The sequence below is a fragment of the Stegostoma tigrinum genome, chromosome 30, assembly GCF_030684315.1.
Source record: "Stegostoma tigrinum isolate sSteTig4 chromosome 30, sSteTig4.hap1, whole genome shotgun sequence".
NCBI classification, from domain to species: Eukaryota; Metazoa; Chordata; class Chondrichthyes; order Orectolobiformes; family Stegostomatidae; genus Stegostoma; species Stegostoma tigrinum.
Window position 1 is genome coordinate 5,722,410 of NC_081383.1, and position 72,089 is coordinate 5,794,498.

Below are 72,089 nucleotides of genomic sequence, written 5' to 3' on the forward strand. Positions count from 1 at the left end.
TCTTCTCAAAACTTGCTTAAATATACACAACGACACTGCTCCCCGCAGCTCTTCGTGGCAAGGAGTTCAAAGAACAAAGAACAAAGAAAATTACAGCACAGGAACAGGCCCTTTGGCCCTCCAAGCCTGTGCTGATCCAAATCCTCTATCTAAACCGGTCGCCTACTTTCCAAGGATCTGTTTCCCTCTGCTCCCTGCTCATTCATGTATCTGTCTAGATACATCATAAATGCACTATCGTGCCAGCCACTACCGCCTCCACTGGCAATGCATTCCAGGCACCCACCACCCTTTGCGTAAAGAACTTTCCACAAATATCTCCCTTAAACTTTTCCCCTCTCACCTTGAAATTGTGACCCCTAGTAATTGAGTCCCCCACTCTGGGAAAAAGCTTCTTGCTATCCACCCTGTCTATACCCCTCATGATTTTGTAGACCTCAATCCGGTCCCCCCTCAACCTCTGTCTTTCTAATGTAAATAATCCTAATCTACTCAACATCTCTTCATAGCTAGCACCCTCCATACCAGGCAACATCCTGGCGAACCTCCTCTGCACCCTCTCCAAAGCATCCACATCCTTTTGGTAATGTAGCGACCAGAACTGTAGGCAGTATTTCAAATGTGGTCGAACCGAAGTCCTATACAGAGATAATGGGAACTGCAGATGCTGGAGAATCTGAGATAACAAAGTGTGGAGCTTGATGAACACAGCAGGCCAAGCAGCTTCTTAGGAGCACAAAAGCTGACATTTTGGTCCTAGACCCTTCATCAGAAAAGTCAGTTTTTGTGCTGTTTGGCCTGCTGTGTTCATCCAGCTCCACACTTTGTTATCTCAAAGTCCTATACAATTGTAACATGATCTGCCAACTCTTATACTGAATACCCTGTTCGATGAATGAAAGCATGCCGTATGCCTTCTTGACCACTCTATCGACCTGCGTTGCCACCTTCAGGTACAATGGACCTGAACACCCAGATCTCTCCGTGCATCAAAATTTTCCCCAGGGCTTTTCCATTTACCGTATAGTTCGCTCTTGAATTGGATCTTCCAAAATGCATCACCTCGCATTTGCCTGGATTGAACTCCATCTGCCATTTCTCCACCCAACTCTCCAATCTATCTATATTCTGCTGCATTCTCCGACAGTCCCCTTCACTATCTGCTACTCCATCAATCTCAGTGTCATCTGTAAACTTGCTAATCAGACCATCTATACTTTTCTCAAGATCATTTATGTATATCACAAACAACAGTAGTACCAATACGGATCCCTGTGGGACACCACTGGTCACAGTTCCCATTTTGAGAATCTCCCTTCCACTACAACTCTGTCTCCTGTTGCCTAGCTAGTTCTCTATCCATGTAGCTGGTACGCCCTGGATGCCATGAAACTTCACTTTCTCTATCAGCCTACTTTCCAAAGACTCACAGTCCTCTGAGAGAAGCAATTCCTCCACATCTCAGTCTTAAATTGATGCCTCTTTATTCTGAGGCTGTACTGATTAGATTAGATTCCCTACAGTGTAGAAACAGGTCCTTCGGCCCAACAAGTCCACACCGCCCCTTGAAATATCCCACCCAGACCCATCCCCCTATAACCCACACATCCCTGAACACTATGGGCAATTTAGCATGGCCGATCCACCTAGCCTGCACGTCTTCGGACCGTGGGAGGAAACCGGAGCACCCGAAGGAAACCCACGCAGACATGGGAGGAATGTACAAACTCCACACAGACAGTCATCCGAGGTTGGAATTGAACCCAAGTTCTTGGTGCTGTGAGGCTGCAGTGCTAACCACTGAGCCACCGTGCCGCCCGATACTCTCTGATCCTAGACTCTTCCATGAGGGGAAACATCCCCCTCAGCATTGACCCTGTCAAGCCCCTTAAGAATCCAATGTTTCAATGCAAACGCCTCTCATTTCTCTAAATTCCAGTGAGTTGAGTCCCGACTTGTTCAGCCTTTGCCCAGAAGACAATCTCTTCACACTGACGTGAACCTAGTGTTTTCCAAGAGTCACCCAGTATCTTGTGTAATTTACAGAAAAACCCACTGACTAGTTTTGTTTTGTCATGAGAGAACTTACATATACACTTTGCTTAATCAAAATGATGAATAGGTGAAGCAAAAAGCTGAGACCTGGGACAGAACCCTAAAAGACATGCTAGTCCCATCCTGCTAATTTGATACATACCAAGCTACTCCTGCTCTCTGCCTTATCCCTCTGAAGTAATTCTTACCCATGTCCGAAGGCCACCTCCAGTAGCATGCATGCTGATTTTAGTCAGCAGTTTCTAATGTGGAAGCAAATCAATTTCCAGCCAGAGGTCCAACATCCATAGATACCCTCTGACTGAGACAGAGGCTGAACCAGGTTCATTAGGCATGAACTACCTTACCGGCTCTGTCTCTCGAATCCACAATAGCTTTCTTTCAGGTGTTTAGGCTGAAGGCAATCCATTTTCTGATTTAATCATTTTAAGGTTCTTTTCAAGGCATCCCATAACTGTCAGTATCATACGTACCAGATAAAAAGGAAGAAGGCAACCAAACTTCATTGCAGGAGATAACAAAGTGTGGGGCTGGATGAATACAGCAGGCCAAGCAGCATCTTAGGAGCAGGAAGGCTGACGTTTCGGGCCTAGACCCTTCATCAGAAATGGGGGGATTGGAAGGGGTGGGCAGAGGGCTCTGAAATAAATAGGGAGAGAGGGGGAGACGGATTGAAGATGGATAGTGGAGAAAATAGGTGGAGAGGAGACAGACAAGTTAAAAAGGTGGGGATGGAGGCAGTAGAGGTGAGTGTAGCTAGGAGGTAGGGAGGGGATAGGTCAGTCTGGGGAGGACCGACAGGTCAAGGGGGAGGGATGAGGTTAGTAGGTAGGAGATCAGGGTACAGCTTGAGGTGGGAGGAGGGGATAGGTGAGAGGAAGAACAGGTTAGGGAGGCGGGGACAAGCTGAGCTGGTTTTGGGATGCAGCGGGGGGAGGGGAGATTTTGAAGCTGGTGAAGTCCACATTGATACCATTGGGCTGCAGGGTTCCCGAGCAGAATATAAGTTGCTGTTCCTGCAACCTTCGGGTGGCATCATTGTGACACTGCAGGAGGCCCAGAATGGACATGTCATCTAAGGAATGGGAGGAGGAGTTGAAATGGTTCATGGCTGGGAGGTGCAGTTGTTTATTGCGAACCGAGCGAAGGTGTTCTGCAAAGTGGTTGAAAGAGTTTTCACTTCCCATCAGAAATCTAGCCATTCCAACATGTTTCAATAGTGTCCTAAGACAATATTTATCCCTCAAAGAGCCCTCTGACCCAACCAATCAACACCATCTTCCCATTCTGTATAAGATTGCTTGAGAGATGAGTGAAAAATGAAAATCTTTAATTTCTAGTCGCCTTTTAGCAATGTTTAAGTTCTGTATTGTCAAGGATGTATTTGTTCTGTATTGAGTATAAAGCATTTTGGATACAGCAATGGAGTCAAAAGGTGCTATAGAAATGCAAGGCTATATTTCTTTCAAATAATATTGCAATTCTCCCAGCATTTCATTGGGTCACTTTCTTGCATGGCTGATGTTTTTTGTGGTCCCGTGGATATATGAAAATGAAACTGTAATTCTCCCTCCATAACCAGCTGCCTCCTTGTGAGTTTTTATGATTCTTTATTTGGTTGTTCCAGCAACCAACAGTCCGAGCTCAGCAGAAGACTGTTGCTAATATAAAGCATCACCTGTAATGCTTTCTAACAATGTCCTGCTTTATCAGTGGAACAATAAAATTAAAAATCATGGAAACTCACTGGAGGCAGCTGGAAGCCAAATTGCCTGCATGCACCTTTTGGAAATCGGACTGAAGCAGACCATACATCCTTGATAAATAGTTTCATGCACTCATCAGGCTGTCTGCACAGCAATCTAATGATCCAATGCATCTATAAGGTCATAAAACAAAGGAGTTGAAGTAGGCTATTCAGCCCATGGGGCCTACCATTTAATGAGATCATGGTTGACTTGATAATCCTCAACTCCACTTTCCTGCCTTTTCCCAATAACCCTTGATTCCCTTACTGATTAAAAACTTTTCCATTTTGAACATATTTAACGGCCCAATCTCAACAACCTCATGCGACAAAACATTCTGCAGATCTACTCCACTCTCAGAGAAGCAACTCCTCCTCATATCAGCCTGAAATGTTCAATCCCTTCCTCTGAGAGTATTCCCTCTGGCCCCAGGCTGTCCCACAAATGGTAGCAAGCTTTTCACATCTCCCCTGTCAAAATCTAAAGAATCTCATGTGTTTCAGTAAGGTCAACTCTCATTCTCCTGAACGCCAGTGAGTATAAACCCAGCCTATTCAATCTCTCCTCATGAGACAGTCCCTCTGGACCAAGTATTAGTCTAGTGAACCTTCCCTGGACTGTTTCCAATGCCAGGCAATCTTTCCTGAGATAAGAGGCCAAACAGTGTTCCAGCTGCAGACTGACTCATGCCTTGTACAGTTTTATGAAAACCTCCCTCTTTTTGTGCTCACACCATTCCCTTTGAAATTAAGGCCAACATTCCAATTTGCTTTCTTTGTTACCCAATGAACTTGGATGCTAGATTTTTATGATTCATACGGAAGGATCCCATAATCCCCCTGTTCTATCGCTATCCTTTATAATCCACAGGCATTAAGGGCAGCACAGTGGCTCAGTGGTTAGCGCTGCTGCTTCACAGCACCAGGGACCCGGGTTCAATTCCAGCCTTGGGTGACTGTGTGTGTGGAGTTTGCACATTCTCCCAGTGTCTGCGTAGGTTTCCTCCGGGTGCTCCGGTTTCCTCCCACAGTCCAAAGATGTGCAGGCCAGGTGGATTGGCCATGCTGAAATTGAAGTCATAGAATCCCTACAGTGCGGAAACAGGCCCTTCGGCCCAATAAGTCCACACCGCCCCTCAGAGGATCCCACCCAGACCCATACCCCACCTAATCAAGGGAGGAATTGAACCTGGGTCCTCGGTGCTGCGAGGCATCAGTGCTAACCAATGAGCTACCGTGCTACCCCCAATTAGCCATAGGGACCAGGGATATGTAGGCTAGATAGATTAGCCAAGGAAAGTGCAGTGTTATAGGGATAGGATGGGGGCGTGGGATGTACTTCAGCAGGTCAGTGTGGACCCAATGAGCTAAATGGCTGCTTCCACACTGGCGGGGATTCTAAGATTTAATAACTCAATTAAAATGTATGCATATTTGAGAGTATTGACAAGTCTTAATATGCCTCACTACATTTTAAAAAATCATTACCATGGTCATGATTTCTGATGGAATATTCCTAAATGGTTATACAACTGTGTGAGGAAGGATAAATTGGCTTTCCCTCTTTACTCAAACCTTCCCCGGGTCAATTGCAAGAAGTTAATTTACGAAGGATCCTGTCCCCCATCAATTTCTATTCCCAGCCAAATGTATTTATATTTTGAAAGGAGCCAATTTGTCCTGGGTTTTTTGAATTAAAGAAAGAGTGGGTTTAGTAGCTACTGATGTCATAGAAATGTACATCATGGAAACAGACCCTTCTGTCCAACTCGCCCATGCTGACCAGGTAGCCTGAATAAATCTAATCCCAATTGCCAGCAATTGTTCCTTATCGCTCCGAACCCTTTGTATTTATATATCCATCCAGATTCCTTTTAGATGTTGTCATTGTACCAGCCTCCACCACTTCCTCTGGCAGCTCATTGCATACACACACCACCCTCTGCATGAAAAGATTGCCCCTTAGGGCCCTTTTAAATCTTTCAGCTCCCACCTTAAACCTATGCCCCCTAGTGTGGACTCCCCCATCGTGGGGAAAAGACCTTACCTATTCACCCCACCCATGCCCCTCATGATTTTATAAGCTTCTATAAAGTCACCCCTCAGACCCCAATGCTCGAGGAAAAATAGTCCCTGCCTATTAAGCCTCTCCTTATAGATCAAACCCTCCAACCCTGTCAACATCCTTGTCAATCTTTTCTGAAACATTTCAAGTTTCACAACATCCTTCCTGTAGCAGGGTAACCAGATTTACATGAAATACTCCAAAAGTGGCCTAACCTATGTCCTGTACAGCTGCAACATGACTTCCCAGCTCCTCCACTCAATGCACTGCCCAATAAAGGCAAGCGTACCAAACAGCTTGCTCACTATCTTACCTACCTGCGATTCCACTTTCAAGGAACTATGAACCTGCACTCCCAGGTGTAAAGTGTGCAGTGAGACAATAAGACATTACCACAAGCACACAGAAATTGGAAAATGGGAGATGTATTCAAAAAGTGAAAGTCAAAAGGAAAAATATGAATCAGATTTGTCTTATCGGTGATGAATAGATTCTGAATCATTGCAGTGTTGAACCATTGATGTAGAGAAATTGATAAAAATACAATCCCTGAGATTGCCTCAAAAAGTTTTGATCCCCTTTGAACCAACAGAGGAATTATAAAACAATTTTCTCCCTATTTGTCCTGGCATTCTTCCTGGGTGTTCAGGATGTTCTGACAGCACAATTAGGGTTTCCCGGAATGATTCCTGACAGAGCAGGCCTGATGTATGAAGAAGAACTGATTGGCTAGGACTAAATTCACTGGAGTTTAGAATGAGTGAGGATCTCGTAACAACTTGTAAAATTCAAATAGCACTGACAGGGTTAAATGCAGGAAGGATGTTCCTGATGACAGGGGAGGCCAGAACGAGGGATCACAGTTTGTGGGATAGGCCATTTGGGATAGACATAAAGAGGAATGTCAGCACCCAGACTGTGGGGAGGCTGTGGAATTCACTCCCACAGAAAATGTTTGAGGCCAAAACATTGAATGATTTCTAGAAGAGGGTTGGGTATAGTTCTTAGGGCTAAAGGGATCAAAGGGTGTGGAGGAAAAACAGGAACGGGGGACTTAATTGGATAATCAGCCATGATCCTATTGGATGACAGAACACAGTTGAAGGGCCGAATATCCTAATCCTATTCCCATTTTCTATTTAATGATTGATTGTAGTCGTCTGCATGTAGATACGGTGAAAAGCTTTGTTTACAAGCAGTACAGGCAGATCATAGTAAGCAAAGATGTACAGATCCTACGATGCTTAGAGTGAAGCGTACAGGTTACACTGCACAGGAGGTGCACAAAGGAAGCTTAACATGAATAAGATCAATGTTATTTGAAGTCAGAGAGATCCAATCATCAGTCTAATAACAGCAGGAAAGAAGCTGTTCTTGAACCTTCTGGTGTGTGTGTTCAAACTCCTGTATCTTCTGCCTGACAGAAGAAGCTGTAGGAGACCACTACCAGGGTAGGGTGGGTCTTCAATGATGTTGGCCGCCTTTCCACAGCAATGTACCATGTAAATAGAGTCCATGGATGGAAGGTTGGTTTCTGTGATGGTCTGGGCTTGCACACCACTTTCTGTAGTTTCTTATGGTCCTGGGCAGAGCAGTTACCGTACCAGGCCGTTATGCACCCGGACAGGATGCTTTTATTGGGGCATCTGTAGAAGTTGGTGAGGGACCTTGTGGCCATGACAAATTTCCTGAGCTGTCCGAGGAAGAGGAGGTGCTGTTGTGCCTTTTCTGTTTTGTAGTTTTCTGTTTATTGTCTCTGACACTGCTGTGTAGTGGGGTGGGGAGGGTGGTTTTTTTTGGGGGGGGTGCAGGGGGAGTGGGGATGGCTTTGGAAGGGTCCACTGATCCTCCACCTCAAATGAATGCAGGGCAGGCTGTGTGAATATTTCCTCACCTCTTGTTGCTGCAATTTTGTTGATGAAACTCTCCAGAGAAAAACTTTTTTTCTTGGTTTGCAATGGGTTTTGTGATTTACAGATGAGCAGTCAGGTTCAAGGGGAGTATTGTTACGGAGATAGTAGGAACTGGTGATGCTGCACAATCTGAGGTAAGAAGGTGCAGAGCTGGATGAACACAGCGGGCCAAGCACCATCAGAGGAAAGTCCACATTGATACCCTTGGGCTGCAGGGTTCCCAAGTGAAATATGAGACGGTGTCCCTGCAGCTTTCAGGGGGCTTTGTTGTAGCAATGCAGGAGGCCCAGGATGGACATGTCATCCGAGGAGTCGGGGGGGTGGTACCAATGTGGGCTTCACAAACTTCAAAATCTCCCCTCCCTTGACAGCATTGCAAAACCAGCCCAGCTCATCCCCACCTCCCTGACCATTCCTTCCACCTCAAGGCGCACCCCCATCTCTGACCCACTAACCTCATCCCGCTTCCTTGACCTGTCTGTCCTTCCTGGACCGACCTATTCCCTCCCTAACTCCCCACCTACATTCAGCTTCACTGGCTCCAACCCTACCTCTTTGACTTGCCTGTCTCCCCTCACTCTATCTTCTCCTCTATTCATCTTCTATCCGCCTCCCTCATCCCCCTATTTATTTCAAAACCCCCTTCTCCTCCTCCATTTCTGAGAACGGACCTTGACCCGAAACATCAGCTTTCCTGCTCCTCTGATGCTGCTTGGCCTGCTGTGTTCATTCAGCTCCACACCTTGTTATCCTGAGGGTAATTTGTTTGGTTTTTGATTACCATGATATAATCAGACCATTCCAACCAACTTGCATATACTAGCATTCTTTTTTTTATTTATTCATTTGTGGGATGTGGGCATCACTGTTTGAGCCAGTATTTATTGCCCGCCCCCAGTTGCTCTTGAGAAGTTGGGGGTGAGCTGCCTTCTTGAAGCGCTGCAGTCCTCCTGCTGTAGCTGGACCCACAGTGCCATGAGGGAGGGAATTCCAGGATTTTGTCCCAGCAGCATTGAAGGAATGGTGATATATTTCCAAGCCAGGATGGTGAGTGGTTTGAAGGGGAACTTGAATGTGATGGTGTTCCCAACTATGTGCTGCCTTCGTCTTTCTAGATGGAAGTGATCATGGGTTGGGAAGGTATTGTTAAGACATATTTGTTGAGTTGCTGCATTGCAGCTTATAAATGGTACGCACTGCTGCTACTGAGCGTTGGTGGTGGAGGGACTCTTCTTTTCACCCTTCTTCCTCTCACCTCATAAACCTATACCTTTATCCCTGATCTATTTATCCAGCTTCCTCTTAAGTCTCTTGGGCTGTTGTGGCACAGTGGCAGTGTCCCTAACCGTCAGCCAGAAGGCCTGTGTTCAAGTCCCAACTGTTTCAGAGCTGTGCAATGGTATCCGTGGACATGTTGATTATAGAATCACAGCATCCCTACAGCGCCGAAAGAGGCTATTCAGCCCATCAAATCTGCTTTGACCCTCTTAACAGCATCTCACCCTATCCTTGAAAGCCCTGCATTCTACTATGGCTAATCCATCTGACCTGCAAATCCCTGGGCGCTATGGGACATTTTAGCATGGCCAATCCACCTAACTTGCACAATTTTGGACTGTGGGAGGAAATTACGGCGCCCGGAGGAAACCCACGCAGACGCAGGGAGAATGTGCAAACTCCACACAGACAGTCACCCGAGGCTGGATTTGAACCTGAGTCCCTGGCGCTGTGACGTAGCAGTGCTAACCGCTGACCCATCGTGCCACCCTCAATCATCCTCAAATTAGAAAACATCTTCTTAGATCTATTGAAGCCATACTCCACAGCGAATCCCTTGTTAGTGAGCTCCTGAGGGAAAGCCGTTTCTCTGGAACGCAAGATAACAAAGTGTGGAGCTGGATGAACACAGCAGGCCAAGCAGCATCTCAGGAGCACAAAAGCTGACGTTTCGGGCCTAGACCCTTCATCAGAGATGTGCTGCTGAGGTGCTGCTTGGCCTGCTGTGTTCATCCAGCCTCACATTTTATTATCTTGTATTCTCCAGCATCTGCAGTTCCCATTATCTCTGGAACGTCTGACTGTTTTTATTGGAGCCTATTCTGTTTTAAGTTAGTTCACCCCGTGAGTGGAAACACCAGTGCCCTATCAAACTCCCTCATAGCTTTTAAAATAATCCATCAGGTCAACTACCTGCCAACTTTCTCTCCTTGTTAATCTTGCTTGTTAGGCGTAATCTCCCACCCCTGACATTATTCACATTGTACCACTTTCAGTGCCCAAGACCAGGATTATCCACAGTCATCTAAAACTCATTAAAACAACAGCCAGGATGAAGGAAGCAAACGTGGGAGGTGCAGGGATATTGTGAAGTAGCACAGCAGATCACACTGTACATTAACAATACAGCAGTGCACTGTAGCACCAGACCTAGACCCATCAGATACAAGAGATAATGGGAACTGCAGATGCTGGAGAATTCCAAGATAATAAAATGTGAGGCTGGATGTACACAGCAGGCCCAGCAGCAGCTCAGGAGCACAAAAGCTGACGTTTCGGGCCTAGACCCTTCATCAGAGGAAGGGTCTGATGAAGGGTCTAGGCCCGAAACGTCAGCTTTTGTGCTCCTGAGATGCTGCTTAGCCTGCTGTGTTCATCCAGCCTCACATTTTATTACCATCAGATACAAGGCATGTTTTAATATAGAACATAGAGCATAGAACATAACAGCACAGTGCAGGCCCTTCGGCCCTTGATGTTGTGCCGACCTGTCACACCGACCTCAAGCCCATCTAACCTACATTATTCCATGTACGTCCATATGCTTATCCAATGACGACTTAAATGTACCTAAAGTTGGCGAATCTACTACCGTTGCAGGCATCATATTTTCAGGTATATACAGTGAGGATTTACATTTATATTTTTAGCTATTTAGATTTAGGGGAGGCAATGGCCTAGTGGTATTATTGCTAGAGTATTAATCCAGAGGAAACAGAAACAAAGTTGCTGGAAAAGCTCAGCAGGTCTGGCAGCATCTGTGAAGGAGAAATCAGAGTTAACGTTTCGGGTCCAGTGACCCTTCCTCAGGAGGGCTCCTTCAGTTTTGAGGAAGGGTCACTGGACCCGAAATGTTGACTCTGTTTTTTCCCTCACAGTTGCCGCTGCACCTGCTGAGCTTTTCCAGCAACTTTGTTTTTTTATTTCCTGATTTACAGCTAGTAAATCAGTTGTTTTGTTTTTTGTTAATTTAGAGAACCCAATCATAATCCGAGGATTTGGGTTTGTAGTCCCACTGTGGCAGATAGTGGCATTTCAATTCAGAGCTGGAGGCCCACTTACCCTACAAGAGCTCGTCCAATGAAAGGTGCCTCGCTTTCACCTACAGCCTGGGCCTCACCTTCACTCCCAGGAAAACACAGGCAGGAACAAGGAGAGATACTCATATCATTTCTGTTGCTTGGGCATCCTGACAGCTCCACTGCCCCCTGTGTAATAGTGGGCAAGGCCAGGTATGGCTGGGCCATGCACTGTCTTTGACTGAATTCTCCCATCTTTCAACAGACATGGAGAATGGGAAAATCCAGACTTTCAAGATAGGATGATTGGATTTAGGCATTTATGCGGTACCTTTCACAACCTCAGGAAACCCAACTTCATGCCCGTGGAAGCTCTGGTTTTCAAGTGGAGTCACTGCTGCAATGTAGGAAGCACAGCAGCAACTGGCACACAGAAAGATCCCAAACATTTATGAAAAGTGAAGAGGCGATAACCTTTGGTATTGTCGCTAGACCCAGATAATGTTCTGGGGACCCTGGTTCATATCTACAGCAGATGGTGGCACTTGAATTCAATAAAAAAAGGAAAGCCTGGTATTAAGAGTCTAATGATGACCATGAATCCATTGTCGATTGTTGGAAAACCCATCTGGTTACTAACTGTCTTTTAGGGAAAGAAACTACCATCCTTACCTGGTCTGGCCTACATGTGATCCAGAGACAGTGCAATGTGGTTGACTCTTACCCTCTGGGCAATTAAGGACGGGCAATAAATGCTGCCTGGTCAGTGAAGCCCTCTCCCCACGAATGAATAAAGGGAAAAAAAAGATGCTGTGTTTCAGTGATGTCTGTGAGAGGGTAAATATTGATTTGATTTAGATATCGGGGCTTGGCAAGTTGTTGGATGGAATCCTGAGGGACAGGATTTTCATGGCTCTGGAAAGGCAGGGACTGATTAGGGATAGTCATCATGGCTGTGTGCCTGGGAAATTATGTCTCATTAACTTGATTGAGTTTTTTTGAAGAAGTAATGAAGAGGATCGATGAGGGAAGAGCAGTGGGTGTGATCTATATGGGCTGTAGGAAGGCATTCGACAAGGTTCCTCATTGTAGGCTGGTTAGCAAAGGTTAGATCACATGGAATACAGGGAGAGTTAGCCATTTGGATACAGAACTAGTTCAAACGCAGGAGACAGAGGGTGGCGGTGGAGTATTGCTTTTCAGACTGGAGGCCTGTGATCGGAGGTGTGCCACAATGCTAGTTCCAGTGCTTTTCATCATTTATATAAATGATTTGGATGTGAACATAGGAGGTATGGTTAGTAAGTTTGCAGATGACACCAAAATTGGCTGTGTAGTGGGCAGTGAGGAAGGTTACCTCTGAGTAGAACAGGATCTTGATCAGATGGGCCAATGGGCCAAGGAGTGGCAGATAGAGTTTAATTTAGACAATTGTGAGGGTCTGCATTTTGGAAAGGCAAATCAGGGCAGGACTAATACACTTAATGGTAAGGTCCTGGGAATTGTTGCTAAACAGAGAGACCTTGGAGTGTAGGTTCATAGCTCCTTGAAATTGGAGTCACTGGTAAACAGTATAGTGAAGAGGGTGTTTGGCATGCTTGCTTTTAATGGTCAGTGCATTGAGTACAGGAGTTGGGATATCATGTTATGGCTGTACAGGACATTGGTTAGGCCACTTTTGGAGTATTTAATATAAATAAGTCATCTTGCCATAGGAAGGATGTTGCAAACTTGAAAGGTTTCAGAAAAGATTTACATGGATGTTGCCAGGGTTGGATGGATTGAGTTATAGGGAAATGCTGGATAAACTGGGGCTATTTTCCCTGGAGTGTTGGAGGCTGAGGAGTGACCTTATAGAAGTTTATAAAATCACGAGCGATATGGTAAGGATAAATAAGCAAGGTCTTTTCCCCCAGGGTGGGTGAGTCCAAAACTAGAAGGCACAGCATTAAGGTGAGAGGCGAAAGATTTAAAAGGGACCTAAGGGGAAATGTTTCAAGCAGAGGGTGATGCTCATATGAAATGAGCTGTCAGAGGATGTGGTGGAGACAACATTCAAAGGGCATCTGGATGCAAATATGAATAGGAAGAGTTTGGAGGGAAACGGACCAAATGCTGGCAAATGGGACTACATTAATTTAGGATGTCTGGTCAGCATGGATGAGTTGGACTGAAGGGTCTGCCTCCATGTTGTATACATCTATAACTCTATTGTCACATGGAGCTAAGTACAGTGAAAAGTTTTGTTTTGTGAGCAGAACAGGCAGATCATTGGAAGCAAAGACATATAGATCATAGGCTGTTTAGATAGAGCCAGGCACACAAGATTACAGCTGCACAGAACGTGGTCAAAACAAGATCAACATTGTTTGAAATTAGAGAAGAAGAATGGGATTCACGGGCATCTGGCTGGCCAGTGCATAGAAAATAGGTCACAGAACATAGTACAGGTCCTTCGGCCCACGATGTTGTGCCGACCTATTAGATCAATCTGCCCCCGCATACCCTACATTTTACTATCCTCCATGTGCCTATCCAAGAGTCACTTAAAAGTCTTTAAAGTATCTGACTCCACTACCACTGCCGACAGTGCATTCCATACACCCACAACTCTCTGTGTGTAGAACCTGCCTCTGACATCTCCCCTACACCTTCCTCCAATCACCTTAAAATTATGACCCCTCATAATAGTCATTTCTGCCCTGGGAAAATGTCTCTGGTTATCCACTCTATCTATGCCTCTCATCATCTTGTAAACCTCTATCAAGTGACCTCTCATCATTCTTTGCTCCAATGAAAAAAGCCCTAACTCCCTCAATCTTTCCTTATAGGACCTGCCCTCCAGTCCAGACAGCATCCTGGTAAATCTCCTCTGCACTCTCTCTAAAGCTTCCACATCCTTGCAATAATGAGGCGACCAGAATTGCTTTGAATTAACATAGCTCCTGTAAAGTAGCGGCTGTGAGCATGCAGCACTCCCTCAGTACTGGCACAGGCATCATCCTTAATGAGTTAATGAGGACCGAGATTGGAAACAATGAGGGTAATGGGGGTAGAGGCAATTAGTGATAAATCTGTAATTAGCTGGTGATAAAGAAGCACCATTGCTCACTGTACCAGCCCTGGCAGAGTGACAGCTAATCTAGACGCTCAGTTGGCCTCCTGCAATATGCAAACTGAAACATGTTGGGGTCCATTTCCTGAGGCTGGTCGATTAAATGGCATTCCTATCTGCCCATTCTGCCGCTCAGCACTAATCCCCACGGTTGTCTCAGAGACCATCAATGTTAACTGCCCAGCTGATGCAACTTTAATTGAAGTCAGCAAGAAGCTATTTGTTGGCTCTCACTGCAGGGGGAAATAATGAAAGCTATTTACAAGCAATTTCTGTGTAGTTTTGAAGTATCATATTTCTCTCCCCTCCCCTCCCCCCTACAGGCGATAGACCAGTATCACTGGAGGCTGTTGTTGTTTATCCAGTAACTCACTGACCATGAGCAGTGCAGGCTGACTGGCCACAGGAGACACACTCTCAACTTCATGCTTTTGTGATCAAATATTTTCTCCTTCTTAGAGATGTCCACACTGATACACACACACAGAGAAACACGAATGCAAACATATAGACCCCACTGATACACACACAGAGAAACACGAATGCAAACATATAGACCCCACTGATACACAAACAGAGAAACACGAATGCAAACATATAGACCCCACTGATACACACACAGGGAAACATGAATGCAAACATATAGACCCCACTGATACACACACAGAGAAACATGAATGCAAACATATAGACCACACTGATACGCACATAAAGAAACATGAACGCAATACATTGGGGAAACCAAGTGGAGGCTTAGGGACCATTTGCAGAACACCTCCACTCGGTTCGCAATAAACAACTGCACCTCCCAGTCGTGAACCATTTTAACTCCCCCTCCCATTCCTCAGGCGACATGTCCATCATGGGCCTCCTGCAGTGCCACAATGATGCCACCCGAAGGTTGCAGGAACAGCAATTCATATTCCGCCTGGGAACCCTGCAGCCCAATGGTATCAATGTGGACTTCACCAGCTTCAAAATCTCCCCTTCCCCCACTGCATCACAAAACCAGCCCAGCTCCTCCCCTCCCCCCACTGCATCCCAAAACCAGCCCAGCTCGTCCCCGCCTCCCTAACCTGTTCTTCCTCTCACCCATCCCTTCCTCCCACCCCAAGCCGCACCTCCATCTCCTACCTACTAACCTCATCCCACCCCCTTGGCCTGTCGGTCCTCCCCGGACTGACCTATCCCCTCCCTACCTCCCCACCAACACTCTCCTCTCTGCCTATCTTCTCCTCTATCCACCTTTGGTCTGCCTCCCCCTCCCTATTTATTTCAGGACCCTCTTCCCCCTGCCCCTTTTCTGATGAAGGCTCTAGGCCTGAAACATCAGCTTTTGTGCTCCTGAGATGCTGCTTGGCCTGCTGTGTTCATCCAGCTTCACACTTTGATATGCACAGACACATTTATACAAACAACTGTAAAAATATACAGTTGTAAATACATACACACAAGCACTCTGACATATTCATATATACATACATATATATTTATATATATATATATATATATATATATACACACAGGGGCCCATTCATACATGCCAAGGGGGACACACACACTCAGATACACACAGAGAAGCTTGCACACTCATATAGAAGCAAGCACAATCACAGACTCATATACACACAGGGACACACGTACACATAAGCGCACGCATACACTCATATACATACAGGCACACACACTTATGTACACACAGGGAAACTTGCACACTCATATATAAATAAGCACACACATACTCATTTACACACAGGCACACACACACTCATACACACATGCATATATACACAAGCACCATTGACATGCTCATATACATGCAGCAACATATTCATATATGCCGAGGGAGACACACACTCATATACACATAGAGAAACTTGCACACTAATATACAAGCAAGCACACTCCCATACTTGTATACACACAGGAAAACATGCTCACTTATATACAAGTGAGCACACACATACTCCTACACACAAGGACACACGTGTACACACAGCCACACACAGATACATATACACAGACATATAGGGGCACACATACACACACACACAAACACAGTGGGATGCATACTCATATACACAGACACATGCAACATACACGGTCATATACACACATAGGCACACCCACACTCATATATACACACAGGCTCATGCGCACACTCAGACTCACATACATACACATTGGCACATACTCATATACACACAGATGAACACAGACACACAAACACATTCATAGTCACATAAACACAGGGACCCACACTCACGCAGACACAGACACACACACTCATACTCACATACATATAGGGACATATACTCCTATACACAGGCGCACGTGCGCGCGTGCACACACACACACACAAACACACACACACACACACACACACGGGGACACACGCTCATACACACACAAACACACACACACAGGGACACATACTCATATGCATGCAGACTCACTCAAGTTCATTCACAATCAGGAACATTAACAACCACAAACCCCCACACACAAACCTGCAAATACAAACTCACATCATACTTTGATTTCCTTGATAATTGAACAATGGTAGAGTTTTACTAAATAAATCCTGCACGTGTGAAGTGTACATTGTGTGTGTATGTACAAGGTGTTTTCTATCAAACTTAACACATGGATCAGACAGCCACACCATAGCAACACCTGTGACTGTTCAATGATTGTTATTGGATGACAAGACGCCAAACCAACGGCCCAAATTCCCGTAGGGTGGATGAGAAAGATCCCATAGACTTTAGGGCAGTTGTCTCCTATATCCTGGCCTTTTGCCCTTTGACCAATATCATCAGGAACCAATTGCTTCTCAGCGTTTGTGGCATCTTGCTATGCGCACAATGGTAATCATGTCTGCCACATTATGGCAGTGCCCGTACCTCCAAAGGTACCTGCAGGGTTAATATGGAAAGAACAGGGACAGTACAACTTTACAAAGTGTACACAGGCAGACATGATGGGCTAAACGGCTTCCTCCTGTGCTATCCCAGTTGATGATCGTAGCTCATTGGCTATAATGTATTTTAGGGAGTGCTAAGGGAAAGAAAGTTCCTCTTAGGAATGTAAGGTTTTTGTTGATAACAGTGAGAATTCTCTAAAGATTAAACACTTGCTGAATCCCTTGGTTTCTGTGTAGATTCTGTGAGACAGATTGGCCTACAGCACCATCATGTGGATTAATGATTAAGGCACCACATACTTCACACCAAACAGAAACTTACTGGCATCTATTTTCCACTGGCTAGGCAGTGTTTATTCTAATGTCAGTGGGAGCTGTGTATGGAGACCATGTGGAATCCCAAAGGGAGCACATTCCGAAGGAATTGCCCTGGAGACTGAATTTTCTGCGGAGCAGTTGCTCTAAATCTGGAACTCCATCCATTTCAATCAGAGATTGCTCCAATGAAACAAAGTAAAATACTTACTCAGGAAACTTTAGACTATTAACCAAGGAGTCAATTATTCAACTGATCCTTCACTTATCTACCGAACACACACAAACACCCGCCCCCCCCCCCCACAGACCCTGACATCCCAGCGCGACCTGACCAATTCAAACCCCATCTCCAATGGATTTGACAAGAACCTACCCCATTGTCCACTCTGCTGGACCCACCCTAAATAAATCCCAACCCTACTGGACAAGAACCCTCCATAACTTTCCACCACCCTCAACCCTGCAGGAGCCAACACATTTCAACCCCCACCTCCACCAGACTGGACAGGATCCAGGTCAGCTCCACGGGATCTGATGCAGACCCCCATCCCACTGACTGGGATCAGAGAAGAACCAGGCCCCAACAATACACCCTGTCCCCCAACACCACCTGCACCTGGCCCGACCTTATACTTTACCTCCTGCTGTACCTAGCCCTTACAGTCCCAACTCAAACCTCCTGTACCTGATCACTCCCTACTCCCCAAGGCCCAACACCCACCCTTCCTGTCCTTCACCCCACCACCCTGCCGAGCTCCATTCCTCCCACTTACCCCGGGCCACCAGAAACATAGCATAACTTACCCATAACTTAATCTCTGGCACCCGGCCCCTTGCCCACTATGCATCTTGCCCCGCTAGAACCTTACTCCCCAACACATCTGTGTTTTAGACAGAACATTTCACAACCTCAGTTTGAACATCCCAGAGCACACCTCAGCCAATGAAGTATTTACTAAGTGGAGCCACTACTCTGGAAATAAAAGATAAAATTGTCATAGTCATACCAAACCATATGGTTGCTCTCTCATTAGAGAGACAACAGGCGGAGGCTTAACCACAGGGCCACCATGCTCCAGGTGAGGGGTGAAGGAGAGAAGAAGAAAAGTGCTTCATGATAATCTTAGCTGGTGCAGGAATTGAACACTTCCCCCCCTCCCAGCATTATTCACTGGCCATCCACCCAACTGAGCTAACCATTTCTTTACCTAGGGCCTCGAGCCTAAACTGCCATTTGGCACCTTGTGCATGCACTAACTCATTAAATGAGCATTAATACCTAGCCCCAATCGCTTGCTTTTCCCCCCATCCCCTACAAACTTGTTTCTGTCCAAGACATTGTCTAACCCCTTCTTCAATGCTTCAGTGATATGTCCCAGTAAAGTGAGATTACAAGATGTAGAGCTGGATGAACACAGCAGGCCAAGCAGCATCAGAGGAGCAGGAAAACTGATGTTTCGGGCCTAGACCCCCATCTTAGCCCAAAACGTCAGCTTTCCTGCTCCTTTGATGCTGCTTGGCCTGCTGTGTTCATCCAGCTCTACACCTTGTTATCTCAGATTCTCCAGCATCTGCAGTTCCTGCTATCGCTGTCATAGTAAAGTGTTTTTTTCTGATCACAGATCTTAACATAGTGCTTGGATGAGCTGGTGAGTCAAATTGCTGACTCTCAGAGAGGAGACTGTTTGGACAGGAGAGTGGACATGACACTTCTGCCTATAACTATAGATATCATTAGAGAGAAAAAGGTTGAGAGGTGACTTAATTGAAACATATAAAATAATCAGAGGGTTAGATAGGGTGGATAGGGAGAGCCTTTCTCCTAGGATGGTGATGGCGAGCATGAGGGGGCATAGCTTTAAATTGAGGGGTGATAGATATAGGACAGATGTCAGAGGTAGTTTCTTTACTCAGAGAGTAGTAAGGGAATGGAACGCTTTGCCTGCAACGGTAGTAGATTCGCCAACTTTAGGTACATTTAAGTCGTCATTGGATAAGCATATGGACGTACATGGAATAGTGTAGGTTAGATGGGCTTGAGGTCGGTATGACAGGGCGGCACAACATCGAGGGCCGAAGGGCCTGTACTGTGCTGTAATGTTCTATGTTCTATATACTAAAAACTCTGTAACATTTGAAGGTAGTTTAAGTCATGTAAATAAACTGAATTTAGAACCATCACTGTCTGAATGTGAAATAGAGCAATTCAATCCAAATGCAATACTGTGCATTTCAAAGAGTAAAAAGAGAATATTTTTTCACAAATCCCCATAATGTTTCTTGTGTTGATTCCTCAATTATTTCAGCTCAGTGAGTCTGATCAGATTCATCAGGTGGGATTCAGGTCACGATGATTGGGTTAAACAGGTTGGGTCTCCACTCGCTGTTTAGAAGAACGAGAGGTGATCTCATTGAACTCTATCTGATTCTTAAGGGGCTTGATGCGGTAAATGCTGAGAGGATGTTTCCCCTCATGGGAGAGTCTAGAATCAGAGGGCACAGACTCAGAATAAAGTGGCAATAATTTAAGACTGAGATGAGGAGGAATTTCCTCTCTCAGAGGGTTGAGTCTTTGAGGCTGCTTGCCACAGAGAGCTGTGGGGGCAGGGTCTTTGTGTATATTTAAAGCTGAAATAGATAGATTCTTGATCAGTGGGGGAGTCAAGGATTATGGGAAAAGGCAAAAAAGTGGATAAAAGGAATGCTGGGTCAGCCATGATCTTACTGAATGGCAGAGCAGGCTACAGGGCCAAATGGGATGCTCCTGTTTGTATTTCTTATGATCTTATATTTGTTAGTTATGTTGATGACCTTGTTATTTGTACTGACATGATCACAGTAACCTGACTCAATGAGTTATGCCTTACTAAAGGAATCATGATGCTGGTCGATATTCCAGTCAGAACATTGTCACAGACACTGTTTTCCTGTACTAAAGTTACAATGTGGCTGTCAATATTAGAGTTTGTGTTTGATCGAATGCTCAGGTTTGCTTTACAAATGGCTATGTGGGTTGGTGACAAAATATTAATGTTGTTAGTCAGTTGTAAAGTCTGTTTCTTTTTGTGCTGAAATGAGAAAGAGCAATTTTGAAACACAGGGATTTACAAGGATGATCACATGCTTTGAACACAAGCAATTTGATACCTATTGTGAACACTGTCTGTGTAACTATGGCTTCCAGCGGCGTGCTGACAAACTGGAGCTCATGGCTTATTTACAAATGAAACTGATTGGTGAGGACTACAGACTACTTATCAATGACAGGGATTGTCTGCCTGTCAACAAATGGGATTGGTTGTTATGTAGCCGAACAGCTCAGCCCTGTGAAAAAAGATAAAGAGAAACTAGTCAGACTCTGGAGAATACAGCAACAGACCTGCAACAGCCACGAGCTCTCTGTCTCTGTTCTCTTCAGTAACTCACTTTAACACTGAGCAAAATCAGCCTACCTTTCCGTTAAGACATGCGACTTTGAATCGAACAAGTCAGGGACATTTTATAAGTAAAACAGCCACCCTGTGCCTTTTACAAATCAATGGAAGCACTCAAAAAGAGGGAAATCAACAGGAAACCAAAACAATATATCTTCATTTAAGAATGCCTACAATGTGGAAGCAGGACATTCAGTTACTGAGCCCATACCAACCCTCCAAAGAGCAACCCACCCAGACACACCCCGCTACACTATCCGTGCCTTCCCCATGGCGAATCCACCTAGCCTGCACATTCCTGGACACTATGGGCAATTTACCTTGACAATCCACCCTAACATGCACATCTTTAGACTGTGGGGAGGTAAGTGGAGCAGACACAGAGTGAATGTGCAAACCCTGTGCAAACCTGATATTGAAATCAAACTCAGGTCCCTGGCGATGTGAGACAGCAATGCTACCCATTGAGGTGCCATGCTGCTCAATCTAGTAAACAAGGACTATAGAATATCTCAATTTTTCAAGTTTTCCCTCCAGCCCTGTGTTTTCTTCCCTATTTATGTTAGTCAGTCTGTCAGTGTGTATTTGTGTAAGGGGTAGTTTATAAAGGACGAAGATAGATGTTAGAGCTTTCTCTAAAAGTGTTATATTCCATCTGTTTATAACTATGTACCTGCAGCTAGAAACAATTACCTCCAATAAATAATGGTGCTTTATAAATACAGGAACCTGGTTTTCTAATAACCTGGATCTGAAAATCAGGTAATTTGGGGATTTTGCAGATTTCTTTTACAATCTTCACATTCTATGACAACATTGGGAATATTCAGACTTAATTCCCCGTGCATGATCCTGCTGAGCATGACAAAATAATAGAAACATGTTTTCACAAACCACATTGTCATGGGGTGTTAGATGAAATAATACCTGGAGCATAAAGCGAACACGCTCATTAATACAACAAATAAAAGTCACTGGGGCAACAAGACAACATTGCTAATGCCTCAGAGATGACGTTGTCACCAGGGAAGGGTCATCAATATGAAATGTCAACTGCATTTGTCTCTCCAAAGTTCCTATGAGGCCAGCTGAGAATTCCCAGCATCTTCTGTTGTTTTTTGTCAGATTTCCAGCAGCTGCGTTATTTTGCTCAGAGCTCCAGTCAAAGGTGATGAATTGTGCTGGTTCCTTGACCAATGGTGACCCTGTGAAACCGCCCTCCCAGTAGTTACTTCTGCAAAAGTGAACCTGGGCTGTAAGGTTCTGAAGGTCTGACAGTGAAACTTGATGCAAAAACAGAAATTGAAATGTGATTCCTGGCTCATTCAGAAATCCGTGCAAGGGTTCTTGGGGTTGTCCTAACCTTAATGTGGGCAATTCTAAGAACTTTATCTGTCAGCTGAGCTGAGATCTTTCAACAGCCCCTTCCTGGTGTGATTATTGCTGAAATGGGTAATGAGAATGAATTTAATTATTGTTTTATAAAGGATGATTTGAAAAGGTCAAACTCCTTAGATTTAAATGTTTGTACGTGTCGAATAGCATCTTCTGATGAGGAAAACAGCTGTGACATTTCAGCTCTATAGATCCTGTCGTTTCTTTAATTAAAATAAAACACATTCACAACAAGAGGAAATTGAGCAAGAGTGTGAGAAGCAGGGCGAGACTGCAGGTTGTCTCAATATTCTTCACCCGGTGGAGCAAGACCTGCTAACATCACTTTGCCAATGAAGAGGCAGCTTAAAGCATTCTTTGCCTCAGTGTCAGTACCCAGCCTTCACTCTGGGGTTCAGTCCCCTGTGTAAGGGGGTAGTGTAGGAAGGCTGTACTCTGGCAGTAACACCTGAGCAGAAAGGCTAGACGTTAATCTGGCCCAAGTATCATAATATGATCGAATGATTCAATAATCATTTGTCCCACTGACCAATGAGAATGTGACCTGGTGACCAATTCTGTCATCTGGAATGACCATATGGTGCAGGGTCGCAAAGAGCATGTGATCTGGTGTCCCGATGCCCATAGAATCCCTACAATGTGGAAGCAAGCCATTCGGCTCATTAGATCCACATTGACCTTCCGAACAGCATCTTACCCAGACCCAGCACGGTAGCCTATCCCTGTAACCCTGCATTTCCCATGGCGAATTCACCTACCTTGCATGCCCTTGGACACAAGGAGCAATGTAGCATGGCCAATCCACCCTAACCTGCACATCTTTAGACTGTACAAGGAAACCGGAGCACCCGGATGGAACTCACACAGACACAGGGAGAACGTGCAAACTCCACACAGTCGCCCGAAGGTGGAATCAAACGCAGGTCCCTGGTGCTGTGAGGTGGCAGTGCTAACCACGGAGACACCATACCACTCCTGGATGCAGGAAGGGTCATTGATGAAGCAGCTGAAGATAATTAGGCCTCGGACACTACCCTGCAGAGATGTCCTGGAGCTGATATGACTGATCTTCAACAACCACAAACATCTTCCTATGTTTCAGGTATGACTCCAAAGAGCAGAAGACTGACCCTGACACCTATTGATGCCAGTTTTGCTTGGGTTCTTTGATGCTACATTAGGTCAAATGCAGTCTTGATGCCAAGGGATGTCACTCTCACCTCGCCTCTGGAATTCAGCTCTTTTGTCCATGTTTGAACACAGGCTGTAATGAGGTCAGGAGCTGAGTGACCCTGGAGGAACCCAAACTGGGCATCACTGACCAGGTTATTGCTGAGCAGGTGCTGCTTGATAGTGCTGTTACTGACACCTTCCATCACTTTACTGATGATCCAGAGGAGACTGATGGGGCTGGTAACTGGCAGGGTTGGATTTGTCCTTATTTTTGTACAGAACACACCGGGGCAATTTTCCACATTGTCGGGTGGGTCCCAGTGTTGTAACTGTACTGGAACAGCTTGGCTAGGGGAGCAGCAAGTTCTAGAGCACAATACCTTAGTACTACTGCCGAAATGTTGTCAGGACCCATAGCCTTTGCAGTATCCAGTGTCTCCAACCATTTCTTGATATCACGTGGTGTGAATCGAATTGGCTGAAGACTGGTATCTGTAATGCTTGGGACCACTGGAGGAGGTCGAAATGGATCATCCACTTGGTACTTCTGACTGAAGATTGCTGTGAATGTTTCAGCCTTATCTTTTGCACTGATGTGCTGGGCTCTTCCATCATTGGGGATGGGGATATTTGAGGAGCCTCCTCCTCCAGTGAGTTGTTTAATTGTCCACCACCATTAACAACTGGATGTGGTAGAATTGCAGAGTTTAGATCTGATCTGATAGTTGTGGGATCACTTAACTCTGTCTATCACTCTCTGCTTTCACTGTTTGGGTGCAAGTAGTCCTGTTTGGTGGCTTCACCTGGTCGATACCTCATCTTCAGGTAAGCCTGCTGCTGCTCCCAGCATGCCCTCCTGCATTCTTCGTTGAACCAGTGTTGATCCCCTGGCCTGATGGTAATGGTTGAGTGGGGGATATGCCGGGCTGTGAGGTTACAGATTGTGCTGGAGTACAGTTCTGCTGCTGTTGATAACCCACAGCGCCTCATGGATGCCCAGTCTTGAGTTGCTAGATCTGTTTGAAGTCTGTCCCATTTAGCACGGTGATAGTGCCACAACATGATGGAAATTATTCTCAATGTGGAGGCTGGACTTAATCTCCACAAGGACTGTGTGATGGTCACTCTTACCAATTCCATCCATGGTCAGATGCACCTGCAGCTGGCGGATTGGTAAGGATGAGATCAAGTATATTTTTCGCTCTTGTTGGTTCTCTCACCATCTGCTGCAGACCCAGTCTCACAACTATGTCCTTTAGGACCCGGCCAGCTCAATCAGTAGTGTTGCTGCTCAGTCCTTCTTGGTGATGGACATTGAAATCCCCCACCCAGAGTACATTTTGTGCCCTTGCTACCTTCAGACCTTCCTTCAAGTGTTGTTCAACATGGAGGAGTAGTGATTCGTCAGCTGAGGGAGGACGGTATGTGGTAATCAGCAGGAGGTTTCCTTGCCCATGTTTAACCTGAAGCCATGAGCCATCATGGGGTCTGGAGTCAATGTTGAGCATTCCAAAAGCAACTCCCTCCCGATCATATCCCACTGTGCTGCCCCCTCTGCTGCGACGGCCTGCCGGTGAGACAGGACATATCCAGGAATGGTGATGGTGGTGTCTGGGACATTGTAAGTTATGATTCTATGAGTATGACTATGTCAGGCTGTTGCTTGACTATTCTGTGAGACAGCTCTCCCAACTATGGCACTAGCCCCCAGATGCTAGTGAGGAGGGCATTGCAGGGTCAACAGAGCCACTTCTGCTGTTGTCTTTTCTGGTGCCTAGGTCGATGCCGGGTGGTCAGTCGAGTTACAATTTTTCATTGAGACTTTGCAGTGCTTGGTACAACTGCTCGGCCATTTCAGAGGGCAGGTGAGAGTCAACCACATTGCTGGAGCCACATGTAGGCCAGTCCAGGTGAGGCTGACAGACCTCCTTCCCTGGAGGACATTCATGAACCAGATGGGTTTTTCCAACAATTGGCAATGGTTTCATGGTCATCCGTAGATTTTTACTTCCAGATGTTTTTTTAATTCAACTCGAAGATCTGCCATGGTGGAATTCAAACTGAGGCCATTGAACTTTGGCTGAGTTTCTGGATTAATATCACTTGGCCATCACATCCCCTATCTAAATGTGCAATGATCCTTATTGGATTAATGACATCTTTGTAGACTGTAACTCAGGGATGTGGCTGGAGCAAACATTGCACATGTGTCAATGTGGACCATCACCTGTCCACAACTCAACTCAACCAGTCCTTTCAGTGCAGGTTCAGTGAGCTCCTACCAGCTTGGCGCAAATAGCAACACTGAGTGTTGATGAACAAAGAGACCAAAGAGACCAGTTTCATAGCCCTTACATTATACCCCTTTTTTATTTTAAACTTCTAACCATTTTTTTTACTTGGAAGTACACATTTCTGAAAAGGTGATGTTAGCAAATCTGTAAATGTGTTGGATCTATACACATTTTATCTGGTAGAGTATAGGTTTTTTCCTGGAGTCTCGAGGTGTAGGTTCGAATGCCATAACCCATATAAATGACCAACAGAGAAGACTTTGGTTCTCTCAGCCTCTTCGCAGCATCTGTATGTATTGATTGGAACCAGGTGGATCTCATTGATTACAAGATCCATAACTGGGGTCGTTAACCTGGGTCAATCCGGAAGTCCTGGCTGACAATTATAAACAGAGCATTCCACACTTCTGAAAAAGAAGGTATCTCAAATAGTAAAGTACTATGCCCTGTATTTGCTAGACATCTTTTATGTTTAGAGCTTTCTATTTCATTAAACTAGGGTCAAGTAGTTTTCCTTGGGTTTCACAAAGTAGCCAAATTTCATCTTGTGTAATTTCAGCCAAAGTTCAGCTCCTAATTAGCCTGTCTGTTGTTTATTCCAGCTTTAAATTTTGTTTCTGAATCAGAAAATAAACTCGACATTTTGTCTGTTCAAAAAAAAACAGGGGGTTTAAGAATCTCCTCAGTTCAGGGGATTGACTCTGAGCTGGCTGGCCACACCCAATATACTGTGCACATGTAAACAAAGGGTGACTTGGTGATGGGATACCATCCTCTGTGCACTTATATTACTGTACCTAGCTGTGGCTCAGTGAGTAGGATGCCTTTGCATCTAGAAGGTTTGGGTTTAGGCCCCACTCTAGAACCTGAGTGGAAAACTCCAGCTCGATGTAAGGACCCCGCAGCAACCTTGTAATGATGTCACGGAGCTGCTGAGTATAAGAGGCTCACTTCAGGAGCACATATTATAAAATAGAAACGATATAGAGACTAGCATGGCTCCTGCCTAAGGACGACATGCAAATTTGTGAAATGTTGTATTTTTAATATGGGCCCTCTTGCGGTGCAGTGGTAGCCTCCCTAACCCTGAAATGAAGGGCACAGATTCAAGTCCCACCCCTGCCAAAGGTGTGTAATAACATCTCTGAGCGGTTGATTCGAAAAATAGGCTCATAAAACATATATTTATGGGGCACAGTGTGGACAGAGTTGGAGTACAGGAGAAACAGTCTTGAGAGTGCATGAAGATACAAAGTTGGATGAGTCCTTACCTATTGTAACTATAAATCAAAGCCTGATACATCTATAACAGGTGAGATGCAGAATTGTTGTTTCCCCTTGTGGAAAAGTCTCGGACCTTGGGACGTAACCTCAGAATAAGTCAGTGAACATTTAAGACAGAGTTCGAAAGTGGGAAACAGAGGGTGGAGGTAGACAGTTGTTGCATGGCACAAGGATCGATGCTGGGCCCACTGCTTTTTGTTGTTTCTACAAATGACTTGTATGCGAACGTAAGGGGTATGGTTAATAAGTTTGCAGATAACACCAAGATTGAAGGTACAAAAACAGAAGTTGCTGAAAAGCTCAGCAAGTCTGGCATCATCTGTGAAGAGAAATCAGAGTTAACATTATGGGTCTGGTGACCTTTCCCCAGGATATTGGAGCTGTAGTTGACAGGGAAGAAGGTTACTTCAGAGTACAACGGGATCTTAATCAGATGGGCCAATGGGCCGAGGAGTAGCAGCTAGAATTTAATTTGAATAAACGTGAGGGGCTGCATTTTGGAAAGGCAAATCAGGGCAGGACTTGCACACTTAATGGTAAGGCCCAGGGGAGTGTTGAAGAACAAAGAGACCTTGGAGTGCAGGTTCATAGTTCCCTGAAAGTGGAATCACAGGTAGATAGGACAATGAAGAAGGTGTTTGGTACGCTTGCCTTTATTGGTCAGTGCATTGAGTGTAGGAGTTGGGAGGGTCATGTTGTGGTTGTATAGGACATAGGTTAGGCCACTTTTGGAATACTATGTGCCATTGTGGTCTCCCTCTCATAGGAAGGATGTTATGAAAGTTGAAAGAATTCAGAAAAGATTTTCAAGGATGTTGCCAGGGTTGGAGGGTTTGAGCTATGGGGAGAGGCTGAATAGGCTGGGGCTATTTTCCTTGGAGTGTTGGAAGTTGAGGGTTGACCTTACAGAGGTTTTAAATATCATGAGGGGCATGGATAGGGTAGATAGACAGTCTTGTCTGACCTGGGGAGTGGAGTCCAAAAATGAACAGCATAGGTGTAAGGTGAGAGGGGAAAGATTTAAAAGAGAACTAAGAGGCAGCTTTTCACACAGAGAGTGCTGCATGAATGGAATGAGTGGCCAGAGGAAGTGGTGGAGGCTGGTACAATGACAGCATTTAAAAGGCTTCTGGATGGGTATATGAATTGAAATTGTTTCGAGGGATATGGGCCAAAGCTGGCAAATGGGACTAGATTAATCTAGGATACCTGGTCGGCATGGATGATTTGGACTGAAGGGTCTGTTTCCATGCTTTATATCTCTAGGAGTCCATAAAGAGAAATTTCTCCTCCCAGAGGTTAGTGAATCTGTGGAACTCTTTATTGCAGATGGCTGTTGAGTCTTCAATGCTGAGACAGGCAAACATTTAATCACGGAATTGAGGATTATGGGGAAAGGGTAGGAAAGTGGAGTTGAGGTTAATCACATCCGCCATGATCTCTTTGAATGGTGTAGCAGACCCAAATTACATTTACATCTTGTTGCCTTAAATGATGGGTGGGTTTGGTATGCTGAAGGGACTGCTCCTCATGCTTTGTTATGAATAATAGTTAAAATGCTAATGTGAGATTTAAAGGAACGCATTCAGCAAAGTGTAGCTTAAGAATTTTCAGAGTGAGACCAACACGAAATAAAAATGGAAATTTTCATCAATTCAGAAGAAAATCCATTGGTTAGAGACTGGAGGTACCTCAGCAGTGCCCCCTCTGTAGGACAGAATCACTGAGAGCAAAGGTTAATTTCCATTTTTTGAGGAACATAAGAACGAGGAGCACAAATGAGCCATACAGCCCAATCAGTCTGTTCTGCCATTCAATAAGATCTTAGCTATGTGGATGCAGTGTCTGCTGCCAGTATTCCTTGACTTAGCGAACTATGCAGTAAATGGAAAAGCGCTGGGGAAAATTGATGCACAGAGAGATCGGGGTGCTCGGGTCCATTGTATGAAGGTGGCAATGCAGGTCAATAGAGTGGTCAAGAAGGCATACAGCACGCTTTCATTCATTGGATGGGGTATTGAGTACAAGAGTTGGCAGGTCATGTTACAGTTGTATGAGACTTTGGTTCGACCACATTTGAAATACTGCATACAGTTCTGGTCGCCACATTACCAAAAGGATGTGGATACTTTGGAGAGGGTGTGGAGGAGGTTCACCAGGATGTTACCTGGTATGGAGGGCACGAGCTACGAAGAGAGGTTGAGTAGATTAGGATTATTTTCATTAGAAAGACAAAGGTTGAGGGAGGACTTGATTGAGGTCTACAAAATCATGAGGGGTATAGACAGGGTGGATAGCAAGAAGTTTTTTCCCAGAATGGGGAACTCAGTTACCAGGGATCACGATTTCAAGGTGAGAGGAGGAAAGTTTAGGGGAGATATGCGTGGAAAGTTCTTTACGCAGAGGGTGGTGGGTGCCTGGAACTTGTTGCCAGTGGAGGCGGTAGAGGCGGGCATGATAGCATCATTTAAGATGTACCTAGACAGATACATGAATGAGCAGGGAGCAGAGGGACACAGATCCTTGGAAAGTAGGTAGAGGATCTGGATTGGAGCAGGCTTGGAAGGCCGAAGGGCCTGTTCCTGTGCTTTAATTTTCATTGTTCTTTGCTCTTCCCTCCATCATCAATCAAAAATCCATCTAGCTCTACCTGTTAACACATTCAATACCTAACACTTGCTGCTTCTAAGGAAAGTAATTCCAGATATTTACAATGTCTGAAGAGAAGAAAAATCTTATCTTCATATTAAAATGGAGACCTCTTATTCTTAAGCAGCGACTACTAATTCCAGTGTACCTACAAGGGGAAACATCCTTCTGTTATCCACAGGATCAAGTCTCTCAGGATCTCAACAAGACAATCTCTCACTCTTCTAAAATCCAAGGGCTGTAGGCACAAAACACTCTCTGCATAAGCGTCACATTCTAGAATTGTTTCTAATACAATTATATCCTTCTTTCAAATAAGGATACAGATTGTACACAATATTTCTGATGTGGTCTCATCAACACTTTTACAGCTACAGTAAAACTACTCCACATTCATACTTTCCCATTCCCTTTGCAAGAAACAATCCACTTGCCTTCCTAATCACTTTCTGCACCTGCATATTAAATCATTGGTCAATGCAAGGCAATGATTATTCTGGAGATAACAAGGTGGAGAGCTGGATGAACACAGCAGGCCAAGCAGCAGCAGAGGGAGGCTGGCGTTTCAGGTCTGGTCCCTTCTTCAGAAATGGGTCTAGGCCCGAAACATCAGCCTTCCTGTTCCTCTGATGCTGCTTGGTCTGCTGTGTTCATCCAGCTCTACACCTTGTTATCTCAGATTCTCCAGCATCTGCAGTTCCGACTATCTCTCAATGATTATTCTTCTTGTGCTGCCACTTTCAAACAAGCTGAGGCAGATTAACATTACCACCATCATGAATTCCACGTCAGTGATGTGCCTTTGTAACAGCAGGAACTGGATATCTGCTGGCTACCACCTACCTCCTGTTGACAGTGCTGAGATTTTTGAATTCTGCATCATTGGTGAGACTAACATTCGTTATTCATCGCTAATTGTCCTGGAGTTATGAGGCTTCCTCAGCCATTTTAGAGGGTAGATCAGAGTCAACCATTTTGCTGTGGGTCTGTAACTCCCAACGGGTAAGGAGAGACTTCCTTTCCCCAAAGGGTAAAAGTGAACCTGATGGTTTTTTACACCAATTGATAATAGTTTCATGGCTACTATTATCTTTCAATACAGTCTTAATAACTGTACTTAAATTCCACCATGTGCCATGGCGAGATTTGAACCCATGTCTCTGGAGTATCAACCTGGGCTGCTCAATCACTCCATTATATTACCACCTCCCCCAAAATGTCAGGAACTGTTTCACTGCTGACAGTTGTTAGCTGTACCCATGCAAATATCCATTCCCTTTCTCGACCTCCCAACCCTGACAAACAGAATTAAGGAAGTCAAAAGACTCAAAATATTTTATTGCAACATCACAGTCAGTTAAATCAGGAGGCTATGTCACACAAACTAGAAAGTACAGTTAAAGGATACACTCACAATGAATATGATGCTATCGTACAATATCAGGACAAGATTTTGAGAGGTGACTGAGGAAGTAGCTCCAAGAGGATGCAAGGTGAAGGAGATGCAAGCAATTTGACCAAAATTCTAAAATGTTACAGCACAGAAAAAGATAGACCTCCTTCCCACCCCAATCAGCTAGTTATGGGGTCTTAATGTGATTCCATTTCATTGCTTCTTCCTTGCATTGTTTTTGTTTTGAAATATTTTTCCAATTGCATTTTAAACAACGCTACAATCTCAGTCCTTTGCTTCCTCCTTCTAATGACTGAGTGTGCAAACCTTCTGTACTTGGGCATTATGAAGTGCTCCTCAAGGTTAGCAGGGGCAGAGCATGTTGGGACAAGCAGCAGGAGTGTGACAATGTCACTTCCTTGATCTTGGAGTGCACTTTGAGTGAAATACTGAATAATCCTGTCCCCTTCCAGCACTGCTCTCAAACATCACTAAACGTATACACTGAAATGGTGCACAGTCAAACTCTGCCCACTTCTTTAAAATGCAGTTGAAATTTCTCAATTATGTGATTCTAATAAAGGGGAGGCTTCCCCATCTATTAAATCAAATCTCGATGTGGAAGCTGATTGCTCCAACCTCCTACAGGTTTTCCTCTTATTGGGTCAGGTGTCCAGGAACCCCCTCCACACAGCCATTCTTTGTGAGTGAAGGAAGGCAGTGAAGTGGGTAGGTGGAGCTTGGGTCAATCCTATGTTCAAACTGTGTCTGGTTACCTTCTCCTGAAGACAATGGACAGTCATCAGGAGCTGGTATGATGGCTGATTATTGCCCCGTCCCACCCTGGGGTGTGTGTACAGGGGTGAGGGGAGGTGTACAATTTACAAGCATCTCTGCTTGTAATGTCTCATCATCCAGAAACAGAGACTATTCCATGAAACATTGTCACATTTTGGCTTTGTGTCCTTAAGCAAACAAAAGAAGCAAAGTACTAAATTTAAATACTGCATCCCAAGATCCAGTTAGTGCCTAAAGTCAACTGATCCCATTTAATCTCACGTATGCGAAGTGGCATACTTGGCAGTGCCCAGTAACAGTCTAGTTGGAGCCCATTAGGAATCAGGCTTTATCATTGAGTTGGCATGTAAGGCCAGTTGAAGGAACCTCCAGACAGGAGCATGTCTCTGATTAGGGTCTCAATGGGTGTCTTGCCCACCAGCCTCATGAAGAAGAGTTGTCCAATGAGGGAGGCTGGCACTGCTCGCAATGCCGGGAGTCGTAAGAGCAGCTTGCCAAAACGCTGGGGCTGTGGTGGATACTGACATCGCACGTACTCTGCCAGCGACACTTGAACCTTCTCCTGCAAGCTCTCAATGTGGGCAGGTTCCGAGAGACCAGAAGCGTCTGGCAGAGAGAACAGGAGAAAGAAACACGTTTGACTTCAAAAACAGTCTTTTCTTACATTGTAAGATGAACAAAAGGGAGGAGGGCAGGTAAATATTTAATGACATCTCTTTATGCCTTCGATTTCTTAGAATCACTGAATCCCTACAGTGTGGAAGCAGGCCATTCAGCCCATCAAGTCCACACCAACCATTTGAAGAGCATCCCAACCAGGCCCAACCCCCACCCTATCCATGCATTTCCCATGGCTAATCTGTCTAGCCTGCGCATCTTTAGACTGTGGAAGGTAACCCATGCAAACACAGGGAGAATCTGCAAACTACTTACAGATAGTCACCTGAGGCTATAATTGAACACACTCTGAGGCAGCAGTGCTAACCAGTGAGCCACCATGCTTTTGGATGACAGCAATTCAGGAACATGCTTGTCACACCTCCTCTAGAAACTGTTGAATAATATAATGGTTTAACAATAAGCTCCACTCAATCTGATGATGTCACACAGTCTTCGGTCAGAGGTGTGGGCAGATTTGAAAAATGGCAACAGAGGTGTCACCTCCATGACACAGCCCAGCACGAGGATCCAATGGAGATAACTCTTGTAATTACATCTAACTGGTCAATACAATTTGCACCTATTGCTGTCATCCAACTTATTACATCGTGTTGTGTATGACAAATGCCTCTTCTTTTTCAGACTCAGCAGTGGTTTATACTCTATCACTGCTCATTAGGTAGATCTTTCGGCTCAGCGTGGACAGGACTAATTAGTCTGAGGGAGTTGGGAGCATGGTGAGAATGTTACTGGATTAGGAATCCAGAACCGAGGTTAATGTTCTAGGGTGAGGAGGACCCAAGTTTAAATATCACCACGGCAGATGGTGAACCTTGAATTAAATGAAAATCTGGATGGGAGGATTGAGAGAGTCTTGTTGTACAGGAGTAGTGTCCCTACCTCAGGGACAGAAGGCACAGGTTCAAATCTCACCTGGTCCAGAGGCCTGAGCAGGGTGACTGAAAATATCTAGGGAGGAGGATTACATGGGTCTGTGGCTGTGTGATATCCCTTGAATCGGGTCCCACTCACTCTGGACATGTGTGAACCATCTGATTAGAAATAATGCATAAAGGAGTCATAGCTAAGATGCAACGTTACTCTTAGAGTTGACATTTTATGTTAATTTTGATAAGCTTCCCTCACACAAATGTAATTTCCCATTTACCAATCAATTTTGATTTTTTTTTCAAAAAGTGTGTAACCAGGAGCTGTGTAACTTGTTTCATGTTTATCAGAAAGACTAGAAATGAGGATTGGTGTAATTGGTGCTATAGTTGCTGCATTTGTAACAGGCTACAACTCCAGTGACATGGGGTCAAATGATAAGCCACAAGAGGTTGATAGTCAGGGTTCAGCAAAGGTTTTGCCAGTGACTGTCAAGAGGAAACAGTTTTTACATTCCATGTATATTTGTACCCTTCCACTTCACGCCAGGTCACAGCTAATTCTGTGGGCTGGAAGAGACTGTGTATTTGTAAAGTTTATTTGTAATTTTTTTTTAAACAGCTCCCAACTAGTGTTTTTTTTTAAAAAGAAAAGGGACTACTTTTAAATCTTTGGTTACACTTCAGTGATACCCTCAAGGCCTCACTGGCGAAGTGCAGCATTCCCACAGACACCTGGGATTCACTAGCCCAAAACTATCCAAAGTGGACGAGGAGGAGCGTGCGGGAAGGAGTCGGGCATCTCGAGGCTTTCCATCGGGGAGAAGTGGAGGAGGAAGAGCGTGTGGGAAGGAGTCGGGCATCACGAGGCTCGCCATCAAGGAGAAGTGGAGGAGGAAGAGCGTGTGGGAAGGAGTCGGGCATCCCGAGGCTCGCCATCAGGGAGAAGTGGAAGGCAGGAGAAAGCTGAGAAAGGAGTGCGTTGCCGCACCATTGCCCCACCCATCCCTTCCCACGACCCCCTTCCGCCCCATGTAACACAGCCTGTGGCAGTCATATTGGTCTCTATAGCCACCTACAGACTCACAGTGGAAGAGGGTCACCCTCATCTGCGAGGGGCCGCCAACGATGACACTTCAGTCTCATGTGCCTGACATTTAGGAACCCAGCACAGGACTGAGGGATTGGCAGATTGGGGACCCCCACGTGGGTCTGCTCCAGGGCCTGGCCAAGGTTCTATCTGTGGGGTTGCACTAGACTTGCTTGCCTCCAATTTTGTGGCGCCATCTGCCTCAGGGTGTTGATGGAGACGGAACACATGGTATTTGGCCTCCTGCAATGGGTGGGCACATCGGGGGTTGGTCATCCCCTCTCAAAGCCACATCTTATTCTCAAAGTGTAACTTTCCATCGCCATCTCAACATTTGCCAGGGCTATCAATCCTGACTTACATTTTATTTGACTGGCTGGTTGTATTTGATTGATTATTGTCACGTACCCAGGTACAGTGAAAAGTTTTAATTTTGCGTGCGGTACAAACAGGTGAGAGCAGAAAGGTGCATTAGACAGAGCAAGGAATACAATGTGAGTCAGTAGGAACTGCTGATGCTGGAGTCAGAGATAACACAGTGTGGAGCTGGAGGAACACAGCAGGCCAGGCAGCATCGGAGGAGCAGGAACACTGACATTTAGGATGAGAACTCTTCTTCAGAAATACTTCTGAGGAATACAATATTATGGCTGCAGAGAAGGTGCACAGAGAGCAAGATCAACATTAAATTTAAAATTTGAAAGGTCCGTTCATAAATAACAGCAGGAAAGAAGCTGTTCTCGAGTCAGCTTGTATGTGTATGTAAACTTGTGAATCTTTTGATGGAAGAGGGTAGAAGAGAGAATAAGAAGGGTGGGAGGAGTCTTTGATTATGTTGGTTGCTTTGCTGAGACAGTGGGCGGTAGTAGGTGGAGTCAATGGATAGAAGGCTGGTTTGCACGATGGATTGGGTTGTGTCACAATGATGGAGCTGAATATAGTAGAAAGGAGGATTGGTGGCAGCACCCAACCCAGCCACAAGCCCCCAGTGTTTGGGACCACAGCTTACAACAAACATATATTTTGTTTCTTTCCTTGTCACACTACTATTCCCTTTCGCCTTTCACCATAAAACCTTCTGACATTTCAGGAAGGGAGTAGCGTAATGGCAACCAGTAGCATTCCAGAACCCCTGGCCAATGTTTTGGGAACATGGGTTCAAATCCCATCATGGCAGATGGCAAAATTTGAATTCAATAAAATCTGGAACAACAAACAGGCCCAACTGTGACCTGTAAAAGTTGCTTTAATACTACCAGGTTATTGAGCTGCTCTACCGTTACAAAGAGATGACGTGTCCTCGTTTAACCTGAGGGTCACCACACCTCAGGTGAGGGGACAGGTTGAGAAGGAGAGTCCTTCATGGTGACCTCAGCTGGTGCAGAAATTGAACTTTTGTTTTTGGCTCACTCTGCATCACAAACCAGCTATCCTGCCAACTGAGCTAACCAACCCCCTGTCCTCTCTGTACAAACATATTAATCAGGCCAGTCAGCCCCTTCTGCCTACTGCATCATTCAATAAGATCACGGCTGATCTGATAACTCCATGTTCCTGCCTACCCCGACAACATTTCAATCCTTGTTTATCAAGAATCTGTCTATCTTTGCCTTAAAAATATTCAAAGACTATGCTATTGAAGAATGTTATGACATAGGCATCCTGGGTCACCAGACGATGATTTATTCTCAGGATGGGTGTGACGCGGACAAGGCCAAAAGTCCAGCTGCTCATGGCTGACCATCCTTCTCTCAATTAGCTTTACATCTGAACTGGTTCACTCAGACATTTCATGAGGATATGAAGAATCAACTAAAGCTGGGGAAGGGTTGCTCAGCGTGCACCCATCCCCACCCCCCACCCCCGGCTCACAACCTTGGTGTGGATGCCACCGCCCCCCCACTCCCGGCTCACAACCTTGGTGTGGATGCCACCGCCCCCCCCCCCCCCCCCGGTCCCAACCTCGGCGTGGAACACTACCCCCACCCCTGGCCTCACTGTGCACTTCAACCCAGGACCCCAAGATGAAGCCCAGGGTGGAGTGGGTTGGAAGGACTGTTATTCTGAACTCTTATTTCTCTATCTTTCCAATTTATTGCTGAACTTTTCATTTCTTTATTATTCTAATATCGTTCCTTAAGAGTTTTGTACTGAAGAATCTGTACCTTGGTAATTTAGATGGCACCTTTGCGGCAACTTGTAAACTTTGCACTCAGTACATGTGACAATAACGCTAATTCTAACTCAACTCTGGTTGGGTAGATGGCTGGAGGTTTCATCACATGACCTCAGTCCCACAGTCCTGCTATTGGTCCACCTGTTCGTCTACCCTTATGATGCCCAGGCTTCCGACAGCCAATTAGGGGATGAGTAGAATCTCCCGTCAATTCTTAACGACCTGTTGATATTTCTTCCCTGTATTTTGATAACAAATAGACAAACTATGGAGTGGAAATTATAAAGCAATTTTCCTGAACGTTTCAAAGCTATTTTCCCTGAAATTTTCTCTCAGCCATGGTTTGGAGTAGGATTTGAGAGGGTTAGCAGGTCAGGATTTAACTGCTGGGCTCTGCCTCCAAGACAGTACCAAGACTGGAGTCACTCATTGGCCTGACCAAGTAGTGGGTCCATAAATGAATCGGAATCGTACGGGGTATTAGTGGTTACCTTACAGGGGCCTAGAGATTGATGATCCACTCGAATGAGTTCAAATCACATCACCCACACAGGGCCAACCTGGTCATGACACTTCTGGGTCGGGTGAACCTCACCACAGCATGACCCTTGCTGCTATCCTTAAGGATTCTTCAGTTGACCTTGCACCTCTCCTTCCTCTGTCAGGGCCACATATGGTGCCCTGAACCTCTGCTGATTGGCCAAAATTGTACAAGTAGGGTGGAAACCATCTGTGCTGAGCTCTCTTACCCACTTCATGGTGATCTGCTCATCTTGAGGCTGTGCTCCAGCGGAAAAAAAAAGCCCCTCCACCCCCATCTGTCCAATGGTGAGATTTGAACAGCCACGGCAAGACTGGTCTGTGCTAAACATGTTCAGGATGAGCCAGGGCCAATCAATCTCCACTCCTAGGCCCTCAGTACAAACTACTTTTTTTACTTCATTCATGGGATGAGGGTGTCACTGGCCAGGCAGCATTTATTGCCCATCCCTAAATGCCCACAGAGCAGTTAAGAGTCAACCACATTGCTGTGGGTCTGGAGTCACATGTAGGCCAGACCAGGTAAGGATGGCTGTTTCCTTCCCTAAAAAAAACCCAGATGGGTTTTTCCCGACAATCAGCAATGGGTTCATGCTCATCTTTAGACTCTTAAATCCAGAGAATTTTTTAAAAAAACTTGAATTCAAATTCTACCACCTGCTGTGGCAGGATTCAAACACGGGTCCTGGAACATTATCTAAGTCTCTGGATTGGCCGTCCAGTGATAACACCACTAGGCCATTGCCAGTGCCTTATGCACTTGTGGAAGGGCACAAACAATGCTGCATCTTCCTGAGCAGTGTCTCCTCTACAGGTGGAGTGGCAGAACGATCACCTGAAACTGAACAAATGAGGAGATTCTTAAAATGTGAGGCTGGATGAACACGGCAGGCCAAGCAGCATCTCAGGAGCACAAAAGCTGACGTTTCGGGCCTAGACCCTTCATCAGAGAGGGGGATGGGGTGAGGGTTCTGGAATAAATAGGGAGAGAGGGGGAGGCGGACCGAAGATGGAGATTAAAGAAGATAGGTGGAGAGGAGAGTATAGGTGGGGAGGGAGGGAGGGGATAGGTCAGTCCAGGGAAGACGGACAGGTCAAGGAGGTGGGATGAGGTTAGTAGGTAGATGGAGGTGCGGCTTGGGGTGGGAGGAAGGGATGGGTGAGAGGAAGAACCGGTTAGGGAGGCAGAGACAGGTTGGACTGGTTTTGGGATGCAGTGGGTGGGGGGGAAGAGCTGGGCTGGTTGTGTGGTGCAGTGGGGGGAGGGGACGAACTGAGCTGGTTTAGGGATGCAGTAGGGGAAGGGGAGATTTTGAAACTGGTGAAGTCCACATTGATACCATTAGGCTGCAGGCAGAATATGAGTTGCTGTTCCTGCAACCTTCGGGTGGCATCATTGTGGCACTGCAGGAGGCCCATGATGGACATGTCATCTAGAGAATGGGAGGGGGAGTGGAAATGGTTTGCGACTGGGAGGTGCAGTTGTTTGTTGCGAACTGAGCGGAGGTGTTCTGCAAAGCAGTCTCCAAGCCTCCGCTTGGTTTCCCCAATGTAGAGGAAGCCACACCGGGTACAGTGGATGCAGTATACCACATTGGTAGATGTGCAGGTGAACATCTGCTTAATATGGAATGTCATCTTGGGGCCTGGGATAGGGGTGAGGGGGGAGGTGTGGGGGCAAGTGTAGCATTTCCTGCGGTTGCAGGGGAAGGTGCCGGGTGTGGTGGGGTTGGAGGGCAGTGTGGAGCGAACAAGGGAGTCACGGAGAGAGTGGTCTCTCCGGAAAGCAGACAGGGGTGGGGATGGAAAAATGTCTTGGGTGGTGGGGTCGGATTGTAAATGGCGAAAGTGTCGGAGGATGATGCGTTGTATCCGGAGGTTGGTGGGGTGGTGTGAGAGAACAAGGGGGATCCTCTTAGGGCGGTTGTGGCGGGGGCGGGGTGTGAGGGATGTGTTGCGGGAAATACGGGAGACGCGGTCAAGGGCGTTCTCGATCACTGTGGGGGGGAAAGTTACGGTCCTTGAAGAACTTGGACATCTGGGACGTGTGGGAGTGGAATGTCTTATCGTGGGAGCAGATGCGGCGGAGGCGGAGGAATTGGGAATAGGGGATGGAATTTTTGCAGGAGGGTGGGTGGGAGGAGGTGTATTCTAGGTATCTGTGGGAGTCGGTGGGCTTGAAATGGACATCAGTTACAAGCTGCTTGCTTGTTTGCTTGGTTGCTGAGGAGATTGTTGTTGGGTTCTGGGGATATGAACTTGCTAAAAAAATAACAGGGGGCTACTTTCCTGGACTAACAAATTCAGCAAGCTGAAGCCACCTGGTGTAAGAAAATAAACAGTAAGAGTTGGAGAAACTCAGCAGGTCAGGCAGTGTCTGTGGAGAGAGAAAAACAAGGGTTAATGTTTTGGATCTGAAATGACTCTTCTTCAGATTCCACTTTTCCAGCGCCTACAGTGAATTGTCTGTCTCCCGTTCTCTTCCCCTCTGGGCTCCATCTCCACCTCTCCACTTACTCCATTACCAACCGTCTGCCCTCAACACCAGCATCAATACTACCATCTCCTAGCTGCTCTCAAATCCGAAGAAGGGTCTCAGGCCTTGAGACGTTAATTCCGTTTCTTTCTCCATAAATGCTGCCCAATCTGCTGAGTTTCTGTAGCAATTTCTGTTTTTATTGGTTTCCCATCGCCGGTATCTACAGTCCTTTGTTTTATTATATCTGCTTTGTCTTGCTTTTGTTTGAAATTGGCTTGAAACTGGTACCAAGTTCAGATTTGAGGACAGCAGCCGAGGAAATTAAACTGAGTTGATGAATCAGAAACATAAAGCTCATGCCAGTAACAGCAACTGGCAAACCAATGGGCTGTTTTAGCTCAGTTGTAGAAAGATATCTGCTGTCCTTTGATAACAAAGTGTGGGGCTGGATGAACACAGCAGGCCAAGCAGCATCTTAGGAGCACAAAAGCTGACGTTTCGTGCCTAGACCCTTCATAAGAAAAGGGGGAGGGGGAGAGGGTTCTGAAACAAATAGGGAGCACCATCTCCCCATCCTCCTTTTCTGATGAAGGGTCTAGGCCCGAAACGTCAGCTTTTGTGCTCCTGAGCTGCTGCTTGGCCTGCTGTGTTCATCCAGCCCCACACTTTGTTATCTCAGATTCTCCAGCATCTGCAGCTCCCATTATCTCTACTGTCCTTTCCCAGGTTGGCTTCCAGACCCTCAGCAATGCAGGTGATGCTTACTTTGCAAATTGTCCAGCAGCCTGTTCAATTGTATCGAAGGGGTGGCTCACCAACCCCTTCTCAAGAGTAGGGAAGAATTGGTTTAAAAAAAAAGGCAGGCTGGCCTTGTTAATGATGTCCATAGCTCATGAATGAATAAAAGGAGAAATGAGGGTACTTAATGGCAATCATTGAGGTCAGTTTTCTTTTGCTCCAGTGTCAGATCTCCAGATGAATTGCGAACTCTCATGGCTTCTAAGTGGCTTACACAGAACCCTGAGAAACGGCGCAACACAGCAGTCCCCCTGACCATCGATACTAACCTGGGGTGTAGAGGGCGATTGCCTTCAGGCAACTGTACTCAGCAGAGTCGACCTGCAAAACCTTCAGCTTCTCCACCTGGTCCTGGAAGATTCGGATCTGGTCCATGAAGGTCACCACTCGATCCGCTGACATCTGCGAGGAGTGGAGGCCGGCGGCTGCCAGGAGGGGAGCCATGTGAAGAGGGAGGGACGACTGTGCTGCATTCAGGACAAACAGCTCACTCCAGCTCAACCGCAGTAGTGCCACCTGGTCAGAGATCTGTAGCTCGTGGAAGAAAGGGACGTTCCTGGCCCACTCCACCGCGCTGAACAGCAACCTGGCTGCTAGCTCACAGATGTTGTCTATGCTCATAAGGTTGTACCGGCTGTACTGGGTGCTGAAGCGAGACGTGGGGTACGGCTCTGCTCGCAGAAGCAGGGAGATAAGTCCTGAGATGTTGCCTCCATTCAAGTGCTCTCCCCCAGACAGCGAGAGCTCCCCAGGGCTGGCCTGGGCTGGAGGAATCCTGCCTCGCTGGACTGCTAATGGACAAAAAGAAAGAGAAATCAATTAGAATCAAGCGATGGAGAAGTGACCAATGGCCAGACAGAAATACAAAAATAGCCGCATAAATATTGTGATGGTCATGACCTGACCCTTAGTTATTCCGCAGCCAATATCACAGAAAGTACATTTATCTGCATGTTGTATCACAGCTTGTGGGAGCTTGCTATGCACAAATTGACTTCCAGTTTTTGTGGATTGCCACAGTGAATGGAGTTCTCTGCTGTTCTCTAATGGATGTCCCCAAGCTCTAAAAGATGATAAAGAAATGCAAAGTCTCTTCTTTTCTATTGCCCTGACAGTAGAATAACTCACCACCCAACTCCTAAAGCCTGTCCACCTTTGACAAGGCACAAGTCAGGAGTGTGATGGATCACTCCCCACTTGCCTGGATGGCTGCAGCTCCAACAACACTCAAGTAATCTATTTGATTGATAATTCATTCAACACCGTAAGTATTCACTGCCTTGAACACCAACGCATGGTGGAAGCAGTGTGTGCCATCTTCAAGATGCACTGCTGAAATTCACCAAGGCAGCTTGTAAGCCTGTGGCCTCCATCACCTAGAAGGGCAAGGGCGGCAGATATATGGGGACAGCACCACATGCAAGTCCCTTTCGAAGCCACTCGCCATCCTGACCTGAAAACGCATCGGCAATCGTCAGCCATTGGATGCCATATCAATAATGCATCCAATTCTGGTCCCCTCCCTTTAGGATTGGTGTTGGCAAGGGTGTAGAAAAGAGAACAGATCTGGGTTAGAGGGCCTTTAGCTGTGTGGACAGACTGGAAAAAAGAAGCATGGGCTGTTTTTCTTAGAGAAGGTTCAGAGGAGATTTGACAGAGGCATCCAGAATCAGGAGTCCAGACAGAATAGGCAGGGAGAAGCGGTCTCTCTTCATGGAAGGATTGAGAAGCCAAGGGTAACAACTCTTTAAAAATTCTCAGAAGAAGCAAAAGCAACATCACTGTCATGTTTCCAATAGCTGCAATCTTAAATTCACTGCCTTAAAAAGCATTAGGTGCGAACACAAAGGGAATTGGACCAGTATTTGAAGAAGAGAAAAACCTATAAGGCTAAGCAGAAAGCTAGAGGAGTGGAACAAGATAAATTATTCTTGCAGTAGATGGACCAAATAGCTTTCTTCTCTGCTGTAACCATTCTACGATTCTTCAAAGTCAAATAAAGCAGCCAAATTTGGGGACTATATACACTGGGGTGAAGCACTGAATAATATCTTCTGATCATCATTATTTGAAAAGATTGCATTTTAGAACGTAAGTAATGTTTTGGTTTTAGTCCTGTGATGATATTTTTCTTGAAAAAGATCTGAAAATAATTTCGTACAGCAAGATCAAACAGTGTTTCCAAGAAAGCATGTGACTTAAGCCAGACAACGAGAGAAACTAGCTGGGGAGATAATTGCTCAATCATTTCCTCAGTGGAGGTTTTTTTCAATGACTTATGAAAGGAGAGGTCAGGAACCAGAGGCGAGTGATAATGGGAACTGCAGATGCTGGAGAATCCAAGACAATAAAATGTGAGGCTGGATGAACACAGCAGGCCCAGCAGCATCTCAGGAGCACAAAAGCTGACGTTTCGGGCCTAGACTCTTCATCAGAGAGGGGGATGGGGTGAGAGTTCTGGAATAAATAGGGAGGGAGGGGGAGGTGGACCGAAGATGGAGAGAAAAGAACCAAAGGCAAGTTGCAAGTACCAAACAAAATAATCCAGCCAGCAGAAGGGCAATTGAGTTTGACAGTGTTCAGGTCATTAGCGAGGGTAAGAAGTCTTAATCTATTTTAACAGGCCTTAGTTACTTTCCTTAAAGTTTAGTGAGAAATGTAAGGGAGTTAGCTCATAACTAGCAGTCTCAGGGAGAGGTACAGAGAAACACATCTGGTGAATGTGCAAAAAAATGAAACACTTGTGACCCATGTTTGTTAAGTGAGAAACTAAAAGGTGAATTTCGAAGTGATACTTCACTGGGATTTAGTGTCCGTAAAGAACATTGCTGGGAAAATGGTTAAAACTTTATTTCTGCTCTTTCTAATAAAACCATTCCAAATATTTATTGCTTTGTAATTTTAAGTTTTTTTTGTATGTGTAATAACTTTGACGGACTCTTGTGAATATGTTCTGTGATTACATGGCAGACTCAATCTATCAAGTCAAGCCTTTGGAATCTGACTTGTCCAGTATTACCATCAACTGGGATCATAAACAACATGTTTACCTTTGCTATAGAAGTAACGACAATGCCATTCGATGAATGCTAAGCTGATGTTACGTTGATGAAAAGATAGTCATAATACACTGACCAATGAGCTGAGAATAAAAAAAACAGACAAATATGAAAGAACTGGGGAAACCCCAGGTGCAACTTACCTTGGGCTGAGCTCAGGAACTGTCATGATGTTTCCACAGCTTACCTGTCATGTTTGCTGACTACAAATATCATCTCTTCTATTAAAGTTTACAACAATTACGATGAAGGCTTCAGATTTAATTTTTTTTTATAGGTTATGACAAATGATTTACTCCATTAGATACCTGAACTTATTTTAAAAAATGAAAAATAAAAACATCTTGGGAACGTTTTTTTGAAAAACGAAGCATTTCGTAGAAACTGTTTCAGAGATAGTAGGAACTGCCCAAGCTGGAGAATCTGAAATAACAAGGTGTGGAGCTGGATGAATGCAGCAGGCCAAGCAGCATCTTAGGAGCAGGAGGGCTGACGTTTCGGGCCTAGACCTTCTTCAGAAAGGGTCTTGACCCGAAACGCCAGCTTTTGTGCTCCTCTGATGCTGCTGACCCTGCTGTGTTCATCCAGCTCCACGCCTTGTTAACCCTTATTTTGTGGAAACTACTTGGTTTCAGCCAATGGCTGGACCCGTTTGATACAGGTGGCATGACTGGGTTTAATGGCTGCAGACAGCTACAGTATATTTTATTTCAGTTGGGGGATGCAACTGAAGAATAGATTGCACAGCTCACCTTTCCTATTTCTGAAGCACCTTTGTTGTGAATCTAATGTGAAACTTGACAGTCTTCCTAAAGTGTGGCTGGAAGAATTTTTAGTACTGTGCTTCCTGAACAAGCCATGTCTATCGAAACCCCTGAGATAATGGTCATGTAAGCAGGCCACACAGCCATCAGAACATTCTGTACCTTATCCTTCTGTTTTGATCCAGAGTGGATCTCTGCAGAGAGAATTTTTTTTTCCCCTTTTCTTTGTGGTGTGCTTGTATGTGAGTTACAAACATGATGTAAAATGTGGGATTTATATGTATAATTGTGTTTTTACTGGTTGCTGCAAGCTTGGATTTCAGGTTTTGAGTAAGTTATCAGAGGGTTTTCTGAGTGTCTGAAGTTGGTAATTCTAAATATTTCTGTAGCCATGGCAACTTCTTTTAAAAATAGAGTTTTTGAAGTCTGGCTGTAGATTTTGTACTCTAATAGACTTTTGGTTATTTCGGATTGTTTGTGACCAGCATGGTAAAATAGAATGTTCTGGAATATTTTTCTTCAGTTGAAGGGAACCGTCCTTAGCTGTGAGAGAAAAAAACTTTTAGTTTCACTTTTGTCTTTGAGCGAGTTAGTTCTGCAAAATGGGATGGTGGTACAAAGCTCCGAAGGAAGGGAACGGTAGAGATAGTGAGTTAGACTATGTTGGAATGAAGAGTCTGTGTCAGTCCCAGACCAGAAGGATTGGGATTAAAACCCGAAAACAACGTTATTTAAAACTCAGCGCAGCGAAAGTCAGGTGCATGATAGGAAGAACAAAGAACAATACATCACAGGAACAAATGTCTTGGCCCTCCAAATCTGTGTCAACACAGTTTGCCCTTCTATACTAAAACTGTCTTCACTTACAGGATCCATATCCCTCTATTTTGTTCCTATTCATGGTGCTTCTTAAATGCTGAATCGTTGGTCTTTTGTGAACAGTTGCAGTTTGAAGTTGAAGCCACAAGTGACTCATACCTACCAAGATGTTAGATGTAAGGTTCTGGTTAATGATCCCTCGAACATGTTTTAAACAGCTGTGCAGAACACCGAGGCCTGTGTGTGGCAGCGAACTGGTAACGAATTCTGGAACACACCGATTATCATGTATGGAACATTGGAGCAGCTGCACATGTGCAGCGAGAAGGGAGCTTTGATTCTGGTGTAAATATTACAACAGTAGAATTTTGTGTGCATCCTCAGAAGTGTGTTCAGGGTACTGTGCAAAAGCTGTTCCTTCTCAACTTAAAACATTGTTTTGGAATTAATGGGATTATACTTTCGCTGCCTGTTCAAAGTCTTTGAATGTGTATTGTAACTTGGTAGTCAGGATTATTCTCTTTTTAAAAGGTTTTGGAGTAGATCTGTGGCTCGGGTTGAGGGTGTTGAGGTTGGTTGGCTCGTCGAGCTGGTTTGTTGTTCCGCAGAAGTTTCGTTACCGTGCTTGGTAACATCCTCAGTGCAGGCTCTGATGAAGCATCGGTGTGTTTTTCCCGCCTGGTTTTTAAACTCTGGGGTCCGTTGCGATGGATTGCCTCACTTCCGGGACTCCTCCGTAGTGGAGTGTGGAAGTTGAGCTCCTCTTTTTGTAGCCAGTTAGCGTTCATATACTGCTCTTGTTAGTTTCCAGCAAGAGCACGTGAACACCAACTGGCTACAAAAAGACACGACCGATACTCACTCATCTCAATCCACATGGACAAGGAGAACCACGACTTCGACTGGGACAACACCAAGATCCTGGGACCGGCTTGGCAGAGACAAACACGAGAATTCCTGGAAGCATGGCACTCCACGAAGCAGGCTATTAATAAACACATGGTAGTGGAATGTATATGGGGTCAAGTTCAATGTGTTTATTAATAGCCTGCTTCGTGGAGTGCCATGCTTCCAGGAATTCTCGTGCTTGTCTCTGCCTAGCCTGTCCCAGGATCTTGGTCTTGTCCCAGTCGAAGTTGTGGTTCTCCTTATCCATGTGGATTGAGATGAGTGAGCATCGGTCGTGTCTTTTTGTAGCCGGTTGGTGTTCACGTGCTCTTGCTGGAAACTAACAAGAGCAGTATATGAACACTAACTGGCTACAAAAAGAGGAGCTCAACTTCCACACTCCACTACGGAGGAGTCCCGGAAGTGAGGCAATCCATCGCAATGGACCCCAGAGTTTAAAAACCAGGAGGGAAAAACACACTGACGCTTCACCAGAGGCTGCACTGAGGATGTTACCAAGCATGGTAACGAAACTTCTGCGGAACAACAAACCAGCTCGGCGAGACAACCAACCTCAATTCTCTTTTATCTTCATTCCTTTTGCAATAAACTTCAGTTTTATTGTTATAGCCAAATAAGCAGCATTGTGTGAAATATTTCAGCAACAGACTACTTTCTTCAAAATAAGAACAAGATCCACCAAGCCAGATTCTTGACTGGGATCAGACTTGTCCGATAATAACCATAGCAAAAACATCTCGTGTTAAATGCACCATCATGGCTGATCTCATCTCAGTCTCAACTCCACTTTCCTGCCAGCTCTTCATAACCCTACAACTCATTACTAATTAAAAATCTGTCCATTTCATACAGTCATAGACCTGGACAGCATGGAAACAGACCCTTCAGTACAACTCGTCCATGCCGACCTAGATATCCTAAATTCATCTAGTCCCATTTGCCAGCGTTTGGCCCATATTCCTCCAAACCCTTCCTACTCATATACCCATCCAGATGCATTTTAAAATGTTGTCACTGTACCAGCCTCCACCACTTCCTCTGGCAGCTCATTCCGTACATGTAGCACTCTGTGTGAAAAAGTTGCCCCTTAGGTCCCTTTAAAATCTTTCTCTTCTCACCTTAAAACTATGCCCCTCTAGTTCAGGATTCTGAGTAATCCAAGATGAAGGATGGGAAATAATTTCATTTTAGCATCCTGGTGCACATTGCACTCTGAAATAGTGAATTCCACAGATTCATGACCTCTTTGAGAGAAGTCATTCCTCCTTATATCTTTTATATCAGCCATCCCATGTCCTAAAACTATGATCTCAAATTCCAGATTGTCCCACAAGGGGAAACATCTACTTTACATTTGGCAATGTGGTTGACTCTTAACTGCCCTCCGAAATGCCCACTCAGTTCAAGAGCAAACACAGATGGGCGACAAATGGCAGGTCTTGCCAGTGATGCCCACATCCTTTGCTTAAATAGATAAAACTCCACAGGAGGATTATCAAACAAAATTTGACTCATTGTTTTCAATGTGACTCTCATCAAAATGCTTGGGCTGGTCAAATTTAACCAGGCTGAAAAGAGGCAATTGTTTGTTTGCACAAAGATCCACAAGGCTCTTCTGAAATGTATCGGCCTCCATACTTTGCTTTCTGCCTTGGGCCAACAAGGAAGTTTTCAGCCAGGTGACCAGGAACTTGGTCAATGAGGCAGGTTGTAAGGAGTGTCTTAAAAGAGGAGTAAGCATTAGAGAAGCAGAGATATTTTAGGAATGGCTTGAGAGAGCTTATTATCAACAAGCAAGTGCCAATGTGACTCTCATCACCTTGGATTGAATCAGGGAAACATATGCACAGTGATGAGGAGATTGAACTAAAACATCTTATTCGGATCCCTGTCCTCAATAACCCATCTCGGGCTTCCAAGGGACCCCTGCAGGAGGAAAGACTGTGCCTCCAGGAGGCAAATATAGAGCTTGGATGTTGACGAGGTAGGAACTGGGAAGGGCTAAGGTCTGTAGCCTCAATTTCCCCTCCTGCACTATATAGCAATCACGAGATCCCAATACTCTGCTAATCAGGAATTTCCTGGGGACTGAGGCTATCTTCTCTCAACCTCAATGTTAGGATGTAACTGCACTCAGAAAAAGGGGCAAGCCCTTAAAGATTAACATAAGAACATCAAGAAATAGGAGCAGGAGTAGGCCATCTGGCTCCTTGAGCCTGCACCATCATCCAATAGGATCATGGCTGATCTTTCTTGCTCCACTTACCCACCCACACAACACATACCTTAATTCCTTTACTGTTCAAAAATCTATCATTGCCTGAAAAACATTCAACGGGATAGCCTCAACGGCTCTACTGGGCAGGGAATTCCATAGTTTCACACAGACTGAGGTGAAGAGGAAATTCTTCTCACTGAGAAGATGCTGGATATTGGAATTCTCAATCCCAGAAGACTTCGGAAGCTTAAGCATCGAACATGTTCAGGACAGAAATCAACAGGGTCAAAGCCTTGAAATACTAAGGACATCTGTAGTCCATAATGCCAAAATATGTTTTTTGGAAGATAACTTTCACAGAGCCAAAATGACTGCAGGTATAACTTCAGTCACAAGTGCTGAGTGAGACGATAGAATTTAACAATTAACGATGTCACAAAAGCTTCAGAGAGACAGTGGCTTGAGATAATAGGCAGTTAGTTATTCAGTCTCCTCTCCAAGTCAGAGAGACACCTTTTACAGGTAGTTTTATGGTTTCCCTTTCCTGGATGATACACAAAATGAAGAGGTTATAAGGCAGCTTCGGCACTGTTATTAGATTGCTGCGGGCTAGAATGCATCTAGCATGCTGCTGCATAAGGCACGCCTCGATAACAATCAAGAAAACACTCGTGCACTGCAGTTTAAGCAAAGATCACATCTCTTACGCTGACTGCTCTACAAATTAGTTAAAACAGAATCAGGACAAAATAACTTCAATCAGCCAATAAAACCAAGTTTGACATTAGCAGTTAAATTGTCGATCTGACCAGAGTAACCCATAATAGCCACAATGGCTCTTTGAAAACAATTCACAGAATGATCCAAATGACCTATCGTTTTACTTTTATCTTTTTGGGCTAAACTCTTCATTGTAAAACACGTACATGTATTTTGCTAATATTTCTCCTCACACCATGCGCCCCAATGACAATCTTAAATGGTTGTGACCTTAACTCTTCGCATGCTCAGGGCTATTTTGCAAATACTGTCCAACCACAGAATCACACTTAACACCGGACACAGTGTTTTCAGTTTTGCAAACACAGACTGGTTCGATACAGCTTGAAGCATCCTTGTTGTGAATTGCCAAAGGGATGTTCTGTTTGATACAACTTTCCAGTCTTTGCATCGAGCAGCACATGAGTAGTGAAACTGATGTACCATATTGATCATTTGTGTGAGAAGCAGACTGCCTTTTGGCTTGATGGGAACGTTCTGTTCGCGACAAACACCACTCCTGCATCATTGCAGCACAAAACAACCAGCTTTAACCTGCTGCTGAAAGCTGTGAGATACCTTACCCTTCCAGGGCACTCTGAGGTACTTTTACAGGCCCACTGGTGAGTTTGGAACAAAACCAAAAGTTGCCAGAACATTCTTTGATCCTGTCCGACTCCCACCCACAACTCTTTCTCCGATACATCGATAGTATCATCTGCGCCGCTTCCCCCTATCATCCAGAATTGGAAAAATCCATCAATTTTGCTTCCAATTTCCACCCTGCCCTCGCTTTCACCTGATACTGAGCTTCCAGCAACTTCTGTTCGTTTGTTCCTGATTTGCAGCATCCGCATTTCTCTCAGTTTACACTTGTGAGTTTGCATGATGTAGAGCAAGAAATGATCTGATCAGGGTCACCACTATCTCACAGGTTGGTTTTTGACTTTGCCTAATTCAGCATCAGGTTGGCACAGTGAGCCTTATTTCTGAAGACACAATTTTATGGTGTGCATAAGAATGGCAATAAGCATTTAGCAGTAAAGATAGTTTGTTAGAGACAGCAGTAGAGAACCCTCTGCTGGTATCTCAACTAGTGCACTTGACTGTTCTACTTCAAAGATGAATTTGAATGTCGTATGGAACGCATTAAGATGTATCAGGAAATTCTTAGCACAGCTGCGGACTCAAAAATAGCAAAACATCATCAACGCAATGGAAATGCAAGAGCTAAGAGGTTAGGCATCCATCTATCAAAGGTGCATTTCTCATGGAAACTGAGGATCTTGGGCCTTGAAGGGAGCCCAGGGCAGTCCCACCTATTTGGATGGACATGTGTCATTAAAACTGAATTGGGGTCTGATTAGTAACCTTATAAACAGGGCCCAAGGCATTGTCTCACTGTGCTAATATGACGCTGAAATAAGGCACATCACAGACACTGCAGGACAACGTTACCCTGATCAGATCATCCCGTGTTGTGAATCATGAAAACTTATGAAAGATCCTAAAACCTAAGCCCCTGAGAAGTGCCCTGGAAGGGTTAAGGAATCTTGAAGCTTTGAGCAGCTGGTGAAGTTAGCTGTTTCATGCTGCTACTTTCGCAGTTGAACAGTTGTGCTCCGCACTAACAATACGCTGCTGTCAAGCTGTAAAGATTTTTTGCCTGTCATACAAATGAGTAATGTGGTCCATGAATTTCAGTGAGGGTGTAATGCCAGGTTTGCAGGCTACACAAACAAAAGTTTGCGAAATTGTTTGAAACAATGAGTCCTTTCAGCCTGTTTGCAACAGGTAAGGTATTGATTGTATCCAGCTTGTCAAACTGAAGACATGGTGTCCAACATTAGAGGTGGCTCTGTGATTAGACAGTGGGTGATAAATTACCCTGAGTGTGCTAAGAATAAATCTGACAAACCATTTCAGATTGCCAGTCAGGCTGGCAGCGTGGAGCACTTGCGCATGTTGGTAGCTATGTATATTAACAGACAGGGTCCTGTTCTTTGCAGATAGAAAAAGCATGTGTCTGTTTCAACTTAACAAAATGGGGAACGGTTATGCACTGGTTCAATCTGCAGGGAAATGTCTTGGCAAGTCAGAGTTAACCTGCTCCGTGTAAACTGAAATAAAGATTGACAGTTCACCGTTAGTCATCTTCTAATTGCTGCATTCACCACAACACCACGTCTATCAATCAGAGCTGAACAATGGCCAATGAATTAACACTTTCCGCTCTCAGTACAAAATGCTCCCCTTTCCATCAACTTTCTTGTGAAATGTCCTGATGAATGCAAAACAAAAAGCTTTGATAAAATGTGCCTTTTTTCCAGTGATATACAAGCTCTGTATCACCATATGACTAGACCCCTAGATTTTATGATATTGAGGATATGGCAATAGTGGAGAAAACGTTGTTGAGGTGGATGATCGGCCAATGATCTGTTTGAATGGTGCAGTGGGCTTGATGGCCTACTCCTGCTAGTATATTCTATGCTCTAGATGAGTGGGTCAATTGGATGCAAGTGGCCTTTCCTCAGCCAGACGCAGACAAGAAAGCGTTTCCTTCTCCTGTACCACAACCAATAGTGTGGGCCCTCCTGTGGCGCAGAGATAGTGCTCGTATCTCTGAACTGAGATGCCTGGATTCAAGTCCCACCAGCCCTAGACGTCTGTAATAACATCTCTAATCAGGTTGATCAGGAAAATAAGTAAAAAACTCAGAGGATAGGAAAGTATAGAAGTTGAAATTGGGAAGGGAGTAACAAGGAGCTGCAGTGAGTTGTTCAACAATCCTTTGTTGGGCGGGGTGTGCAGGATGCTGATCACAAGAAGAATTGCCCAGAGCAGAATCTCATAAATGAAACATCTTCTTTAGGATAGAAGCATCGGCAATTAATCAAAAAGAATATTTAACTTTTCTCTGAGGCAGATACAGTGAGCTTTCTTCTAAGAAGCATTCAGCTGAGTCAGGTTATGTAAAAATTTAAAAGGTTCTTCAAAGTAAAACAAAGCTTGACCCCTCTTCACCTTCGATCAAATTAATAATTAACCTCATTCGCTTTCAAAAGTATTTAATTTCCCCTCAGATGTTACACCAGCCCGAAAGCCAATAGCTTCAGTACAGGCAGAGTTTTAATTTACTTCTTTGAATCTGACTCTGAGGGTTTTCAGTTTGGGAATGAAAACAAACTGAATTCAAATTCCTACGAAAAAGTTGACAGGTTTACTTTCAATCTGTTGGGGTAAAATCAGGCCTTTTCAAATATTTAATTTTCAAATAATTGATTTATTTTCAAAATTATTGGGGCATGACAAGAGTTTCTAATTTTTAAAGTTTGTATCAGCAACAGGCATTCCCCAGGCAGGTACAGCAGAGTGTTAGACAGACAGTAAAGCTCTCTCTACACTCTCATCAAATACTGTCAGGACAGGGACGGGAAGGGTTAGAGTTTTGGTAAAGTCACTTTACTCCTTAAACTGAAAGTAAAGCAACACTGTTGCAGGGCATCCACAGCTCATCCCATTGTTCCATTGATGTTTCTGGTCTAGCTCCCTTCTTGTACAGTCTACCAACACACTCTTGAGCTGTTGGGCTCACTGAGAATTACGGAATCCCCACACTGCACAAAATGGCCATTTGGCCCATTGAGTCTGTACCACCTCTCTGAAGAGCATCACACCCATCCTGGCATCTACCATCCCCATAGCCCCACACTTCCCATGACTAATCTATATAGCCTGCACATCCCTGGGTAATATGGAGCAATTTGCCATGGCCAATCCACCTAACCTGCATAACATCGGACTGCGGGAAGAAACCGGAGCACCCGGAGGAAACCCACGCAGGCACAGGGAGATCATGCAAACTCCACACAGACTGCCACTTGAGTCTGGAATCAAACCTGTGCCCTCGACACTGAGAGGCAGCAGTGCTAACCACTGAGCCACCGTGCTGCCCTGCAGAAAGCATCTGATAAACAGGTACCATGTGAGTGGATTTTCCCCAGCAGTCTTATAGAGAAGTGAGGAACAACTTTAGAATGGGAGAACAGAAACACCTTCAGACTGATCCATCCAGGTGTCGGTAATTCCTAATTCTGCCTGAGCAAAGTCCACATACGTAAAACCCATGTAACATAAAACTCTAGTGGCGACGTGTGACTTTACAACAGTCCTCTTAAGGTCAAAATAGCAGGCACATGTCCTGTGTTTGGAATGGTGAGGTGGCATCAAGTTTCTCTATCTTGTGAGAGAAGAATCCAACAATGAAGGGAGAACAGAAAGAATAAAAACAAGTTTGAAGTGTTAAAACAAAAACGGTGAGGCAGCAAAACAAAAAAAATACAATGGCAAGAGAGAGAATGAAAGTGGAAGAGAGAACATAAGGGAGAGAAAGAAATTAAAGTAAAAGAGAAAGCGAGAGACATAAAGAAAGAAAGGAAGCAGTGATGCAGTGACCTATGACATTTGGACTCGTTCCTCTTTAAAATATGCTGATTCCTGAGAGCAAGTTGAAGAATCTCTCCCCATTACCCATAGACTTAATGTCCAACCTAAATCCCACATCTTAAGTAAGTTTAAACAGAAAGGGGTCACAGCCTGTGACACAGACGGCTCTGTGTGAATTATGGACTCAGGAATTTTTCTGTAATTTACACTCCCGCGGAAAGCATGTGGCCAATAGATTAGGGGCTGAATTTTGGCAAGGAGACTGTGGGTGGAGGGGCAGGCGCAGGCTGCTCTGAGGTCAATGGCACATTGACCCCTGAGAGAGCTGAGATCCCCCAGGGAACATTGACAATCAAGCTCTGCAGGCGTGAATGCACCCAGTGTTACAACACAGTTTGTGAGTGAGTGAGGGACAGTGCGTGTGTCTGTTACATGAAATTTCTGTCATTGAGCACGTCTATGTATGTGATTCTATATATATGAGTGTGATTGAGTGTGTGAATGAATCTGTCTGTATATGCCTGGCTTAGTATGAGTTTATGAGTAATTGAATCCATGCATGTGTGAGATTGAGTGTGCATGTGGATGAGTGCACCTTTGTGTGTGTGGTTGAGTCTGTGTCAATCGTGCGTGATTGAGTGTGTGTCAGTGCATGTGGTTGTGTGTGTGTGTGTAAATGCTTGTGATTTTAAGTGTGTGTGCGCGTGTGTGTGTGTATATAAATGCTTGTGACTGTGTTGGTCAGTGTATGTAATTGAGTATATGTATCAAAGTGTGAAATTGAGAGTGTGTGTGTCTGTATGCGTGAATGCTTGTGATTGAGCGTGTGCGTCAGTGCGTGTGGTGGAAGGAAACCCAGCGGAGGCCTGCTTGGGTCTGACAGGGACAATCAATTTTTATTTTAGTTTCAGCTACTTCAGATGCGCCTTTTGTGGCTTCGAATGAGCAGAATGATTTGAGTAAAAGAAAAAAATGTTAATGGAACGTGAAGATAAAGTGAAAAAAAAATCCAACTATGAGCTAATGCTACTACAGCCTGGAAGAAGCAAAGATATAACAGAAGCAGAGAGGAGGAATTATGAAGGTGATCAAAGATAAGTTGGGAGAAGTCCAGAAAACAAAGAAAACAGATATAGGAACAAGTAAGATATTCAAATTATAATAGACTGCTGATATTCCAATTAAAAAAAAACAGGAGAGACAAAGGCAAGGTAGAGACAAAATTAAATTTACATGGAAAGACAGGAATGAGGAGGAGAGTAGAGAGGGTAAGTTTTTGATGGTCAATACAGATTGAGTACAGAGGTGAGTGCAATGAAGAGAGAAAGGAGGAGGGAGAGGGCAGAGATTAGTTATTGAAAGATTTTTGAATGAGGGTGTGAGGAGTGCAAGCCCAACAGTGTCACACTGTGAAAACTAAACCATGGCGTAGCTTGCTGAGGACAAAAGCAAACCACAAGATGCGCACAGATATGGGAGTGGATTACTGCGAAAATGTTTACTCCACCCAATGAACTGAAAACATCTACTTTAAGATACTATTGATAGTAATATTGAAGTAACAATTATTAAATACAAGTTTCTCTGTAGCAAAAGTCAAAATGAACAACAAAGTTCTAATCTAACATCAATATAGAATGTTGGGATCTTGTTTGTAGATTATTCTTTGCAGACCTGTCCTCCACTTCCTTGTCCAACTGGCAATTCTTCTTAGCAGAAATGTTGACATGGTATTTAACTAGGAGGGCCTTCACTGTGAAGCAGGGTCTCACTTCACCTGATGCCCACACACACAGAGATACACAGTTACTACAAACACACAGATGTACTTAGGCACAGACAGACACACAGAGACCCTTACCAGTACGCAATGACACAAGACACACACACACACACACACACACACGTGCGCGCGCGCAAGCTCGCGCACACAGACACGCACACATGCAAAGAAGTACAACCTTCATACCAGGAACCAAAGCTGCAACATTTGATTTTTGTAATCCTCATATAGTCATTCCAATGATCAACTCTGATGAAAAAGCAGCTCAGCCCAATCCTCCGACACTTCCGCCATCTACAATCCGAGCCCACCACCCAAGACATTTTTCCATCCCCACCCCTGTCTGCTTTCCGGAGAGACCACTCTCTCTGTGACTCCCTTGTTCGCTCCACACTACCCTCCAACCCCACCACACCCAGCACTTTCCCCTGCAACCGCAGGAAGTGCTACACTTGCCCCCATGCCTCCTCCCTCACCCCCATCCCAGGCCCCAAGATGACTTTCACCTCATCCCACCTCCTTGACCTGTCCGTCTTCCCTGGACTGACCTATCCCCTCCCTACCTCCCCACCTATACTCTCCTCTCCACCTATCTTCTTTACTCTCCATCTTCGGTCTGCCTCCCCCTCTCTCCCTATTTATTCCAGAACCCTCACCCCATCCCCCTCTCTGATGAAGGGTCGAGGCCCGAAATGTCAGCTTTTGTGCTCCTGAGATGCTGCTTGGCCTGCTGTGTTCATCCAGCTCCACACTTTGTTATCTGAGCCCAATTAAACCTGCACAATCCCGACCTGAAACCAGGCATCTACCTGGAATTTGTAGCTTTGCAGTAAAGCTATTGCGTGTTTTACATTATAGATATTTTGTTATCCACGCAACACTTATTGACTTGCTTACTTTAATATCTTGCGAGATGTTCCTTCCTTCCTTATGAAATATATCCAAATACGGCTTATATATTTCTATATACCCTCGACAGATAATTTGGACTTTAAGAGCTGTCTCATGGGTGAAATGTCACAGTGCCAAAATCAAAATGACATTATCCTGCAAATAACAGTGTTTTACAATCTGAGCCAGCTCTCTAAACATATTCATCTTCAGTCCTCCTTTAAATTATGCAATTTAAAGAAAAACTTTCACAGTTAGGATTTGTCCACTCCATGTCTGACTTGCTGTTAGCTGTTCCCTCTGTACTGTCCAGTTACTGACTGAAAATTCATCTTGTAAAGACCCTACTGACTCCGAAATCTCCACTAACCTATCTACGTCTTTCTGAGACAGATAATTTCTTTGTCAAGTGTTTGTACAAGCTTTGTGGATGCAGAAAAGCCTTTAAGAGGGGTTCAACCACTCACTTACTGTATGAGAAATGCAAAATACTACAGATTCTACAAACTAGAAAAAATAAAAACAAAATGCTGGAAATATTCAGCAGATCATGCAGCTTCTGTACAGAAAAAAACAGAATTAACATTTCAGCTCAATGATATCCTTTCTTCAGAAATTTTAGGATGAAAGGCCATTGAGCTAAAATATTAACCGTCTCTCTCCACAGAATCTGCCTGACCTGCTGGGCATTTCCAGCAATTTCTGTTTCAATGTTTGCTGTGTGACCCTTTGTCCACAGCAGCTCCAAAGTTTGGTGTATTCAAGATGTGTACTAGACTGAGTGACTCCCCGTGCATTGTCTCCCCTGTTATTATCTACACTTCAACCTGCCTCCCCATGCATTCTCTAATTTCCCCTTTTATCACTTTCCAGACGCACCATCAGAGGAAGACTCTACTCCACCATGGGGTCTCTTTACTGTAAATCAGCTAGGAGAGAGAGGGAGAAAGTTTCACATAGCTGGTGAACTGCAGGTGGCCACAGAGCTAGACTACCTGCACTCCTGCCTGTCTCCAGAGCCTGTGAGGAGACAGGGCTGGCACTGGATGTAAATCAGGGACACAAACTACAGGTCATTATTGTCCAAATCCCTCCTCTCCCTACCACAGGATACACACACACAAGCACACAAAAACACACACTTCCCTAAATACTCAAATGTACGTGTAGACAACATATGCAAACATTTACACAGATGCACACACAAGCGCACACTTACAAATGCTAAACACACAACACACACACACACACACACACACACAATTACCCAAACATACCTCACAGGCGCACACACTAAGATGCCCACACTTTCAATTAACACTTATGCAGATGCACATAATTACACAAGTACACACACCTCCATGAGCACACAGATTCACTTACACAAACACCTATATTCACGTGCAGACACAAACTTACACAGATATCACCTAATCACATACAAACACACATGTAAATACACCCACAACAAGAACTGTTCTGAGGAAGGGTCATCAGACCCGAAACGTTAACTCTGATTCTTTTTTTTTCTTCACAGACGCTGCTGAGCTTTTCCAGCAACTTCTGTTTTTGCTCCTGATTTACAGCATCCTTCGGTTTTCACTTAAACGCACCCAGTTGCATAACACGCCGTGCACAAAGACACATCAACACAGACAGACACACGAGCAGCGATGCTACTGAAGCAAAGTCGGAGCCCAGTTTGACAGGGAGCTGGACTGCTCACAGGCCCGCACACTGCTGTGGTCTCTCTCTCTGCGAGCTTACCTTCTCGCTTCATGCCCACTTTGAAGCACTTTCGGAGCCGGCAGTACTGGCACTGGTTCCTGTGATGCTGGTCAATCTGACAGTCCCGGTTAGACCTGCAGGTGTAGGAGAGATTCCGGCGGATACTCCTCTTGAAGAAGCTCTTGCAGCCCTCGCAGGTGAACTGACCGTAGTGTTTGCCACTGGCCCGGTCGCCACACACCACACAGTCCACCTGGACCGCCTGCTCGCCCAGCTCCGGCTCACTGCCCCCGGTCTGCGAGGACGAAGGAGCCGGGCTCTCCGAGGACTCCTCGCCGCCGTTGTGGGGGTAGAGTTTGGGCTCGTCCCGGGATTCTTCCCAGTCGCTGGAGGTCATAGCCATGTCCCGAATAATCCCTCCCTCCCTCCCCTAACCGGGAGAGAGGGATCGGGAAAGAGTTTGTAAAGAAAGAGACACAAGCAAAATAAAAGGCTGAGTTTGGAGGAGGAGAGGGGTTTCAGATTTGTTTTTTTTAAAAAAGGGAAGTTAGAATAAGAGGGTCCCACTCCTGCAGGCCTGTCTGGTCAGTGTCTCAGCGGCGGCAGGGAACCGTCTCTGCGCTTCTCTGAGCCGCCCCTTCCTCCGCATCGTGCTGCCGGCTCCAGAGCGAGCAGACCAGCCGCCGCGTCGGGGGGTTCGCTTCCCCGGCCCCCGAGGGCTCTCTCTCTCTCTCTCTCTCTCTCTGCCCCCACCCCCTTCACCGACTGTAATCACTGCACAGCCAGGTCAGGGCCATCTCCCCTCCCCATCTCTCCCGGGGCCCGGGGGCGGGGGGGAGTGAAAACAAGCCACAGACCCAGGGGCGGACAATAAACTCAGAGAAAAATATATACACTCCGCCAAACTCCCAAAGTTTGTTTTGTGTTGATTTTCCCTCCTCTCTCTCTCTCTCTGTTCCCAACTTCCTTCTCAGCCCCTACTCCCTCACCTTTTCCTAAAGATTTTCTTTCTCCATACCCTCCTTCCTTAAACCCCCCCCCCCACCTCTCACCTTTTCCTAAAGATTTTCTCTTCTCCCTTTCTCTCTCGCTCTCTACCCCTCCTTCCTTAAAACTCCCCACTCCTCGCTTTTTCCTAAAGATTTTCCCTTCTCCCTTAAAACTCCCCACTCCACCTTTTCCTGAATGTTTTCCCTTCTCCACTCTCCCTCTGCCCTCGTTCCTTAAAACCCCCAGCTCCTCACCTTTTCCTAAAGATTTTCTCTTCTCCTCTCCCTCACCCTCTCACCTTTTTGCTTCCTCGGGGGCGGGGGGGGAAGAATCCTCCTTTTTTCCAGGCAAAAGAATAAAGAATCCACCCTGGGCAGTCGGGGTTGCGTTTGAAGAAGGTGAGGGTGGTTGAAAAAGTAAAAGACTGGGCCAAAGTTACTGGCAGGGAGTGGAGGGTGAAATAAGCCGTGGAAACAAATCCTAACTGGAGGGTGGGAGGGAGAAGGTGGTTGAAAGAATAAAAGATTAGCGGCAAGTTGGAAATAAGAGGTAAAAAATTCCAACTGGAGAGTGGGAGTTGGAGTTGGAGAAAGGGAGGGAGAGGAGAGGTCTACAAGAGGTTACGAGGGCGATTTGGGTGAACGGAATAAGAGCTGGGAGTCAGTGACTGTGTGTGTTGGGATTTGACAGTGCGATTGAAGCCGGGCGGTTACCAGGGAAACTATTGCCTTAAAAGGAGCTTGGTGTCAGGGAGCCAAGAGTGGGAAATGTTTCTTGTACACAATAGAGTTCTACTTCTGCTCACCAAGTGTTTCAGTAAGGGCGTGTAGGCCTCGTCTCCCCCCGGGAGGAGAGGGGAAGGGGGTTGGAGGAGGAATGATTGCACTAACTTTACAAAAGTCACTCTGAATAGATAGCAGAGCCATAGCAACAGAGAGTTCAAAATGAGACAAAAAAATGTGAGTGGGTGAGATTTCTGGCGACCACAATAGAAGAGGATAGAAATCGTGACCACACACACACACAGGAAGCAGAGGCTACACAGACCATTTGCAATTTCCAAGATAATTGTCAGCAAAAAAAAATACTTTGCGGTTTTGCTTTGGTTCCTGGGTTGTCCTGGAAGTGCCCACTTCCTCCAGGGGGAGGCACAGAGGCGGTTTGACACTGGGTATCACTCGGCATTAGGTGTTGCTAGGGTTTGTTAAGATTAGGGTCATTTCCTGTTCTTCAGGCTAGGGTAATTTAGGGGCTTGGTTACAATGGTTAATTAGGGTTAGGGCTATTTAAGGTTAGGGTTACTAGGGCTAATTAGGGCTCAGGGTTTTAGGGTTAGGGTAATTTAGGATTAGGTTATTTTGGGTTTGATGGGTCTAGGATCATTGAGAGTTAGGGTTACTGGAGTTGATTAGGGCTAATTGGGGTGACTAGGCTGTGTTAAGGTTTGCCTTACAAGGGTTCATTAGGATTAGGACTATTTTGGGTTAGTGTTACTGAGATTAATTAGGGTTTGAGTTTTGAGGGTCTCAGGCCAGAGTTAATAGGATTAGGGTTACTTGGAGTTTGTTGTTTTGGGTCAGGGTTCGTGGAGTTACTGCAGGTTAAAGCAGGTTGGGATTTGGGCGATTAGAGCTAGGGTTTTGGTTAGTAGAGTTTATTTGGGTTTGTATGGGATGTGGATTCTCTAGGTATACCTGGGTTAGAGCTATTTGGGATTAAGTGTATTTTGGGTTAATCAGGGGTTGGGTTACAAGTGTTTGTTTAGGGTTTGGGTCATAACTGCACTGGGGACCTTTCAGCCGCAACTGGCTGTCTGATGTCCAGCACGGTTTCCTTGGTTACCGCTGACCTGTCCTTGTGATCCACCCTAAGCCATTTCCCATCCCCCTCCCCTGTCCTTCAGGGTGGATAGGGAGGTAAGGGGCAGTTGTTGTTGCAACGGCACACAGGTTCTTTCAGCATCGTCTCATTCACATGGTCTGGTAGTCAGCTATTCCACCACAGCAGTCTTCACAGCCACTCCTCATCCAGATCCTAAATTACCCTACACAGACACACACACACACACACACACACACACACACACACATACACACACACACACAGCCATTCACTGACACACGCTTGCAGATTCACTTATACTCACAATTGCAGACATAAAATCATCCTTATAAACACACACATTAAAACTCTCACTCACATTTACAAACACACGCGCGCATAAACTCAAGCACTCACACACCCTCACAGACACTCAGACGCTTTCCCACACTCTCTCACATCTCTTGCCCACACTCTTGAACACACCCAGTCTCTCTCACACTACTCACACTCATAAATGTTCTGACAGTGTTTCACATGCATTCACACATCCTCTCAATCTTTCTCTCTCTCTCCATACTCACTTTACACCTGCATCTAACTAGCAATGTCAAGAGCCGAGGGATAATTTACCATCAAGACTGGCTCTTGCTAGGGAACACTTCAGTTCTCCATAATTCAGAAACTGAAATGGTACTGGTCTTGACTGAATGCGGTGCTCTCGTAATCAGTCAGAAGGTCAAAGTCACGCTCCAGCAGCTGAATGTTCCTGTGTGGCACTGTTGGAGTTGGAAGTGCTGTCTTTCATATCAGACTTTTAAAAAAGCCAAACGAACTGCAGATGCTGTAAATCAGGAGCAAAAACAAAGTTGCTGGAAAAGCTCAGCAGGCTGTTGCAGCATCTGTGAACAAACAAAGCAGAGTTAACGTTTTGGGTCTGATGACCCTTCCTGAGTAACAAAACACTGTCATTTTCCCACCTCCTCCAGAATTTCTTTAAAAAGTCAGTCACAGAGTGTGGGCAGCACAGACTGGGCCATCCCTAACTGCCCTGGAGAAGATTGTGATGGAGAGCTACTTTCTTGATCTACCACAGTCTGCATTTTGTATAGGTTCTGTTTTTTGAGAACTGAAATGCTTGCTATGCCATTTCAAAGGGTAGTTAAGAGCCAACCACATTGATGTGGGTCTGAAGTCACATGGAGACCAGACAAGGTGAGGATGGCAGATTTCCTTTCGTAACGGGGTTTACAGAACCAGGTGGATACTTAGAACAATGCTTTCATGGTCGTCATTAGACTTTTAATTCTGTACCCTGGTGGGATTTGGTCTGAGTCTTCCAGTCTCTGGATTGCTACATTAGCAACAATACCACCACACAGTCACTTCCCAAATTAGGCCAGAGGTGGGAAGGTACCTCGTTAGACTTCCTGCCCCACTGCCAATCATCAAATATTCTCGGCTTTCATTGGGCCGCTAAAGATTATTTGTATCATAGAATCCCTACAGTATGGAAACAGGCCCTTCGGCCCAACAAGTCCATACCAAGATAACAAAGTGTGTGGCTGGATGAACACAGCAGGCCAAGCAGCATCTCAGGAGCAGAAAAGCTGATGTTTCAGGCCTAGACCCTTCGTCAGAAAAGGGGGACGGGGAGAGGGTTCTGAAATAAATAGGGAGGGGGGGAGGTAGATCGAAGATGGATAGAGGAGAAGATAGGTGGAGAGGAGACAGACAAGTTAAAGAGGGTCCACACCAACCTCACAGCATCCCACCCAGACCCACTCCCCTAAAATCCACCAATCCCTGAACACTATGGGATAATTTAGCATGGCCAATCCACCTAGCCTGCCCATCTTTGGTCTGTGGGAAGAAACCTGAGGACCCGGAAGAAACCCACGCAGACACAGGGAGAACATGCAAACACCACACAGACAATTGCCCAAGGGTGGAATCGAGCCCAGGTCGCTGGCGCTGTGAGGCAGCCGTGCTAACCAACGTGACGCCCCATAATGATTATGGATTGGCTTGCAGATTCTGAAGTAAGGGGCTTTGACTTCACTTTGCAACAGAGCTATGGGAGGGAGCAAGATTGTGTCATATTAGATCACTTCCTGTGATGATATACTTTGTATGATCCTCTGCTCAGTCACTTTGAGGATTTGCTGACACCTTGGTCCTTTTGGATTTTGGAGCTAAAGGGTCTGACTGGCCTCATGTGTTGGAGAAAAGCCACTTGGAGGCTGAATGACAAGAGACACTTGTCTTAAACAAGATGTAGTTTGTTACATGGCAGGATTCAGTGTGACATGTTACATTGCTGTGATAGACAATGTTACCAAGAACCGTGAGAGAGACCTTCAAGTTTCATGTCCTTCACCACTTGCTGTGCCATTGTGCAAGTCCATAAGAGAATATCATATTCGATGGTGACCAATGCAATCCTCAGTATTAATCCTTTCAGAGCCTAACTCCATATACAATAATGTATGCTGTGTTTCATTGGCATAGCATTCATCACTACCCCTAATTCAAACCCTTCAGTGGGCAATTAATAATGAGTAAAGTACCCCAGTGGTAGGGTGGGGGTGATTTCACAGGCACTCAGTGAATGATTGAGAGACAAGATATTAAGAAAGGGGGTGGGATGCTGGTGAGAGACAGACCCCGGCCTTAAAGCAGCCTGCTGCACCCCTCTCATCATGATACCCCCAATCCACAAAGTTCCTCCTGTCACAACTGACTGGTGACCTGGGTCATTCCTCAAGGTGGGGTCTCCATTGGCTGTCATACAGAAACCATTTCTCCAGTGTACATTACCATTCAAAAGAGCAGCCAGCTTTGATTGGCTAGCAAACTTTGGTGGGTGGCATTTCCACCCTTAGGGTCCCAGACCACAGCTGATTTCTACTTCAGTCTTATTCATCCACCTTGTGTCACTTCCTCAAAAGGTGAAGGATGTAATATCCTTAATTAATAATCTCTGCTTTAAGTGCGATTTCTCCCTGATGTCCGAGACACTTATTCTTCCACAAACATCTGGTCTTGATCGTACGGGATCTTGCTGAGCACTCAATGGCTGCCCTGGTTCATACACTTTTTATTCTGGTATGGGGTGTGGGTGTTGCTGGTGTGCGCTAATATTTGTTACATAGGTACATAGTGGAGTCACAGGTAGACAGAAGAAGGCATTTGGCGCTCTTGCCTTCATCATCAGAGCATTGCGTACAGGAGTTCAGACATCATGTTACAGCTAGACATTGGTGAGGTCACATTTGAAGAACTGTGTAGAGTTCTGGTCACCCTATCACAGGAAGGATGTTATTAATTTGGAGAGGGTGCAGAAAAGATTTACAAAAGGATGTTACTGAGTCTGGAGGGTTTGAATTATAAGGCTGGGGCTTTTTCTCCCTGGAGCATTAGAGGCTGAGGGGCAACCTTATAAGGGTTTATAAAATCATGAGGGGCATGGATAGAGTGAATAGCCAAGGTCTTTTCCCTAGGGTAGGGGGAGTCCAAAACTAGAGGGGCATAAGTTTACGGTAAGAGGGGAAAGATTTAAAAGGGACATAAGGAGTACTGTCCCAGCATAGAGTCTTTGCTTCTAGTTTATTTTAGATAGCTCGTCCCTCATCCTATTGTAGCTTCCTTTGTTCAAGTACAGGACCCTGGTATTGGATTTTACCCTCTCACTTTCCATCTGTATTCTACATTCAGTCATTCTGTGATCGTTCGTTCCAAGAGGATCCCTAACTATGAGATCATCAATTATTCCTGTCTTATTACACAGGACCAGATCTAGGATAACTTGCTCCCTCATCGGTTCTATTGTATACTGTTCAAGAAAACTATTGTGTGAACATTCAATGAACTCCTCCTCAAGGCTGCCTCCACTGACCTGGTTTGACCAATCGATATGTAGATTAAAATCCCCCATGATAATTGCCGTGCCATTTTTTCAGGCATTATTTATTTATTTGTTTATCGTCCTTCCTCGCAATGTGATCCTATTATTTGGTGGCTTATAGACCACACCAATTAGTGACTTTTCTTCTTAGAATTTCTATTTCCCACCCAAATGGATTTGACTTTATTTGCCATAGAACCTGTATCATTTCTTGCGACTGCTTACATACCAGAGCAACACCATCTCCTTTACCTTCCTGTCTGTCCTTCTGAATAGTCTGCTACCCCTGGATATTTAATTACCTGCTGTGGCCATCCTGCAATCATGTTCCAGTAATGGCTACTTATTCATACTCATTCGTGATGATTTGTGCCGTTAACTCATCTTGTATCGAATGCCATAAACATTCAGGTAAAGTGCCTTTGTGCTAATTTAGATACCTTCTTTTAGAATTTTAACGTCTCCGTTGATGATATCTCCCGAGTTTTCCTTCCTTTAAACTTCTTTCGTAGTCTTCAATGTAGTTACACCCTCCTGCACGCATGTTAATCTGCTGCTTTCTTTTCTATTTACCATTATACTTCCTGTCACTTTCTCCTTGCCGTTCTTCCAATTCACTGGTTTAAAGAGCTAGCAGAGACATAAAGGGCTAAATGGCTTCCTTCTGCGCTGCACTATTTGCTGATTCTGTGATCTGTGTCCCACCATTTTGTTTATCATTGACTTTAGTTGTTTAATATGTGTTTATATTAGGGGAGGTGATGGCCTAGTAGTATTATCGCTGGACTGGTAATCTAGTGACCCAGATATTGTTCTGGGAACTCAGGTTCGAATCCCACCACGGTGGATGGTGGAATTTGAATTCAATAAATATTTGGAACTAAGAGTCTAATGATGACTATGAACCCATTGTCATGAAAAACCCATCTCATTCACTAATGTCCTTTAGGAAAGGAAATTGCCATCCTTACTTGGTCTGGCCTACATGTGATTCCAGACCCACAGCAATGTGTTTGACCCTTAACAGCCCTCTGGGCAATAACTGCTCATCCCGTGAATGAATAAAGAAACAAAATATTAATGGGGACAGGAACCCAGTGGCATTTTAATGTCCTAATATATGACATCCCCATGAAAACTGCTGTGATGAAAGTTCATAATATTTCATTACTACTTGAGAACTTAGGTTCTAAAGTTCTATGATGGCCTAACTTATTCTTTTTAAGAGGGTCGGAATATCATTTCTGAACAGTGAGTTAGAAACAGCATTTCCAAGAAAACATGTAATTTCAAGTAATTACTAAAGGATTTGCTGATGTGAATTTTATAACCCAGAGAGAGAGAAATGGAGATGGAGAATGGGAAGAGGAGAAGTAGAAGCAGATTCATTCAAAGAGAAGCCCATTGCAGAGATTCTAATAGTAGCAGTTTACAAAGGGTCAGAGCTGAAAGAAAGTTGCTTAGAAGAAAACTCCAGAAGCAGACAGCAAGGGTTACAGGGCTTAGATAGTAGTGTGAGTCCAAGGGGGTTCTCTTTAGAGGGTCAATGTGAACGAGCAAGGCTGTTAAAGATATGAGTTTCAGGAAACCATGTTAAGTGGTAATAGTGAGCTGAGTTAGCAGCTTTTTTAAAGGACTCAAGGAAAAACATTAACTGCAAAATATAGGATCAAGTGAATGCTTATGAATTTGCTGAAAAGGAAACTGTTTTTAGCCATGCCAGCGAGCAAAAAGCTTAAAGTGTGGCGATAGGAATGACTTTCACTAATTCTGAGAAAGGGTCATCAGATCGGAAATGTTAACGCTGATTTCTCTTCACTGATGCCGCCAGACCCGTTGAGCTTTTCCATCTGTTTCTGTTTTTATCAACCTTTACTAATGTAATTTTCAATGTCTGGAATGTTTTTGCTGGGTGTGTATTAATTGAGCCTTTCATGCTGATATTTATAATGAGTTTGTTCCATTAGCTCTTGCTCAGTGTAATAGGATTCAAAATCTTCCAGCTCTGAGGAAGGGTCACTGGATCTGAAACGTTAACTCTGTTTTTTCCTTCACAGATACTGCCAGACCTGCTGAGCTTTTCCAGCAACTTTGTTTTTGTTCAAAATGTTTCCTTTTGTTCAATAGAAGTTTATATTATTTTGTTAAAAGTACATTGACAGCCTCTTGTGAATATTTTCAGTGACTAACTTCCAGTTGTCGTCCATCAAGACAGATTTCGCTCTAGGTGTTTTTTTTTAAATCAACCTGTTCAGAGATTTTAAGACACATCTCTTAAGCAAGTAGGACTTGAACCTTGTCCATCTGACCCAGAGGTAGGGACACTACCTCTGTACTTCAAAAGCCCCTCATTCTCCATTCTGAATTGTTCAATATTGCCATCCACTGGGATCATGACACTGCTGAAATAAGTGGAACTGTTCGGAGAGAAAGACAACAAATTGACTTTATAAAGCAACATTAATACGATAAAACTCCACAGATTGCTCCAGAGAGACATTGTCAAACAAAATTTGACACTGAACCAAATAAGGCTATATTAGGACAGCAGGGCTCAGTCAAAGAGATAGATTTTAAGCTCAGCCTCAAAGGGGGAAAGGGATGGGGGTGGTGGTTTAAGAGTGAAGGAATATCAGAGGCTGTGGCCCAGATAGCTGAATGCCAGTGGTAGAACATTGAAAAATCAGAGATGTGCAAGAACTCAGAATTTGAGGAGAGTAGTACAGCGAACTGGTGGGGCTGGAAGAAGTTAAGGAGGCAGAGCAGCAGGCAACAGCATGGTGGAGGGAGGTTAGGATTTCAATATAAGGGAGAAAATTTTATAATTAAGGAGTCGCCAGGCCAGCTAATTTTTGTGTCATAGAATCCCTTCAGTGTGGAAGCAGGCCATTTGGCCCATAGAGCCCACACTGACCCTCTGAAGAGCACCCACCTTGGACTCACACTACTGTCCAAGTCCCGTAACCCTGCATTTCCCATGGCTAACCCACCCAGCCCGTACAACCATGGACACTATGGGCAATAATGCATGGAGTATAATAGAGTTAGAACTTATAATAGTTTTTCATGTAATAGTTTTTATAATAATTTATAATAATAAACAGTTAGAATTTCGGAGCTTACAGTGAGTGAGAGGTAACTTCATTGTAACTTGTGAAAAAGTATTTAGGGCAGGAGTTGGGGGTTCTTTAGTAGTGGGTGACGTGGGGGAGGAAGAGGTGCAGGGTGGGGTGAAATGAACAAAAAAACCGAAAGAAATGCTGCTATAAATTTGAAACAAAAACAGAAATTCTTGGAAAATTCTGTTTTAAAGAGGGTCACTGGACTTGAAACATTAGCTCTGATTTCTCTGCAGGGGCACAGAAGTACCCTAATAAAGATGGGGAAACATAACAGAAGGAGATAAAGGAATAAATGCTTCAGCTGCTAAGTTCTTGGAAGCTTCAGTAGTCAAAGTGTTTGAGGCAGCTTATTGGGAAGATGGTCTGTTCTCTCAGAGGCCCCATGTAGGCTCCACCTCCTGAAGGACAGGCATAGTGGATCAATGCAGTGTGTTTAAACTGCTGTGGTCCTAATATATGATTAATAACGCGGAGAGAGGTCAGCTCCCAACATGGGGAGGTTCACACCGCAATCAAAACAGACAGAGTGGGAAAGACTGGGTGCCAATCAAACTGTGTCTTCATTGCTGAAGGATAGGCAGCATTCAAATGCAGTGGGCTTGGGGAGAGAGTCTGTACCTGTAGCTGAAACATTTTAAACAGCAAATCAAACATCTGGAATCACTTTCAAACCAGGGGCATTTTTTTCGCTCGGAAGAGTCTCACGCGCGCTTTTTTTTAATGAGAGTTTATCAACATGGGCTCTGCTTTCATTGCAGGAATTCTGTTCATTACAGAACCACTTTTATGGAGACAGCTTTTTGTTGTTTTAAAGTTACAGGGCCCAGCAACCGAACACCTTAAAGGCACAGATCACTTCTAAATGGAGTGAGGAGTCAAAGACATTAGGACTCCATGTGAAGATTAAGAAGCAGAGGGGCATAGGTTTAAGGTGAGAGGGCAAAGATTTTAAAGGGACCAAAGGGGCAACTTTTTCACCTGAAGGGTGGTGCGTGCATGGAGCCAGAAGAAATGGTGAAAGCAGGTACAATTACAACATTTAAAAGCCGTCTGTATGGGTATTTGCATAGAAAGGGTTGAGAGGGATATGGGCCAAATGCTGGCAAATGGGGCTAGATTTAATGTAGGACATATGGGTTGGCATGGACGTCTTGGGCTGAAGTGTCTGTTTCCATGTTGTACATCTGTCCTTGTCGAGGGTGGCAAAGGGTCCTTATCAGAACTCCTCATACAGAGGGAGAATCCCCCCTCATTTATTTTCCATGAGCAAGTTCTTAAAGAGGGTTTTGCAATCTTGGCAGGGTTTTAACTTGGGGGGTGGGGGGAAGCCCATCGCACTCCTGAAGGAGCTGAGGAGAGGATGAGGTCTGATTGCAATGAAATAGCCTCAGAGGCCCATTGCCTTCCAAATGACTAGTCAGGAAGCCTCACTCTCTCGGCAAGCCAGTGGGAGAGGACTCTGACTTTTCCATGAATTAAAAACAGACCGAACCGCAAGTGAAGGGTTAAAGACTCCAATCCAATAATTATAACATCAGTGTCAAGCGGCGCTGTCTTTCTGACACGTTGCAAGTTTACTGGGTGAGGGGTGAGGGGTGGATGGTGAGAAGGTGACCTTTCATCTTCCACCTCTGGCATTTGCGATCCTTGAGCTGTGTCTTGCATGATCCCCCATGACCACTGGAGTAACATTTGACCTTTTATAGTCTGCCGGCTGTGCCAGAAATGTGAGAAAACACAAAAGCGGGAGAGACGTGGGGACCCAGACGGTTATTAAACTGACAAAAGGACTTCAGTAGCAGCACCTGTTGCGTTGCTCACCCCCAGCGAACCCGGTGTCAGTGGATCGAATGTTAATCTTATTTAACATCTTAACACCTGGATGCTACTAACCCAGACCACGCGAAATATAGAACCCGTTGCTTCTCAACTGAGTAGGGCAATTCTTTGTCTGGGAGTGGCATCTGTATCGGGAATGGCTTGCTGCCTAAGGGCAGCGAGGAAATGCGGAATTTACTGTGAAATCTACAACTGGTAACATTACATTCCCAATAACCGAGTGCATCATTTTTTTTTGCGATAACGCAACCCCAAAACCCACCCTTATGAACCCACCACTCCCCAGTTGGACTTTAGTCTGTAATTCACTCCTGGGTATCTGTTCATTAGAGAATTATGTAGTACGGAAGAGGCCCTTTGGCCCATTGAGTCTGCACTGCTAGAACGAAATCGACAGTAGTGCCATTTTCCAGCACTTGGCCCATAGCCTTGAACATTAGGACATCTTAAATGCTCGTCCAAGTGCTTTTTAAAGGTTGTGGAGTTTCTGGCATCAACCACCCTCCCAGGCCTTGATTCCCACCACACTCTCAGTGAAAATAAAATCCTCAACTCCCCTCTAAACCTCCTCACTTTCACCTTAAAAATGTACGTCTTTGTTATTGACCTTTCAACTGAGGGGAACAGCTGCTTTTTATCCATCCTGTCCATGCCCCTCATAATCTTAAACGCCCCTATTAGGGTTCTCCCCCCAATAACTTCCGAAAGAAAACAACCCAAGCTTATACAGCCTCTCTTCATAGCTAAGTTGCTCCATCACAGGCACCAACCTGGTGAATCTCCTTGTACTCCTCTAGTGCAAGCATACTCTTCCTATAGTCCCTGAACACCTGAATTTGATTCTAATCTGGAGTTCACTCCTGGGTATCTGTTATTCCGTACAATAACCCCTTGAATACATTTCAGTCTGTAACTTACTCCTGGGTATCTGTTATTCTACATATAAACCCCCTAAACTCCTCGATTAGATTTCAGTCTGTAACTCAGTCTTGGGATATCTGTTATTCTGTACATAAATCACCCTGAACCCCTTGATTAGATTCCAGTCTGAAACTGGCTACTAGGGATCTGTCATTCTGTACATAAATCCCACCAAACCCCTTGATTACAGTCTGTAACTCACTCTCAGGTATCTGTTATTCCGCATCGAACCCTCCAAAGCCCTTCAATTAGATTCCAATCTGTAACTCACTCTGTATATCTGTTATTCTGCAATTAATTCCCAACACCCTTCACAGAGATTTTCAATTAGATTCCAGCCTTGAACTGAATAGTGGGCATCTGTTACTCTTTGTACAAGCCCTCTTGATTAGATTCCAGTCTGTAACTTACTCACTTTACCTGTTATTTTGTATCACAGAATTATTAATGTACATAAGGATGCCATTCGCTCCATTGTTTCTACACCAGCTTTGTGAGCATTTTGACTTAGTGCAAATCTCCTACCTTTTCCCCATGCCCTTGCATGTGTTTGCATTTAAATAATCGGCTAATTCCCCTTTTGAATGTCTGAATTCACCTTCACCAGCACACCTTCAGGCAGGGATTTGCAAACCTGAGCCACTTGCTGTGCGAAAAAGTTGGTTTTCATCTCACATTTGCTTCTTTTGCAAAACACTTTAAAACTGTGCCCTCTGAATATATAAACCTCCTGGGACCCTTCAATTAGATTCCAGCCTGTAACTCAGTCCCAGGAATCAGCTTTCCCATACATAACACTCCTTGAATGCTTCAATTAAATTCCTGTCTGTAACTCACTCACGAGTTTCAGTTATTTATGAATAACCTACCCAAATCTATCCAATCAATAACTTTTCCCTGTTTCCTTGTTTAGTCTCGGGAGCACAAATCCCCCTGCCTTTCTCTGATGTCCTCTTTCTTTTTCCACTTTATCCTTTCATTTTTTGCCCCCCTGATGTTTGAGATTTAGTCACCCTGAGGGTTAGTATTTTGGAAGCAGTGGTGTCTATTCTATGACCACTGAGCTAGCAAAACCTAGTTTGACGAGTCTCTCATTGTGTAGCTACAACCAGCTAAGTAACAACTCCCACGTTAAAGCTTTCGACCTGACAGGACTGAAACTGTGATTGATTATAAATAGATTTCTAATTCCTGAACATATTTATAAATCAAATAGTCAAACTTGCAGTTTTCCGTTGGCGGAGTATTTGCAACTGAAAGAAACAGTACATCTTAACGAATTTTCAAGAAATCATTTCTGCGGTAAAATCAGTTTTAACGGCCTCCATTTCACTGGGGTGGGGTGAAGTTTAACTAAAAATCTCAGTCAGTCACCTCCCACCCAATTACCCAAATTGCTGAGATCCTCCCGCCCTGATTCTAATTGCCCACCCCTGGTGTTAATGTCTTTAATTGCTGAGACCTTAATTTCTGGAATTCTCTCCCTAAACCTTTTGCCTGTTTTGCTTCCAATGATTTCTGTCTTAAACCTCACCTCTTTCACCAAGTTCTTGGTCAGCTGTCCAGAGCCCTCTCATTGCATCACAGTACGCTTGATAATAGTAGCTGTGCAACTCATTGAGAGA

At 44.9% G+C, this 72,089-nt stretch overlaps 1 protein-coding gene and 1 non-coding gene across 3 annotated transcripts; one reads left to right on the top strand and one right to left on the bottom strand.

The window, feature by feature from the left end:
* Window positions 1-26,676: 26,676 nt before the first annotated feature.
* Window positions 26,677-26,778, top strand: LOC125466084 (U6 spliceosomal RNA). Its single transcript, XR_007250377.1, has one exon. It is a non-coding gene; the product is annotated as a U6 spliceosomal RNA (small nuclear RNA).
* Window positions 26,779-30,972: 4,194 nt separating this feature from the next.
* Window positions 30,973-59,892, bottom strand: nr2f6a (nuclear receptor subfamily 2, group F, member 6a). Of its 2 annotated transcripts, none has more exons than XM_048559652.2 (3): window positions 57,904-59,892; window positions 40,755-41,273; window positions 30,973-32,461 (listed from the first exon to the last, which is right to left on the bottom strand). In XM_048559652.2, exons 1-3 carry the CDS (start codon window positions 58,265-58,267, stop codon window positions 32,187-32,189), a joined length of 1,158 nt encoding a protein of 385 aa, XP_048415609.1. In that variant the 5' UTR covers window positions 58,268-59,892; the 3' UTR covers window positions 30,973-32,186. The 2 variants fall into 2 exon arrangements, with proteins under 2 accessions (XP_048415609.1, XP_048415608.1); XM_048559651.2 differs by having other exon boundaries at window positions 40,755-41,276; window positions 57,904-59,889.
* Between the last annotated feature and the right edge of the window lie 12,197 nt (window positions 59,893-72,089).

Excerpts from the sequence above, each read along its gene's own strand:
- nr2f6a (XM_048559651.2), bottom strand. The coding sequence starts at position 58,267 with ATGGCTATGACCTCCAGCGACTGGGAAGAATCCCGGGACGAGCCCAAA. Across the intron at positions 41,277-57,903 it reads AGTGGGCATGAAGCGAGAAG|CAGTCCAGCGAGGCAGGATT; the intron begins GTAAGCTCGCAG and ends TTTGTCCATTAG. Across the intron at positions 32,462-40,754 it reads AATCGCCCTCTACACCCCAG|ACGCTTCTGGTCTCTCGGAA; the intron begins GTTAGTATCGAT and ends TCTCTCTGCCAG.